Raw genomic sequence first — 72089 nt, 5'->3', positions numbered from 1 at the left:
AAGTGGAAAATTTAGAAACAAGGACTATGCGTTGGAAATCATCTTTGGGCCTTTTGGTGAGACTTTCATGTCTTGAAATTTTGGATACTCTGAGTTCGGCCTCTTTAAGGATGGTTTCTGGATATCCTCGCTGGAGAAAACGTTCATGCATTTCTTTCATCCGTGTAATGGCGGTATTGTCATCTGAGACGATGCGTTTGACACGCAGCATCTGCGAAAATGGCATATGTTTTTTAAGGGATCCCTGGTGGAAGCTTGAATAGTGGAGGGTATTGTTACGGTCAGTGGGTTTCCTATATAGGTCCGTACTGAATCCCTGAGGGTTGATGGAAACATTAACGTCGAGAAACGAAATTTGAGTTTCACTGATTTCCCATGTCAGTTGGATTCTGTCATCCTTAGTATTGAGTTGCGTTAAGGCATCATGGAGTGACTCTTTGGTATTTTTCCACACAAGGAAAAGATCGTCGATGTATCGAACGTACATTTTCATGTTGTTTTGGAAAACTTGATTAGAATAAATGTATGTCTGTTCGAAATTGTCCATGTAAATATTAGCGTAAGTGGGCGCGGCACAGTTTCCCATTGCCATCCCGGACAACTGTAAGTACCATTTGGATTCGTTCTCAAAGTAACTGTGATATAAAGTGTAGTTCATTAGTTCCAAAATGAAAGATTGTAGTGGTGGATCAATGGTGCTGTTTAGAAGAGCTGCTTCAATGGCATCGATGCCCCCTGAGTGGGGTATGGATGTGTACAGGGAGTTGACATCTGCTGTACATAGGATGTATGATTCATGATCTAGAAATTGCATAGTAGAGAGTTTTAGTAAGAAATCTGTCGTGTCTTTGATATGACTTTTGGATTTGATGACAAGCGGTTGCAAGTATTTATCGATGAATTTGCCGGTGGGTTCGTGGATGGAACCTCGGGTAGAGACGATCGGTCTGAATGGTGGGTCATAAAGATTTTTGTGGATTTTGGGACTCATGTGGATAGTAGGACTCCTGGGAAATTCAATTAGAAGAAAGTTTTTGGTGCGGTCTTCTATGATACCATTGCGGTGTGCACTGATAACGATGTTTTGTAAAGTTTTGTGAAACTCCCGGGTGGGGTTGTTGTCCAGTTGCATGTATATTGAATTGTCTTGTATGTGCTCCTGGAGTCGTTGAGTGTACAAAGAAGAGTCTAAAATGACTAGGGCACCGCCCTTATCAGCTTTGATACACTTGATTGCTTCGTTATTCGCAAGAGACTTGAGGGTGTCACGATCTTTTCTGGTAAGGTTCTGATGTTTGGTTTTTTGGGAAAAATTGAGTTTAGATAGATCATTACGAACTAGATTTTCGAATAAATCAATGCTTTTATGGCTGCAAGGCGCTTGAAAAGTACTAGTGGGTCGTAATCCTAGTAGTTCATCTGCATTGACTTTGGGAGTTGGTGGTAGAACGTTGTCAAAGAAATGACGGAGTCTGAGTTTCCTGGTGAGCTTGAAAGTACTAACCTCTAGTTCCAAGAGGTTGGTGGAGGTTACAGGGATGAATGAAGTGCCCTTCTCAAGAAGATTAATCTGCTGTTGAGGAATGATGGTATTGGAAATGTTGATTACGAGACGTTCTTTCTGATCTTGGCCGTGCTGCGTGTGTTGGGAGGATTGCTTTCTTTGTCTTTTTCTTTTGGTCTGGCTCCGCCTGAGTCTTCGGGTGGTGTTAGGCCTGATTCTAAAAAATGAACCGCAGAAGATGTGGCGGTGGAGGTGGCTGCTTCCTGATCTTCAGGTGAGGTGGTTGTAGGTCTACGGTTAGTGCGAGATGATGAATCGCTGGCTGAAGAGGAGATGTCAGATTGAGGATTAGGTGGTCTGTTACGACGCCGTTGGGCGTAAATGTCAGCCCAGGTGTATACCTCGTCAAGTTTATAGTCGAGAGTATCTCTGCGAAACTTTCTAAGCTTGCGATCATGGATTTCCTTGCGATGTTTTTCGAGAATGCTCTCGGTGTCTTCAAGGGTTTTGGTTAATTCTTCCGGAGTGAGCATCTTTTTTAATTCCTCATCGACCTCTTTGATTTCGTTTTCCAATTCTTTGAGAATGCCGGATAGTTCCTCCACAATTAATAGAATCAGGTCTAGACTACATTTGTTAAGGATGCCGTCCCATTTGTCTTTGAATGATTTGGAGTTTTTGCACAAAGATGGTCTTAAAGAAATCCGTAGGCCACGTGGGATCCTGAGGGCCCGGTGATATTTTAACAGTGTACTCGCATGGAGTTTCTGAGTAATGTGTCTTTTGGATAAGTAGAGAAGTTGTTTAATGCATTGTTCCTTGTTGCGTGTGGTTGAGGTGGTAGGAATGTCTTCCTCTATTAGTGAATAGATACGGTTGCGTTCGTCATCATCATATGCCAGAGTGTGTGCTCTGGCTGGAGTGCTCTTACTGATCTCGTCGAATTGCATTTTGTTAGCGTGCTCCCGCCTATTGGCGGAAAAGGATCAACAAAGAAGAAGGATAAGGAGGGGCACAGCTGGTTTGTAAAGATCCGTTGGGTAAAAGGTAATAGGATTCGTGTGCTCTCGAGGGTCGTGGTTCCGTCAAACCATGGAGATTCAATAAAAAGTGGTGTATGCACCGTAATGCAGATACATCCCCTGTGGGAGGCACAACGTCGGAGTTCAAAACAATGATTCAAAGGTTCATTCAAATGGTTTTAATTTCTTCAAATAGAGATCAATCCATCGATATTATCAATCATATCAGGAATATCAATCTTATACAGGTAAAGTAGCGGTGATGCGGGGGGAACGCCTCCGATGCATTTCGGGCCGGTGGCCCTTTTTCAAGGAGCGCTAGAGAGAAGACAAACTATAGTGAGAGGGAGGAATTGACAACAAAAAGACGGGTCAAGACAATTAAAGTGTCTATCAATGGTGAGGGCCGGTGTAAGAAATGAGGGTAGTGATGGAAGTGGAGGGTAATCGGGTAACGTCAGCGCGTGACGAGGGTAATGGACGGTGAGGGAGTCGGGTCGCGGGGAGGGTGAGCACAGGCGGTGCTATCTAGAACTTACTTCTTAACGCATGTAGTGAGACTCACTACTACCGGAAAGCTGGAACGCCTGAATGGTGTGGACCGCGGGAGCTAAATGAGTGAGCATAATGGAAAGTGAGAGAGGACTAAAGTAAAGGTCATGCGTAGGTGGGGCGCATACTGTGGCGGCCATGTTGGAAAGGTGTGTAATGTGAGGGAAGAAAAGAAAGTAAGTAAGTAACAATGAACAATGCATATCAGGTACAGTAACAACAACAACAATGCTGGTAATTAGAGGTAACAGCTGAATTCGATACGATCATTAAGACCATATAGTCACAAGCAAACATTAACCATTTTCAAACTAATCTAGCTAGTTAACTTAGTCTCTGTTAGTATATTTTCTCAGGGTCCAGTATTTTTAGATAATTAACTGTGAGCGCAGTAACAAACAGAAAGAGACAAATACAGCCACAGAGCAGCTTTAAAAAAACTCACAGGAAGAGTATGTTACTTCTTCAGTGTTTAATGATTGGCAGAGACTCTGTTAAACTGGTGCTACAAGTAAATCTAGAAATTCCTGCATTTCAGGGCAATTTTTCTAAAACTGTACTCTCAATTCAAAGTGACACAATAACATCGGATTGTGCTGTAACCTATTTATTTTCTATGTCACTAGATAAACTCCCATGCCTATTTTCTAATGCTGACCTGTAGTCCTACTTCTCACCACAGGGGTCTAAATTAAGGAAAAAATGATTACTGTGCCTTCACATCAACTTGTCTGCAGCTGAATAGTAATTCAGAGGTAAAATGTGAGCAGAAGGGATTAAAGACTTGCATTGATGCACAAATTCATCATACAAATGGTCCTGCAGTCACATTAAAGGACACCCCTGAACCTCCAGGTTGATTTCCCATGATGAACCACACACTTATTAACCCCTTAAGTGCGCCCGTCGGCCAACGGCCGTTACGAGCACTACCTCGGTAGTGCTGCGCATATCCGTTGACCGACGCGGCCCCGCCCGCGCAATACAATGCCCGCACTGCGGCGGAATATCCGCTGCGGTAAACGGGTTAACATTCCCTCTCATAGACAAATAGGACCAGGTAGCTTTTCAAAACAATAAAATACAAGTACATGCCTAGCCCCATGCTCAACAGACAGAACAGTATGAGTAGAGGGTAGTAACTTCAGACAATGGGTGGAGGTACAGAACACCGCCGCAAGACTCGTCCTCGGCATCCCCCGACACAAACACACCAGCCACCACCTAAGAAGGCTCCACTGGCTCCCCTTGAAGAAAAGAGTCATCTTCAAAATCCTCACCCTAGCCTATAAATACCTCCACAACACCGGACCCAAATACCTCAACGACAGAATCCACTTCAACGCACCGAAAAGGACCCTCCCGATCTTCCAACCTCGCACTGGCCAAAACCCTGCGCATCCACAGTGCCAGAGCAGGCAGGTGATTCATCTCTCACATCACAGCCAAAACCTGGAACAAGCTCCCAGCAGACATCAGACGCGCCCCCCTACCTGAATACCTTCAGGAAGACTCTTAAGACCTGGCTCTTCGGCTGAACAGATCCGCGGACCGTTTCCCCCCTCAGCCACTTGAGACCCTCACGGGTGAGTAGCGCGCTTTATAAACTCCTGATTGATTGATTGATTCATTGATTGAGGTTTAGAAATATGTAAATAAATGAGAAAGCTCCTTTGGGGCCAGGAGTAGGTGGATCAGCATGTTTCCTATTCCAATGTCCTGAAAGTTAATTTATCCATGGGTTAAAGTATAAGGGCCCGATGTAGGTAGCCAAATACCGGTCGGGCTTTCTAGATGTAGGTGGCATTTTTTAAGGATTCGGTATTTTACCGAATCGGTAATTTAAGGAATTCTTAAATACTGATTCTGTAAATTACTGAATCCTGATATGTAGGGAGGACTTAAATGAGTGATTTTCCCATCTTAGGATTCGTTATTTACCACCAACTACAAGTTGGTGGTACATAATGAAAACCTTTGAAAAAGCATTTTTTCTTTGCTTTTCCAACAGTGACATGTTGCAGACATACATGCCCTTAGGGCATGTATGTCTGCAACATGTGCACCCATACACAATTGAGGCGTGCAACAGGGTGTCAAAGTGACACCCTGCCACCCTTCAATGTTTCCCAATTTTACCGAATCGGTATTTACCGATTCGGTAATTGACATTCATTCCTATGGACCTCCAGGCCCATAGGAATAAATGGCAATTACCGAATCGGTAAATACCGATTCGGTAATTACCGAAACTTACCGATTCGGTAATTTTTTACCTACATCCCAATTGCCTGTTCTTAAATACCGAATCGGTATGATTCGGTATTTAAGAATCGGTAATCTGGGATTACCTACATCGGGCCCTTAATCCTTATATTTCAGTATTTTAGTCGGTATTCTGTAGTATTTTGTGATCTCATTTACAGTCTTCTGACATTCAAATCTTTTATGTAAAGCTATAAACAATGAATTAACATTTTCTTTGAATCCACTTTTTTTTTGTTGAAACAAAATCAGCTTTTGAAATTTTCACTGACAAATATCTAGGTTTGAGAAGTATGTGAATGTGTGTCTGTGCTTTGGGTGAATCGGATTTAGGAGCCCTGCAAAATTGTATGTTACCATTGTAACAATGTGTGTTGCATTCGGCAGATCTGCACTTTCAGTGTAACCAGAGCTGGAACAATATGCTGACTGCTGAGGACTGTGTGCCCAGTAAGTGCAAAACTCAGGGAAATGGCCATTGGAGGCTTATGCAGAATGAAAATAATAGCTGTAATTAAGTTTACCTCGCGAAATCTGTGAAGTTTTTAGATGTTAAGAGACTATATTGAACACAAGTCCTAGAAGCCAATTTATTTAGCATTGGCAAGCTGAATGCATTTTTTATGAATTTTAATTGCCAGCATGTGTCACAAAAATAAAATAAAAAGATGAAAAAAGAAAACATGACGCACTTAAATATGGCTGTTATATGCTTGCAGTAAAATAAAATACTTAAAAAAATGTTGTAATTGTCTTAAATTTAGTAGAACAGTATGGGTGCTTCCTAACAATTAGGTGTACTTAACAAAAGGTAAAGAAACCATTTATAGTTTTGATGTGCGCCACAGGAAAATATGACTTTTATTTGTACAAGAACAGGTTGCGTTGGCTTTATATTACTGTAACTGAAGTGTTCATAAAAACATAACGATGACTAAAAAATAAATATAAAGAGTGGTCAGAAGAAACAGTGGCAAAATGAAGCATTGGCTTAGGAGCACTGGCACATAAGTGTTTATTTTCAGGCGACTGTACACATGTGAGCAGGAAATGTCTTCCCTCACAGTGCAAGAGAGCAAATACCAGAAGAGGAATAAACCCAGGCCAGCAGATGCATGCTGTGTGGGAGGAAGCAAAATGTGAATGACAGTTGAATAGGCCAATGAATAAAGGGGGATGTCCCAAAGTCCTTCTATGTATGCATATGATGTGCGTGGCAAGCCTAGAAATGGTGGCAGTCATCATTGACAACTGAAGAAAAAAAACAAATGTGAACTTTAAAACAGGCAGGATGTACCACCAGCTGATGCAGAATAATTTACAGATAAAGAATTTAGCTCAGATGTAGAAGTGATGCAACTGATTCTGGTGACACAGCACACCATATTTGAAAAAGAGGAATACATGAAAGAAACTGTGTTCTTCATTTAATAGAGGGAAGGCAAGGGGGTGAAGTACATATTTCTGAGTGGCTGGGCCTCTGCTGACAATATTAATGAGTTTTCTTTACGATTAATGTGAGCGAAAACAAATTTGACAGTAGAAATGCACAATTCTGCACAACAAACACAGAGAGGAGGAATGCATAGATGCATGTGTGACTAACAGCTACCTGCTACTTCTGTGATGTTAGAAATGCCCTACTAGGGGTCAAAATTGTATGCGGCACACACAACTCTCATCTGAGAGAGCACTGCTAAGAGAAAGGGGCTTAAAACCAGAAAACTGTCTAAGTGGTTGACAGGCTGCAGAACTTTCACTCTAAAGGAGTAAAGCAGTAACCAGAACCCCCAGGATTTCGCGATTTGCAAAGAAATCGCAAAATTCGCAGTTTTGTAAAAATGCTGCAAATTTTACAAAACTGCCGCAAAATGTGCTTCTCGTCCTCGCTATTATTACATTTCAGCCCCACATGGCAGAATTTTGCACTTCCCCGGTCGCTATTTTACTCTTTACACCAGCCTCTACTCTCCAATCCCATGCAGTTAGAGCTACTAGGCTCGAGTCTGCACTGCTCTCCCCCCACCCATCCCCTTTTCCTTCTATAGACCCATCCACCCTAACCCTTAAATCGTGCTCATCCTGCACAGATAGGCCATTCGCAGCTTCAAATACACTGTGTGCAGGACTCGAGTCTCTCCCTCCTACAGGCTACAACTGATATTCAGACGTCCGATTGTGTGTCATGACACATTGCACACTTTGGCACATTTTAATTTCTTATCTACTTTCTATGTCACAAATCAACATTCAGGAGTCATGCTTCTGCCGACATCCAATATCTGCCTTCTCCTGGCCAAGCTGTGAGAGGTGCAGGGTTGGGTTAGACTGAGGAACCAGAATTCGATTTAGGCCTAGTAAAACATGTAGTCACTATTAGTAATTAGCGTGATGCACCTATTAGGCCAATATAGGCATTCAAACACTAATAAGCAGGTATAGTAATAACTTAGGGATTAGTATACGCCATATTACACGTTTTTTGCATCTAATCATAGGCAATACAGCTTGACCCAACCGGCGCCATTCTGTGGCCTAGTCTGCTTACAGCATTAGTGAAAACCTATCATTACACTTAGCTAAAGCTGTTCTCCTGAGAAATAGTACAACTGTAGCAAACTGCTGCTTCTGCACGTTAGGCCTGACAAGGTTGTAGGTGGGGGTAGGCTGGATAAGCGCATTCCAGGTGGCGCTGTGCGGACTCTCTCGGAGCTAGCAGAAGGGAGTCACCCTCTCGACCTTGCTATAACGAGCTGAGCTAAACTAAGGAAGCTTTGTGTTCCATATATGGTCTTTCCCCTGCATCAACCAGATGGCCGCACACATGTGAGGCTCTGCCGGGACCGTCTGAAATCCTCTAAAATATCCTGCACATCCTGCCATCCACAACTGCCAACTTGATGGCAAATAACGGCTGAAGCCTCAAGGCAACGAGTCAGGTGCTTTTTCATTGCCGAGAGGAACGCGAGAGCTGTATTCCAGGTGGAGGCGTGCTGCGCCGGAGCCGGACCTGGTGGCGTGCGGCCTTGCAGTCTGTGCCCGGCGGCTGCTTCGGGGCTCGGCGGCTCTTCTCCCTGACCGAGGGTGCTGAGCAGAAGACAGGAGGCACGCGCTGGAGGCAAAGAGGGCACCCCTCGCCGGACAGAGGGAGACTGGTGACCCTACGGCCTGGAGCTCGGCCCTGCTGGAAGCAGTGAGTGGGGCGGGGATCTAGGCGAGTCCGGGGCTGCGGAGGCGGTACTGGGCCGCACTCGGCCGCGCCGTGCAAGCTGCGACCGACGGGGACGCGGGCGGGGAGCGGACCTCGGCGGCGGAGCAGAGCTGGGGGAGTGCTGTCGGCCCCGCGAATGCGGGGGGCCGCTAACCGCAGTGGAAAGCAGCGGAGAGGCTCGGGCGGTCTATGAGAGGATCTCTGGCCCCTTACATTGGCAATACCAATCCCTGCTGTAGAATAGTTGCTGAGGCGGCGGGGGAGCCCGGGCGCATTCTTGATCTACCAATTCTTGGGTACTACCCAGAGCTGTGCTGCGGGGGTGATTAGATTGCTCTTGACCCACGAAATACCGCTGTTGGGCTTGGCTGAAAGCCCGCGAAGACGCCATGGGCAGGCCAGAAAGAAATCAGCCCAAAATAACTTTTGAGGCAAAGAAGACGGCGTGGTCTTCCTCGCAGGTGCCACCAGATGCTGAGCCCGTGGGGGCGGTTGGTGGCACCCCGAACCTGGAGGCCACACTGGTGGCGATGCAAAAGACGCTTCAATCCATAGAGGGCACCATGGAAGCAGTCAATCATAGACTCAACGACATGGCGACACAATTTGACCAGAAAAATGAAAGGGTGGGCGAAGTCGAGCAGAGAGTGTCTGCCGCGGAAGACGGGCTGGCTACGGTGACAACTAAGGTGTTTCATATGGAGAGGGTTTTGGCGGTAATCCAGGCGAAGAACGAGGAGTTGGAAGGGAGGTCCAGGCACAATAACATACGCGTTACGGGCCTACCGGAATCCACGAACGTTGGTCGGATGGAAGACTTCATGGAGCGCATGCTGGTAGACATTTTTGGATCTGACCAACTGTTACGAGTATTCATAGTAGAGCGGGCACATCGCTCTCTGGCAAAACGACCAGTGCCTGGGGCGCAGCCACGTCCTATCATTGCTCGCATTCATAATTATAAGGATCGTGATGTCATATTGCGCCTTGCACGAGAGAAAGGTACTATTGAATATCAGGGAAATAAACTTGAGTTTTATCCCGATTTCACCGTGGCGGTGCAAACGGCGCAAAAGGAATTTGCCCTGGTGAAACAGCTGCTTTGCGCCGAAAATATCCTGTATGCCATGTTGTATCCAGCTCGTCTTCGGATTGGGCCTCCATCGGACAACAAAATCTTTGCCTCCCCTAAGGTGGCCATGGACTACGCGAAAAAGCAGAAAAAACGTAAAAGGGACTCGAATGTGCAGGAAGATGGGGAGGAGGACCTACAAGATGAGGTCGTCTAAGTGTTTGCTCTTATACTGGTGACCCATTGCTGATATACATGTACCGTGAGAGGGGCTGCCGCTCAGTTTCAGGTTGCTCAATTCCCCACTAACTTTGAATCCCTTGCTTTGTATTATGGGAACACTAGCTCCATTTACAAGATTCATGCGGCAGCCGTTCTTGACTGTTCTATGTGGTTCGCACATTGGGTGACTCACAGGTGCGGTGATTACTGCATAGGTCTAACACGCTCCAAGTGCCAATATGGACTTGCACGATTGTTGGCGATGTTCGGGGGGTGCTTACTGTACTGGAATGACCATTTGCGAGATGTTCAAAGCATAGTGAGAGTTGCACTGAGGCGCAATTAGAGACGTTGCTATGCCAATTGCCAAACTCTGTGTGAATTTGACTCGTTGAAATCCTTGATGCTGCGGAGTTGGGGTGGGAGGGGTGGGATGTCCCAATGGCTTGCACGGTCTGCTCTCTCGTTAGTTTACTGGCGGGAGTTGTGTGCCACTACGCCCCCTCATATGGGAGATCCCCACACACTTATGTTTGCACTGTTGGGGTTTTGGGGGTTGGGAGGTTGGGGACAGCTTTGGCAGGTTGGGGGTGCTGAAGTGGGTGGAGGGGGGATTGGGGAGTTCTGGAGCTCTCGGGGCGGGCCGCTGTGTTTCATTATCTATGGCGGGAGGTTGGAATGGATTGGACAAAGGTTGAAGCGATGTTGGTCAGTATGCTGCCTGGCTTACGAGGCACATCTTGCAGATACTCGATTGGTGGATCGTTGTACGCTCTGTATCATTGGTTGGATTTTCAGATTGTTCTACTGTCTCCGGGGTATACTTAAGAACTGGACGTATGGATAGGGGGGGTAAACTTACTTTTATCACTTGGAATGTGAGGGGATTGAATCGTCCACAGAAAACTAGACAAATGTTAGCATTTCTGAATAGGCACGGTGCGCAAATTGCTTTTCTTCAGGAGACGCATCTTAGGGGAAAGGCGGCAGAAACTGTGGGTAAGCAGTGGGCGGGCACCAGACTGGCGTCGAATTATTCATCATATGCACGTGGAGTTATGATTCTGATTTTAAAAAATTTACCGTTTGTAACCCTGCACGAGGAGATTGACAAAGATGGCCGGTATATTATAGTACATGGTAAATTATGTGGAACCCTGGTTACGCTGATTAATGTATACGGTCCAAATGCTGATGACCCTGATTTTTATGTCACTCTTTGGAACAAGATTTAAATGCTGCCCCCATCGGCCATAATTTGTGGTGGAGATTTGAATGTTACTCTGGATGGAGCGATGGACAGAAAAAATGACAGGCCTTGTGTGCGTAGGAAAGCGGCTGATGCAGTCTGCGATGGTATGAGTGGACTTGGGCTGGTGGATGTATGGCGATTAAGACACCCTGGGAGGAGAGAGGGCACTTGTTACACGTCGGCGCATGACACGTGGTCGAGATTGGACTATTGGTTAGTGACCTTAGATGTCAGTGGCTGGGTGATGGATGCTGCCCACCTACCTCGTACGATCTCAGATCATGCGCCCGTTCGCATGGAAATGAGGTTACCGACACATGCACCAGCTTCCTTCTCTTGGCGACTGCCGCCGGGTACCTTGACTGATTTGGTGTTGCGTGAGCGGCTCAGAACGATAATTGAGGAGTTCTTTGATAAGAATGTTGGGTCTGTTGAAAGTATGGGCACGGTGTGGGAGGCCTTTAAAGTGACCGTACGGGGAGCATGTATAGGCCTCCAATCGGGTGTACTTACGTCACTAATAGATGCCATGACTAAGTTAGAAGGGGAATTGTTGACGCTTGAACGCCAACTGGAGGAGCGTCCTGAGGAGTCCATATTGGCCAACATTAGATTGAAAGTTACAGAATATAACGATCTAGCTGATCAGGAGGTGAAGATCCTGTCCAAACACACTAGGGCACGTTATTATGGTGAGGGGGGACGACCAGGGAAAGGATTGGCGGATCGTATAAAGGACCCTTGGGCTAGACACTGTACTGTGCAGGAGATAGCGGACGGGGAGGCTATTGTAACTAGCGCGACTGGCATTCTCGATTGTTTTACAAAATATTATGAACAGATGTATGAGTATAGGGAGACGTGGGAGAAGAGGAAATAGCACAGTACTTTGAGGACATAGCGCTGGTCTGGCTCTCGAGGGGTCAACAGGAATTCCTTATGCATCATATAACGGAAGGGGAGTTCAGGGATGCGATAGCGGCCCTTCCAAATGGAAAGGCGGCTGGAACAGATGGTTTGCCATCCGAATTTTATAAAGACGACGTAGATCTTTTACTTCCACACCTGGCAATGGTACTAGAGGAGGCGGTGGAACAGGGCCAGTTTCCGACTACAATGAGAGAGGCCCTTCTGGTTGCGTTGCCAAAACCGGGTAAACCTCCAAATAAGTGCGAATCGTATCGTCCCCTGTCCCTCATGAACACCGATGTTAAAATCATAGCTAAAGTACTGGCGACTAGGCTACGTCTGCTCCTTCCGGTCATGGTGTTACCGGATCAATCTGGATTTATTCCCCTCCGGTCTACCACTCACAATTTAGGAGCTCTGTTTGCGGTGCTGCATCTACTCAAGCCGGATTTGGCTGCGGTGGCTGTCATGCTTGACGCCGCGAAAGCCTTCGACTCAGTTGCATGGCGGTATATGATAACAATATTGCATCGGATGGGGGTACCCTTTTTCTTTACATCACTAGTAACTCTGCTATACACGAATCCCATAGCACGCGTAAGGGTCAATGGACATGTCTCGAGTCCGTTTCCTGTGCAGAGGGGGACTAGACAGGGTTGTCCTCGTTCACCTTTATTATTTGCTCTTGTAATGGAACCCCTGGCTTGTGTTTTGAGGCAGAGATATGCGGACGCTGCTCTGAAGTTCCCTCTCCGGTCGCTAGCGGTATCCATGTATGCCGATGACATGGTCCTATATGTGCAAGAGGTCTCTCGACATCTTGAACCTATACTTCGAGAGTTTATTCGATTTGGTCGGCACTCGGGTCTTTCCATAAACTGGGAGAAATCTGTTATGCTGCCTCTCACTGACGCTACCCTTTCCTTTCCCTTGGAGTTCCCGTTGGAATGGGCGACGGAACCGGTGCGTTATCTCGGAATTTGGATGCATAGAGATAGCCAGGAAATTATTCGGGCTAACTATGGAGTGGCTATCTCCAAACTGGAGGACCAGGTGGCACGTTGGACTCGGCTCCCTCTCACCCTCGCCGATCGTGTATCTCTGATTAAAATGGTGGTACTTCAGAAATTTTTATATCTCTTTGTTAACATTCCTCTTCCGCTAAAGTCACATTTCTTTGCCAGACTGCAGTCTTTATTGGTTGCCTTAACCTGGGCTGGTAAGAAACCACGAATGAAATGGGATGTGCTGACTAAGCCGTATGAATTAGGGGGCTTTGCCATTCCAGATATGAAACTGTATTATCTATGCGCCCAGGCGCACTTTGCCGCCTACTGGCTGTCGGCTCCACCGTATACCCCACACGTGGCGCTTGAGGCCAGTGCAGTCATACCCCTTCCTTTAAGGGCAATGATAGTCAATACTCACTCAGTGTTTGATAAGGGGAAGTGGACACAGTGCGATCCACTGCTAACGCTTGGCGAGAGTTGGGTAGACGAGCGAACAGGCTACCGTTGTATGCCCCTAATATGCCACTGCTGTATCACACGGAGATTTTGGTCTCGAGTGAAATTGGGGCTTTACAGGTCCTACAGGTTGCAGGGCTCCACACTGTAGGGGATCTATTCCCAGGTGCCTCATTCCTCTCATTACAGGCTATGACGGAACGTTCCCCAAACGCAGTTATGTCTACGTTTATATACGTCAGACTCCGGGCTGCCATACATTCCTTATATCCTACATATCCAGAGGAACCATTGGCGTTGGGAGCTTTACAGTTGCTGTATACCATGACAGATAGAGTTAAACTGCTCTCTAGACTATACCGAGCTGCACAGGAGGACGAGGGGGGAGGCGCGGTGATGGCCAGGGCTAGATGGGATGGGTGCCTACCAGAACCGTTAACTGATGATGAGTGGACTGAAAGCTGCTCCATGACTGGGGGTTACGTGGCCAATGGCAATTTTCGTCTCATTCATTATAAATTTCTACATCGATGGTACTATACGCCAGTACAGCTGGTTAGGTATGGTCTCCGGTGTGGTGTGGATGATGTGGACTTTGTACACCTGGCCTGGGGATGTGCACATGTGTATGCCTTCTGGGTTGCCGTGTCTGAGGCACTATCTAACATGACGTCGACTGAGGTTGTGCTGGACATACACCTGTGCTTGCTGGGAATAGCCTCATGAGTGCCGGCGGGAGTGCGGCGCTTGATAGTACTGGCATTACAGATAGCTAAACGGAGGGTTGCTATGGTCTGTGGGGGAGGAGGGCGCCTGATGTCCAACTGTGGTTGACAGACATGGCATATTGCAGGGATCAACTGGCTTGCTATTATGATGGTCTTCCGGCAAGATCACGACCACGAGACATCTGGGCCCCATATACAACATATATGCTTTCCCTGGCTGATGACGATAGCACCGGTAGTGGGAGCAGGGGTCCATCGGCAGGTGGGGGTGGATCTATGCAACTACACATGTGTGCGACTGTACTGCGATGGTGCCTGCTCTGTGCTGCCTTTTCCCATCTGTACGGGAAGTCTCTTGAGAAATGACTATATTGACATGTGGCCATTCTATATGTCAGCCAATGACTAGTGATAAATGCAGGGTTGGATGATCAAGGACTGCAAGGGCTGATCAATTGCTTTCTTGAACTAATGCGTGTTGTGTATTGCTTGACCTTTCCGCCTTAGTACTACAGGACATTACTGCGACCAGAAACCGGGGATGTTTAGGTGGAGGGGTGTTGGGGTTTTGTATTGTTGGTTATAAAACTCACAAAATGAGACCGCATTTAAATATGTATGATACTGCTGCAGGAAATGAGTTGAGCCTGGAACAATGGCTACCAATGACCTTTGCTTATTTTGCACGATATTGCCAGATGCCATTGATTATATGCTCCATTTTATTCGCTGTTGAGTTGATTGCAGCCGGCCCTCGCAATGGGTTGTAGGCACACTGCTGTGTAACTGCATCACTTGCAATAAAGGTCTTCCAAAAAAAAAAAAAAAACCTGTACTAACTTCTATTTTTCCTTCTTAGGTAACGGTTTCGAAATGTAACAGTATATATGTGATCTGTTAATAATGTGCCAGCAGTCTTCTCGGCGGACCTCGTGGGGTTAGGTCGCGAGAAGCTCCTCTGGCAGAGTTTGTTTGTTATAATAAACAATTGGACCTTCTACACTGCCAACTGACTGATTATTGGTAATTGGTATTAGGGCTATTTGTAAGTATAGCTCTATTTGGGTTGCAATTTATTTTTTGGTACTTCAGTTTGCGACCCCGCCGGGACTCCGCGTTGGGGTCGTCCCTCTGTAATCAGAAAGGAACGGGACATTGGGAGGCTGATCTTGATTGGGGGGGGGGGGGGGGGGTCGACCGAAGAGTTTGGGGTTTGCTCCGCTATCACGATCGAGAGAGCCCCAGCTGCTAGTGACCCCACGCCGGAGTCCTACGGGTGCAACCCAAGAACGGACCATGTTGTGGTCTACAGGAGTTGGCAGTGGAGAACGCACAATCGAACCTGAGTGCACCAGTTGAGTGATTTTTCTTGTTTTGTGTTGGATATCTTTTGGATTTGAATTTGGAATTTGGAATTTGGAATTTGGTGATTTCCGGTCAGGGAGAACTCGGAAGGGGGTCTGACAGGGCAGTATTGAGACTGCACGGGTGGACGCCCCTGTTTTGAATTTTTGGAGAAAACTAGAGATTAAGACCAGACGCCTTGGTGTAACTTATGGAAAAAGTTCACACCCGGCCGGACTGCTCTCTGAAACGCTGGTAGCTGAGATTGGGTAGCACTTGGACAAATCTGGAGCGGTGCTTGAAAGAGCGGGCTTAGCCAGAACAGTCCGGGAGGTGAACCATGAATGTTGCCAGATGGTCCGTAGGTCGGTCTGTGGTTTAAATAAACCTGTGTGGCTATCTCTAGGCAGTCTAAGGACAAGACTGTTTGATTTTGTTTCTTGGGTTCTCCTATTTTCGGAGGTTTGGATAAGAGTTCTCCATAGGTGGGAGTCGACAGGCTCCATCTTTTGCTTGGTATAAGTTTGTTTGTCTTTTATGTCAATGTAAAATCGTGGTCAATTTTTTTGTGAGAATTTGAATATGATTGTAAACATGCCATGTGTATGAGAGTGCTGTAAATAACCCTTTTCTTTTCAGCTAGAAGTAGTTAGATTCTAGAAAGGGGGCAATGCCTTGTCTTAGTAAGTTATGCTTCGGCTGTATTGGCCAGGGAGGTGCAAGACTGGACAAAAGACAACCAGCTCCTCCAGCGGGAACCCCCAGCCGTGATATGTATTGTAAACATGGTATTGGCCCACTCCTATGTAATACCTTATGGAATAAGTACACCAAAGATAATGTAGAACTACAATGGCCGAAGACCAGATCTTTCGAAGAAAAAAAGATCCAGTATCTGCAAGATTGTCTGTACGCTAAACGCAGCAGACAAGCTATGTTTGATACTCTTAATAAGTGGCAGAAAAAGGCAAAGCGGAGACGTATACGGGCTGAGACATTAATAAAGATACAGCAAGGGCAGACTGAAAGCCATTGCTCATGATAAAAGTCAGACCGAGCAAAATATCGAGTGTTTAGATAGACAGTTTAGGTTCCAGGTAGACAAAAGTTATGTGACTCGAAATGAAGCGGAAGATGAGAAAGAAGATTTATTGAATGTGCGGCCTCCCCCACCCAATGCGCCCCAACGCAAATATCCTGCTGTGCTTCTCCAACCAGCCACCGCTTCCCTAGCCTTCGCCCCGGAGGCAGACGTGTCTCTCATTCCCGTAGGTACTACTCGTGCCACTCCTACCTCATTGAGAGACACGGCTACCCTTATCCCTGACACATGGCAACCCCCGGGAACATCCCGTATCGTTTTGGCAGCCCCAATTCCCATATGGACGTCTTAATCAGCTAGTGCAAACCCCGAGGACAGAGAGAGTACTCCATTAGGGGATCCTGGAGGACTGAATGCTAGACGATTATTTACGAGAGCCTCTTTGCGCTATAGTGAGAAAGAAGCTATAGCAGATCAGGCAGTTAAATGGATGCGGAAAGATGTATATACAATAACTGACTTGTGGAGTGCCATGAGAGATCTCGAACCGATTATGCAGCAACATGCTCTGCATCAAATGTCCCGCTATATTATTGATGCATGGGAACAATGCTTTCAGGATGGAGCCGCACCTCAAATATTGTACGACCTCTCAGGCCGGTGGAAGTGTACAAAAACGTAGAAACCTTAGTGAAATACCAAGGCAGAATGTTTGTAAAATGTCCCAACTGGGATTTTCAGCATCCCATGAGGAAAGTGCATCCCATTTTTCATCCCGAAGTGCCTGAAACGCGTGATGATAATAACCAGGTTACAAGAGCTCGAGTAGACGCGCGGTTTCAGGAACAATGGGTGTATACTCTGTGAAAGCGAAGTGAGATCCTTGCTTTAAAATCACAGTTGCCTGACCCCCGTAAGAACCCCACTGCTTACTACAAAGAACTAACCGAAGCTGCAGCCTCGGCTGTAATGACTTTAGCAGATGTTGAACTATTTTTCGGGTTGTTGGTCCCGGTAGACATATGGCAACAGGTTCATGACACTGATCACGCAGCAGAACTAGGGGGAACCTGGAACGAGTTGAAAGACTGGGGCCGAGATCGCAAACCCGGAGATAAGCCTAGAAATGAAATTACTACTCTTCCAGCAAAGATAATTGCTTACATGCACACACTGATTCCCCCCGTAAAGTCGATTTGGATAAATTGACAGCTTGTAGACAGAAGAAATACGAAAGTGTTTCTGATTTTTTCACACGGTTTGAAGGAACTTTCATCCGGTTGTTTGTAAATCGGTTTGTGACCAATTTGATACCTGAAATTTCTGCTTGGTTACAAGCTGCTGAGAGTACCTGGACTACCTCTACTCCTTTGTGATATTAAGCATGGCCCAATATTATGAGCCAAAATTGTCCCACAAATTTACCACTAAGTTGGTGAGGAGTGGAATAATGGTACCAAGTTAGTTTTCGATGTTTAGCAATACCAATCACACAATTGTATAAGAAGCAGAAGGCTGAATTACAGAACATAGGCCAACTAATATAGTCATTAAACCACCAAGAGTTACAAGCTTAAACCACTATGGCACACATTTCATAATGTCAAGACAAGATAAAAAATGGAAAACCAGAAAGTAGTTTTTGGGAAAAATATATATACTTTGTGTATTTATTCAGATGTAAACATTTTATCACAGTGATAACAAATCATTAAAAAATATACATAAAGTATATTAAACATTTCATTAAAAACATTAAAAATCACATAAAGTAAACATTGGTTAAAAGTTCAAAAGAACATGGGTCGACGCGGCGTTTCGGTTACGGGCTAACAATAGACAACCTTCTTCAGGACCAAGTTCTGTATTTAGTAATGGCTTCCAGATAGATCCTGGAATTTAAATGACTGGCAGCTAAATATTATCACGAGCTTTTCAAAGTATACTTTCATCCTGACCAGACCCGAGTACACGCTGACGGAGTAGGAGCAGGGAGGCCGAATTTAAAGCCCGAGTGGCAGGATAATCCCCACCATGGTATGAACGCCAAAACTGATACACAAGCCCATTGAAAAGCTCGTGATAATATTTAGCTGCCAGTCATTTAAATCTGGCATAACTGAAGTCCAATATCGGTGGCTCCTACTACCAGAGCGATATCCATCCTTATACAAACACAAGATACCGTTACAGCGTATGTTAAAACATCGCAAACCTATAACAGTTCCTGACCGGATTCTATAACCGGCTCACGGCATTCCAGGATCTATCTGGAAGCCATTACTAAATACAGAACTTGGTCCTGAAGAAGGTTGTCTATTGTTAGCCCGTAACCGAAACGCCGCGTCGACCCATGTTCTTTTGAACTTTTAACCAATGTTTACTTTATGTGATTTTTAATGTTTTTAATGAAATGTTTAATATACTTTATGTATATTTTTTAATGATTTGTTATCACTGTGATAAAATGTTTACATCTGAATAAATACACAAAGTATATATATTTTTCCAAAAAACTACTTTCTGGTTTTCCATTTTTTATCTTGTCTTGACATTATGAAATGTGTGCCATAGTGGTTTAAGCTTGTAACTCTTGGTGGTTTAATGACTATATTAGTTGGCCTATGTCCTGTAATTCAGCCTTCTGCTTCTTATACAATTGTGTGATTGGTATTGCTAAACATCGAAAACTAACTTGGTACCATTATTCCACTCCTCACCAACTTAGTGGTAAATTTGTGGGACAATTTTGGTTTATAATATATCTCCCCTGTCCCAAAGCTGACAGATAAGGGGGCCTCCTTTTTACTTTCTATGACCAATATTATGAGCACAGGGAAAATGAGAGCATGGATAAAGTGGAGAAAAAGGCCAAGGATCTTAAGACCCGAGTATTGTTACAGCAAGTCGTTCGAGGACAAGGAAGGGGGGAGAGGAGTCCGAGGGCCCGTATCTAGAGGGGTGGGGACAGGCAGAGGCGCAGGCGCAGTTCAGCCGTTAGGGTTAAATAAGTGTGCTTATTGTAAACAGGAAGGACATTGGAAAGCTCAGTGTCCGTTACTGCTTGCCCAGAACGTAGCGGTTCGGGGACAAGGACGTTGGCGAGGTGGCCCAGACCGGAGTGACATGCATAGGGAAGAGGCGGCTCAAGGCAAGTCTGAACTGAACCATTTTGATAACCCCCAAGATAGACAATACTATAATGAGGATTACGCATTTGGAGATCAGGATGGGTATGTTCACCCATAGGACAGCCAGGGACAGAGTAGAGGCCAAGTATCTATCTCAGTCACTCAACAAGGACCCTATGTGAGAGGGGAATTGATGGGGAATTGATGGGGACTTCTGAGAATTTTCTAATTGACACAGGAGCAATGAATAGTTCTGTTGCTCGATCGTTGGTTCCAGGGGCGGCTCTGTCCGGGCAAAATAATAAATCTGTGGAATTTTCAGGAGTTCCAGTGGTAAGCCCCATCTCTAAACCCCTCCCCTTCACTATTGGTCCTGCTACTATTGATTCGCCCTTTCTATTGACTTCACATTGTGGTGAGAATTTATTGGGACTGGATATGTTGAAAAAGCTGAATGCAAAAATATATTGCTCCCCTGACGGTGTTTATTTAACAATACAACCCCACACTGACAGTATGAAACAATGTTTTGCTCAAAATAAACTCCTTCCACCTGAGTTTGATACCATCCCTACCGCACTATGGGCAACAGGGGATGCGAATGTTGGTAAATTAGACATCCCGCCCGCCCATATTACGCTGAACGCTGGTGTGAAATTATCCCGTATACCTCAGTACAAAATTTCGCCGGCTGGTGAGCGAGCCTTGCTCTCAATCATTCAGGACTTAATTGATAAAGGGGTGGTTGAGGAGACAGCTGCCAATATTTGTAACAGTCCGATTCTCCCGATTTTGAAGAAATCTCCTGATTCTGGATCCCATGGGAATATTGATGCACATCGTTTTGTGATAGACCTTCAGGAGGTTAATAAGATTGTAGTACCACAGTACCCCGTGGTGACTGATATCACCACTATACTTACGATGATCCCACCTGTTGAAGAACCTGGGTTTAACCCAGCGGCGTCAGGGGCACGCCTAAGATCTTCGAGTTCACCTGTCTTGGTATACAGAGACACGGAATACTTCTGGATGGCATTAGAGACCAAGTTTATTAGCTGCAGCTAGATACAGTGATCCTAGAAATACATCACGGTGTAAATTCTCAGGAGACTGCTCATTTTACTAAGGCAAGACGTCTCCTTTTATACCCAATATTCACATTATAAATGTGCACCTACTGCACAAAATTCTAGCCAATAAGGTACATTTTCAAACAAAGTATCACATAACAAAAACTCAATTTACAGTATCCCAACCCAAAAGTTAATTATTAGGAATGTCCCAAATTCAATCTCCACAAGCCGGACAAACCTATAATTGAAAGCATAACCCATGTAATGAAGAAACATAAAAAAGAAACAGTAACAGATGCTGAACAAGATAAGGCATGTGCAAGGAAACTAAAAGTTAATGATGTCCTGAACATTGATTGGCAATCTCAGACAAAGATCGATCAGGGAAATTGGCTTTGCGAGGTCAGTTTCAGGTGAAGAGATCAGTTTCTTACAGTTTATTTCAGAGTCAAAAAGAAACCTAGTTAATGTATACATGAACTAAGAAGGCAAGGCCACTTTATTCACCAGGCTACCTTCACAGGCCTACGTGAGGGCAACACAAAATGGTGGCACAGGACAAAATGGAGTCAGACTCGAGAATTACAAAACCTCACTACTGCCCAATATTTTTCGGTCATTGATCTGAAAAATGCCTTCTTCAGTATCCCTATCCATCCTGATAGCAGGCAGATCTTCGGCTTCTCGTTATCTGGCCGAAGCTTCAGATTCTGTCGTGCACCTCAAGGCAATACTGAAAGTCCGAGCATCTGTAGTCAGGCCCTTAAGGCCCTGTTAGATGATTTAGTCTTGCCCACCGGCAACGTGCTCTTGCAGTATGTGGACGACTTGTTGATAGCGTTCGACACTGAGGAAGCCTGTAAGGATGCCACTGTTAAATTACTGCATCATCTGGAGGCGAAGGGTAATAAGGTGTCCCTGTCTAAGTTCCAATACTGTCAACAGGAGGTGACCTACTTAGGTCATCTACTGTCGAAGGAGTGTAGGCGTTTGACTCCTGAGCGTATTACTACCATCTCTAACATGTCTGTCCCTTGCACCCAACGTGAAGTTTGTGCTTTTCTTGGCATCACCTCTTACTGTCGCCAGTGGATACCTTTTTCTCGTCTTGCTAAACCTTTGTTGCATTTAACCACTAAAGATGTGCATGAACCCCTCCCTTGGACAGATGAATGTCAGCATTCTTTTGACTCTTTGAAATCTGCTCTTTGTTCTGCACCCATCTTGGGTACTCCTGATTACCGTAAACCCTTTGTACTATACGTGCATGAGGTCGAAGGTTGCTCGCTTTCAGTGTTAACGCAAGGATTTGGTGGTACGCAAAGACCTTGCGCTTATTTTTCGGCCACATTGGATAATGTTGCCAGAGCACTCCCTAGCTGTCTAAGGGCCATTGCGGCTGTTGCGGTGGCCATCCGGCAGTCGGAAGGGCTCGTTCTAAATTCCAACCTAACAGTGATGGTGCTGCACGCTGTGGATGCATTGTTAAATAAAACTAAGACACAGCATCTTACGAGTGTACCGCCTCACTGGTTATGAATTAACACTATTTACTCCACATATAACGATTACGCGATGTGCCACGTTAAACCCTGCCACATTGCTACCACTCCATTCGAGTGAAATTGCAAATGATGTACATGATTGCATATTCCGAACTGAAGAAGAAATGAAGGGTAGGATTGACCTCACTGACATTCCTCTATCTGACCCGCAAGGGGAGTTATTTGTGGATGGGTCTTGCTTCAAGTTAGCAGATGGCACAACAACAGCTGCATATGCAATCACCACACTGAAAACGGTAGTTGAAACATCTCGAGTTCCCCATCGATCAGCCCAGGCTGCTGAACTGGTGGCGTTATAACGAGCCTGTGAATTAAGCAAAGGACTCGAGGTTAACATCTACACAGACAGCCAATACGCCTTAGGCGTAGCCCATAGCTTTGGGTGGCTGTGGAGTGAGCAGGGTTTCCTCACTTCTCATGGTCAGAAAAAACAGAATGGTCCCTTGGTGTTACGATTACTTGATGCCCTAACCTTGCCCAAAAAGCTAACCATAATAAAATGCAGTGCCCATAAGGCAGTAGTGGACGAAGTGGGCGGGGGGAATGCTTTTGCTGACCAGGTCGCTAAGCAAACGGCTCAGTCCAGAATATCGACTATGTTTGTAACGTCTTCTGCAAGAAGGGTGGAGGATTCTGATTTGTTTGATAATGCCATAGAGAGTATGAAAGAACTACAGAAAGAAGCCACTCCAGTCTAATTGGAGCGATGGGAGCAGGAAGTGGGCAGATTAGATGAAAATAACTGTTGGGTTGATTTGACGGAAAAGCAAAGATGGCTGTTACCCAATGCTTTGGTACATGCTGTTGTAACTATGGTCCACGATCCAGCCCATGTTGGAGCTAAAGGAATTTGTGCTTTGTTAGACCCAGTATGGAATAACCCTAACATACAAAGGACAGCTGTCCATTTGGTTCAATATTGTATGGTCTGTTTGCAACACAATCCGGGGAAGGCAGAAAGTGTTTTGAGTGGAAGTTTTGCACCCCCAACTTTACCGTTTGAAGTACTCCAGATGGATTATATCCACATGGAGCACATCAACAACTCAAAGTATGTTTTGGTAGTGGTTTGTGCCTTTAGTAAATGGGTTAAGGCTTACCCAACTAAGGAGAACACTTCCTTGGCTACAGCAAAGGCTCTTATCAAGAAATTTATCCCTAGATATGGATTGCCCGTTTGATTTAGTCGGACAACGGGGGACACTTTCATGGGGCCCTTGTTAGACACACCTGTGATGAGCTCCAAATACGAAAAAAAATCCTAGCCGCCCGGCACCCCAGTCAGCATGATTGGTGGAGAAGTATAACAGAATATTGAAGCTCAAAATGGCTAAAATTCAAGAGAGTACTGGTTTAAAGTGGCCTGACACACTACCCTTGGCCCTCATGTCATTACGAGTTACCCCTCATTCCCGTTTTGGTCTCTCCCCTTATGAGGTCATCTTTGGGCGGCCGGCTAACATATGGGCGGTACCTAGACCACGGTCTTTCACTGATGTTGAATATCCTATGTTGATCGATTACCTGTATACCTTGATTTAAGACCGCTGTTCTATTCATCAGCAGGTAGCATCTGTACTGCAGCCTCCGCCAGAGGGCCCCGGACATCGATTGGAACCTGGTCAGTGGGTGCTGGTCAAGAAGTACAAGCGGTGGTGGTCCAAACCTCACCAGGTCCTGCTTGCTACGCAGACGGCTGTAAAGGTGGATGGGAAGAAACACTGGATCCATGTGTCCCATCTTAAACGACTGCCACTACCGCTTCCTTATGATCAGCAGCACTCTGGTAGAATTTTGACTCAGGAAACTGAGAGAGCCACTGCATTTGTTCCTTTTTCCGACGCCTGCAAAACAGAGCAAAGGCAAGAAGAAGGAGTGACGGGATCAGGTGAACCGGTCTCAGTTGAATCCGCAATTGCCCTAAATCCTGTCATTGATATTCCAGTAAGCAGAGGCCCCGATGAAGGAAAAGTACCTTCTTTGGTATTTTCTGATCAGGAAGTTCTGGGTCATATGAGATACAACCTACGGCCAAGAAAACATCACCGTGCCTCAGACGCCACGGCTAGGAGAAAAGGAAAGACTTGAATAGAAAGGGTTTGCTAGATTCTGGGTCTAAGGTACTGAGCGAGACACTGGACTGAACCCGTTGAGAGCTGGAACTTTGTTGTTGTGCTCTGTTCAGAAAGAAAGACTAACACATGTGAATGGCCAGGTTGTACATCGGATTCCCTTGACAACGATGTTTTGTTTTCTTAAGATGAACGATAGGAGTCTGCCTGTGAGACTCTGACGACACAGGGAGAAGAACCCTCTGGCAGGACGGACTGCGGTGCCTGAGTTTAGTTTTGGACTTTTAGTTAGGAATGTACCCTTTTGGTCGTATTGTACCTGAAGAAGAGCGTCCTATTGCACCATGATATTTGCCATTTAATGAGCCCATGTTTTCTGCTTGGACCATGCGTGTAAAAGTAGCCCTTGTGTTAGTGATAACTGTTATATTAGCCATCTTTATGAGTATATTCATATATTTAGAGTGTAAGTATCCTATGCAAGCTATAATGCCCTCCACCTTTGCCCCGCCTGAACACTTGATGTTCACCTTAGCACCACATAAAGGAAGACACCGCCAGACTAATGCAAAAAACGTATTTGTAGAAATGCTCCACCAAACCCATAGTACAACTAATATGACCGATTGTTGGGTTTGTGGGCTCTTGCCATCAGTTCTGCTAAAACACGACTTATTTCTCTCTCTGCCCTTATCCTACTTAGGTAGCTGTGAAGCGTGGTTTCAAATGTTCTCTGCTATGTATAACCATTATTTGGAAAACCCCAAACAGTATTCAGAAAAAGACTATAATATGATTCTAGCCTACATTGAAACACACCAGGGATTTGATCCAGCAGAAAATGGGGGAGGGATCATTGGACACAGATGCTTGTATGAATTTGTATACTGCTAATGAAAACAGTACTTGGTTGAAAGATGAGCTTTATGATTTTGCCAGTTTTAATCATTCTCAGTATTTTCAGCAGTTTGTCACCAGGAATGTCACTTGTGAGCGCATTATGCCCGTCCGTATTTTGAATACCTCCTCTGATTTTTGTGTGCAGGGAATTGGACACGTTCAAGTTGGAAATAGTATTTGCAATTATACTTATAGAATGAAAATCTTCAGCAGCCCTCCACTGTTTACACCACCAAATGTATACTTTGTTTGTGGGGAAAATGCTTACACTTGGTTACCGCGGTGAAGGGCGGGGCAGTGCTACCTGTCTTTCTTGTGCCCCCCTGTATACATAGCACCATCAGACTACCATAAAAGCCACCGACTTCATAGCTCAAAAGTGGTTTCCAATAGACAGCGAAGACAGCTCGGAATGACTGGGGTTTACCAAACTGACACCTCCTTGCAACAGTTTACAGATTTTAGTAAAGGATTGGCCCCTTTCTGGGGGCCAATATTCAATAGTAGGGAAATAAGACGATTGTCCAGAATAGTAGAGAATGTCATTAATATCACCACAAAGATTATGACCAATATCACTGTAGAGCTTCAGGCTACAAGGCTCGTTTCGCTCCGGAACCGGATGGTTCTTGACGTTATCCTGGCTGATCGAGGAGGAGCATGCCGAGTGATCGGCAGCTCCTGCAGTGTGGATATTCCAGACTCCGCCCCCACGGTTCATTTAGCTATTCAAAAATTGCATCGCATTGCAGCAGAAATGCACACTGAAAATGGGTCCTGGCCACTCTCTAGCTGGTTCTGGGGGCTTCTATAGACTTGGGGTTGGAAGCTATTGATGATAGTAGCTGGGGCCGCCGGTATCCTCTTTACCTGCTGCCTTTGTATGCATTGTGGTCCGGCTTGTTGCTCCCATTGTGCTACCAAAGTGACAGCCATGTTCGTCCCTTCTCCTGTTCCTTCTAAAACTCAGATGCTCCAAGAGGAGATTTGTGAGTTAATTGCCATTGATGAGGAAGTTTTCCAGGATTAGTACTCCCTTTAGTTAGCTACATAACGCTAAAAGGAGGGTTTGAGGAACCAGAATTCGATTTAGGCCTAGTAAAACATGTAGTCACTATTAGTCATTAGCGTGATGAACCTATTAGGCCAATATAGGGATTCAAACACTAATAAGCACGTATAGTAATAACTTAAGGATTAGTATACGCCATATTACACGTTTTTGAATCTAATCATAGGCAATACAGCTTGACCCGACCGGCGCCATTCTGTGGCCTAGTCTGCTTACAGCTTTAGTGAAAACCTACCATTACACTTAGCTAAAGCCGTTCTCCTGAGAAATAGTACAACTGTAGCAAACTGCTGCTTCTGCACGTTAGGCCTGTCAAGGTTGTAGGTGGGGGGTAGGCTGGATAAGCGCATTCCAGGAGGCGCTGTGCGGACTCTCTCGGAGCTAGCAGAAGGGAGTCACCCTCTCGACCTTGCTATAATGAGCTGAGCTAAACTAAGGAATCTTTGTGTTCCATATATGGTCTTTCCCCTGCACCAACCTGTACCAACTTGTATTTTTCCTTCTTAGGTAACGGTTTCGAAATGTAACAGTATATATGTGATCTGTTGATAATGTGCCAGCAGTCTTCTCGGCGGACCTTGTGGGGTTAGGTCACGAGAAGCTCCTCTGGCAGAGTTTGTTTGTTATAATAAGCGATTGGACCTTCTACACTGCCAACTGACTGACTATTGGTAATTGGTATTAGGGCTATTTGTAAGTATAGCTCCATTTGGGTTGTAATGTATTTTTCGGTAGTTTAAGACATGCACAGGCCCGCCAGCAACACAGGAGGTGGTGGTAAGGGCTGGCTCTTTAAAACTCAGTGGTCCCTCCAAGCTCATAGGGGTTCAGCAGCAAGGACCCTGCAGCCTGGCCTAAGAATCTCAGTTTTTGGGAATTATGAACCTGAAAAACTGTGCAGTTCCGCTGAGGGCTCACGTAAGAGCATCACAGCAGTGCACAGGCTCCGCTTCCACTGCGATTACCAGTTAAATCCCAAGGAATGTGGAATAACTAAAGCATGGACACAGGTTTACAGAGCAGACATGTGCATGTAATCCCTCATTCCTCAGGTTTTGACACCTTCCGAGTAAATGGAAAGGGTGGGGGGAGGGGTTGTGGGTATGTGGTGAGGAGGGTGTCTGGGCCAGTTCTGGTTTGCAGGAGGGAGTAATCCACACTCCCTGAGTGCCGTAGGAGATTCGACAGGGGTTAAACTGCGCTTGCATCCGTACCCCATACCCTACCCTTAAGCAATTTTGACGGTCGTTTTTTTCTGGCCAATAAAATCAGTTTGATTTTCACGGTTGCCACTCAATACAGGTGTGGAAAGAGTAGTGTAGAAAAGATGCCATGAGCCTTGATGCAAGCAGGGAAAAGGGCCACTTTCACTGCTGTAGAGGTGGGAAAATACAGCACTGTGGGGAATCAATGGGCCCCAGAGCCTCTGCACCTGCTGCACCAATGGTAACTACGTCCATGTGGGAACACTAATACAGCCATGATCAGGCAGAGCGGTATCCAATCCAGGGATACCACTGTCCCTGATTTCTAATCGGAGCCATGAGGCAAATAACAGCTCATATTAGTAGTTCAGTATCAGGCAGCGTGCTTCAAGGTGCACTGGCACAGCTGCTAGCCTCCCAAAGCATTCTGGTACATGTAGTGCTAAATGTTCTCAGCCAAACAAGACAGCTGTCCAATACCACTGCCTTAATATCGGTCACCACATATCTCAGCTATACTCAACACAAAGGCATATAACTGGGTCTCAATTGGGGGTGATGGTGCCTGGACTTGGGTAATCAGGGCATGTGCTGCATCACCATTTAGTCACCTGGTGGCACCTTAACTACACCGTGTTCATATGATGCACTAATAACACTCTGAAGTCAGTCCCTTTTAGCTTTTGCAGGATCCCAGGTGTTTTGCTGCATCAGTAACAGCACAGTCTCACTGCGCAAACACTTTAAAGATGCCTATTTCACAGTGGTATACTCTGCTAAATCAGTTTACATTTATTTTAAGGCTGAAATGGAATGATTACGAGTACACTAAAGTGGCGCAATAATGCCGCTAAATTTCAGTTTTTGTGCCTCTAAGTTTCAATTTTTGTGAGGCTAAATTTGCAAATCTATGCCACAAAATCCTGGGGGGTCTGAGTAATGGAGTTGTGGAACACGTGAATTATCTGTCTACACTGTGGACATGAGATCAGGCAACACTACATGGTGCCTGTACTGACGGAAAGTGCACTAGAGACTGGGTACAAGACATCCCCCACATTTAAACAGAAACGTCAGGGATGTGGGACTGCTACTTATTTCATGGAAAGTGGCAATTAAATCCAAGAGAGGGGAGTGCAGAGAAGACTATAAAACATTTTTTGGGTAACCTATAAATCAGCAGCATCACTGCATGTTTATACACTTAAAGAATTTGCAACTATGATACTAGAATAGGGAATAGGGAGATGTAAATGTTTTACCTGGATCGCAGCATACACTGTAATGAGTGGAGCAACGCTAACTAAAAACAGGAATCAAATTGAATCATAACGTTAAATTAGATGAAGTTGTTGTCATGTATGACTAACGCCACTGGGTAGTTACAGAAACACAGATCGTGCCCCTTACTGAGGTACCTCCGAATATTCTTAGCATTCCACTGCACTGCAGTAGCACAGATGCTCCTCAGTCAAGCTGGGCAACCACAGTAAAACAATATACAGATGGCTTGAGATATGGGACAGGGAATCAGAAGGCAAGAGTAGATTGCCTGGAAGGGTACAGAGCAGGAATATCGCCGCAAAAATATCGCCTAACATAAATATCGCCGCAAAAATATCTACAGGAAGAAATATCGATGACAAAAATATCGTCTGACCAAAATATCGACAGACAGGTAAGTAATATCGTTAACATTAATATAGTTGTAATAAATATCGTTTACAAAAACATAGTTTACAATAATATCGTTTTTTAAATAATTATAAGTAATGTAGTGTTTTTAATGATTATTTTTAGTCAAAGTAGTATTTTTAGTAGTATATTATTATTTAATAATGTATTTTCAGTTGAATTTAGTATTAATAGTTCCGTAGCGGGTTGTGGGTTAATAGGGGAGTAGGGTGGGAAGTAATTTAAATATAATGAAATAATACATTAATTAATGTTTTAAATGAATATAAATAGTGTAATAAATAATAGTTAATTAATTTCAATTAGTTAATTGAATAATAAATATGTAATTAATTATGTTAATTTTTTAATTATTTTTAGGTGTGTGTACAGGATTTTTTTAGTGAAAATGTTTTTGGGTAAAGGGGTATTTTTAGGGTTCAGGGTCAGTTTTCAGTTTTTGGGTAAAGGGGTATTTATAGGGTTCAGGGTCAGTTTTCAGTTTTTGGGTAAAGGGGTATTTTTAGGGTTCAGGGTCAGTTTTCTGTTTTTGGGTAAAGGGGTATTTTTAGGGTTCAGGGTCAGTTTTCAGTTTTTGGGTAAAGGGGTATTTTTAGGGTTCAGGGTCAGTTTTCAGTTTTTGGGTAAAGGGGTATTTTTAGGGTTCAGGGTCAGTTTTCAGTTTTTGGGTAAAGGGGTATTTTTAGGGTTCAGGGTCAGTTTTCAGTTTTTGGGTAAAGGGGTATTTTTAGGGTTCAGGGTCAGTTTTTAGTTTTTGGGTAAAGGAGTATTTTTAGGGTTCAGGGTCAGTTTTTAGGTTTTTGGGTAAAGGGGTATTTTTTGGGTTCAGGGTCAGTTTTCAGTTTTTGGGTAAAGGGGTTTTTAAATATAATGAAATAATAGATTAATTAATGTTTTAAATAAATATAAATAGTGTAATAAATAATAGTTAATTAATTTTAATTAGTTAATTGAATAATAATTATATCATTAATTATGTTAATTTTTTAATTAATTTTAGGTGTGTGTACAGGATTTTTTTAGTGAAAATGTTTTTGGGTAAAGGGGTATTTTTAGGGTTCAGGGTCAGTTTTGGGTTTTTGGGTAAAGGGGTATTTTAATTATATATATGTATTATTGTTGTTATATAAAGTAATGTGTAAAATTAATTTATATGTCCACATTTATTAAGTTTATAATTAAAAAGTGTAGTAAATTTGTTTGAAATAGTTATAAAATAAAAGTAATGTAATGTATTTTGTTAATAGTACTTATATTTATTTATTATTTAATGTAATTTTAATTATTTTAAAAAGTCGATATTTTTTACATCTATATTAATTACAACGATATTTTGGAGTCGATATTTATGTACTTACCTGTTTAAGTATAGGGTGTCGATATTTTTGTAAACGATATTTTTGCAACGATATTTATGTCAGCTATATTTTTGTTATCGATATTTTAACACCCTACCGCCTGGAAGTACCATTAAGATTTTTTTTAAAACAGGAACATTCTAATGTGTTTATTAGAAGCTCTTAACATGGACCTTACATCAGTTTAGAAAGCAACGACCTGATAGTACCAGTAGAGAGAATCACAGACTGGTACAGTAGTATGGTGCACAGGTGAAAAAACATCTGATATATACAGGATATGCATCGATCCATCAGTGCTTGTACTAGATAGAAGTCATTATCATCAACCAACAATTGATGGCATACTGAGCAAACATATTTACAATTTGCAGTGTCAAGAATGATGTTTACCCTGTATCCCGTACTGTGTACACTGACAGGTGAAAAATCTAGTAAGATTATTTATTTATTTGTTTATTTATTTATTTAAACAACTTCTAGAGTGCACAAATACCCTTGGGTGTCTCTGCACTATGGACTGTAGGGATTAGGGGAGGACTGGCCAAAGAGCCAAATTTGTACTTGTTTGCTGAATGATAAGAACATTGACTGCTCCATTTGTCGGAAACCAATTGGTTTGAATGTTTATGCCTATCAACCCTGCACCAGAGTCTAAATTACAAAATGCACATTCGTTTGTGCCCATTTTTCTTGCTTCTGTGCCTTTCATGTGTGTGCATTAGGTTGTACAAGGGGCAGCAGCTGTTTGAATGGTGCGTTCTGTATTCACGACCGCACTGTTGCATTGTTAGTACACTTATAATGGCAAGATAAGGCTACTTCATTTGCATGGAGTCATGGGCCCATTCAAATTAAAGAATCTCATGGCCTGTGGTCATACTCCATGTTCACGAAATATGTGCAGAGGCAGTGAGAACCTAGAAGGTCACACTGAGTTTGCACCACCCAGGCTGTGGTATGCATGTAGCTTGTTCTCCAAAGCACATTTTGGGGGAAAGCATGACACATTCCTGTGATGCTTCAGTGACTTCGCCAGAGTTACTGCTGCCACAGACTGCAGACCTGTGTGTGGAGAATCGCCTGACCCTTGCCAAAGGGAAGCCGGGCCTGGCCATGTGCAAACACTGGCACTGTGGCAAGAGTTGTGCCAGAATCTGTGCAAGAGCAACCTGTATTTTGGCCTGTGACACCCTATCATGGTTTCATAGGCAATCTGTTGACAGACAGAAATCACCTGGTGAACCCTCTCTACATCTGCACTATATCTAGCATGCAGTAAAAGGAACAAGGAGAGCTTGCTGCATGTACAGAGTTGTCAAGCTTTCAAAAGGTCTGAAAACTAATATCCATATTAATGACGTCAAAGGAAGTGAAGTCACATATTGTATCCCTCCACCTCAAGCCCCCCTCTCCCCCCCCCCCCGAGGTCACCAATACCTGATGTCACTGTTCGAGTTGATCATCCCAGGTCTGGCCAAGTTGGGTGCTCCATAATTGCATTGCTAGCTGCTCAGATACAGCTCCAACACCACACTAGGTGGCGCTCATACTCCAGGGAGGCGGGCTGCAATTTCTTGCTATAATTGTATTGCGATTGACTTCTGTGCGCAACAGAGGCCGGAAGTACCAGAACCCCACAGGATGGCACTGCATGAGGGCCAAGTTGATAGCCAAGGGACACCGTGGGCAGGCCACAACTAGATGGCCAGGGCAAAGAGGGCTTGGTCTGACTGCAGACCCAGTCACTCAATGCACACTCCGGCCCTACTGCATACAACAAGGCCACCAGAGGGTGCACACTGTGCAGCAAGGCAGGTCTGTGCCCAGCAGCTGCCAGGCCATGGCCTGGTAGTATTAGGCCTGATCAATTAGGACGTTGCAGTTGCACCACATCTCACAGCCACAGCCAACCAACTACGGCACGCACTGCAGTGGCATATGAATGCATCACTTGATTCCCACCCAAGCCTCTGAATTAACCTATTGAGGAGGATGGCTGGCTTGGGGGTAGACTAAGGATCCTGTGTTACAAATTGCTTAGTTGATACTGGTCAGTAATTCAAGGTTGCTTACCTAAACTGTACTCATGGTTGAGAAAAAAAGACAAAAGTGCATCCTGGCACATTCCCAATACTCCAAGGTGACCTCAAACGTAGGTGCATCAGTCATATTGCTGATTGTGCATGGCAATCAGCTGTCTGAGTATGACCGCTAATTCACTATCTAATGTGCGTTATTCTCAAGAGTGATTCATGAGACGTGAGGTCTCTGCATGTATTTGTTCGCCAGTTTAAATGTGTACATAATAAAGCTGATAAATCGTGCCCGCTAGAATCTTTATAGTGGGTATATGCTCAGAACCTACTTTGAAACTGCAACTACTGATAAAATATCTGCATGTGACACATGAAAAGTGAAGGCTCTACTGCTGATGTTGGAAGGCTAAACATGGACATGCACGTGTCAACTGTAGAGGAAGGAAGTGATCCCATCAAGGGTTGCCTGTTCTGTGCTCTTCATGTCTGACAGAGTTCAGCTGGATGTCATGGCCAGCCATTCTGAAGGATGTGTAGAGGCCTAGGAAGTCCAGGGATGGGGCTCCCTTTGTCACAGATCTGGAGCACTGAGGTATGTAATGGGTGGGTTCAGTGCTTTGACTTTGGCAAAAATATAGTTGATCCTCAGTTCTATTTTAATGCAATATACCTATCACACCAAAGGTTTTATAAATATTCCTTTCTTATACAAAGGGCTTGTATCCCTAAATCAGTTTTGCTAAACTGATCACAGAACATGGCATGTTATAACAGAATTATAAAGAGAAATCAGCAGATTGAAACTAGCCTTCACTAACTCCACTCTCTTTTCCTTGAAACAAGTGTTTACCCACAATCTCTAGACATCAACATTCAGATCCTAACCCTAAGAGTCATGCTTGTGTAATCACAAACTAGAGGTCTTATACAAAAAAAGTACATGTCCAAGCTTTGCACCCTTAGTGCTACAACTGTGGAACTAACTGCAGAAATAGTACATTGGATGGGTTTATATATTTTTAAAAGAAAGAAGAATACATTTCAACCACCCTCATCCATAATAAAAGTAATGCCACATATAAATCAAAGCCAGTCCCAAGCATTAATTCCAGTTTTTAACATTAATTAAACTCTTCCACAAACTATCTCACACAAATGTATGTACATAGTACTTATACAGCACAAATCCAGTCAAAGGCAGCTGAGAAGTCAGCTACTGCGTGGAAATGAGGAAGAGTGACCAACCTGAAGGAAATTGATGGCATGATGGAGTAAATCTGAATTCTGAGGCCCTGAGATTTTATTACAAGTCCGGTGGCTCATATTTTGCGATCTCTTTTCTTACTTCATTATCTACTGCATTTTAACGCACTACTATACCCATAATCCTTCATGTTGAACAGGTAGTGACACAAAAACCCCATCCAATGAAAGCAAGTATAAATAGGGCCAATCCAACAGCAGCGTCCATTTTTCTTTCTGCTGTAAGTAAGTTATTTGCTTGGTGCTGTGAGGAATTAAAAGAGAATGAGACGATTAGTGTGTAGCATTGTTGCTGGGGGAGGCTGTGCTTTGTATAAAAGGCCTCTTTGCCTTCAGCTTTGAGGCAGCTTTGTAGCAGGAGAGGAGGGGAGAAGCAATGATACTAGTCTGTTTATTCACCGGGGCCAGTTTCACCTGCTGAATTAATTGCCAACGGGACACATATTGGGAATTGAGTCCTCCCCCCAGGCGCTAGTTGACAAAGTGAAAGGTACAAAGTATACATTTTGTAATTGGGGGGGGTGGAATGATACAGTTTGTTCATCGAAGGCGCGCTGGAGGGGGAAAGTATTCAAAGTATCCATTTGTTTAGGTGAATGCTACATTTTATTTAGTGTGGACGCTGGGGGAAAGGTTTAAAAGCTGAATGCAGGAAATGTTTGTTTTCGGAAAATTGCTTCTGTTGAACTGTTATCACTATGATCCAGCACATAATTTATTTTATTATGAATATATATATATATATATATATATATATATATATATATATATATATATATATATATATATATATATATATATATATATATATATATATATATATATATATATATATATATATATATATATATACATAACCTACTGGCGATAGCCAGTAGGTATATATAGTTATGTTATGTTATGTTATAAAATTTATAGAACGCTCAGCTGCCGCAGCAAAGTGGCGTCCCGGCGCTATATTGGACAAAATAACACAACCAGAAGAAGAAATCAGACAGAGCAAAGATTAGAGTAATGGGAACAGAAAAGTTTTGATAGCTCTTCGAAAAGACAGTAGGTCAGGTATGGCACGAATGTCAGCGGGTAATGTGTTCCAGAGGCTCGCTGCCAGAACGCCAAAGGAGCGACCACCCACTCTGGCCTTCCGGAAGCGAGGAACACAGGCCAGAAATTGACCCGTCGAACGTAGTACTCTAGCAGGGGTGTAGTAGGTAATTGCCTGTGCAAGAATGGGAGGTGAAGAGGCCTTTAGAATCTTAAAGGCCAGGCACAGAGCTTTGAACTTAATCCTCTGTCCGACGGGCAGCCAATGAAGATCATATATGGTGCGTCTGACAGAACAGAATTTGGGCAGGCCTACCAGCCTTCTGGCGGCCGCATTTTGCACACGCTGGAGGCGTGTTAGTTTAGCTTGGTTAACGCCCAAAAGAAGCGAGCTGGCGTAATCCAACCTAGAGAGTTCTGTAGCTTGGACAATGAGTTGTCTTGTAGGAGCATCAAAAAATTTAAAAATGGGTCTAAGGCTCTGCAAGACCCCAAAACAAGTGCCAGCAACTCTTTTGGTATGTGGGATGAAAGTCAAGTTGGAATCGAGCCAGACCCCGAGGTTCTTAGCCTCTGTCACAGGAATGGGGGCTTGGCCTAGCTCCGTGGCCACCAGTGGTCTCCCCAAAGGTGAGCCTGTTTGCCCAGAACTAAGACCTCTGTTTTTCATGCGTTAAGTTGGAGGCAGTTCTCCGTCATCCAACTGGCCACCTCCTTTAGGGCCTTCTGAAATTTCTGGGCTTCAACCGCAGGGTCCCCATTTAGTGCAACCGCTAGCTGGGTGTCGTCGGCGTACGACACCATGGTTAAACCACATCTTTTTGCAATAGTGGCTAGCGGCTGCACATACAAATTAAAAAGAGTCGGACTGAGTGCCGAACCTTGCGGGACCCCTTGGGAAATATTGCGTGGAGTAGATTCAAATGGGGGGGTGGAGACTTTAAAGGTGCGTCCAGATAAAAAGGAACAAAACCATTCAAATGCGGTATTCTCCACACCGGCCTCTCGCACCCGTTGAAGAAGGATGGGATGGGAGACAGTGTCGAAAGCGGCACTGAGATCCAAAAGGATCAGTGCCACCGTCTGTCCTGAATCTATCATCTTCCGCAGGTGCTCCACCATGGCCAACAAGGCCATATAGTTAGGACCTATCTACCATAGGAAATCCGCAACATTCTATTGGGAATAACTTTGGCGCTGGTTGAGGAATTTGCGTGTCATTTTCCAAAATTTAGGCCAGCTCCGCTCCGCTCCTTACCTGGAAGTTTTGGAGGGATTCGTCATGCGGGGGCGAGAAAAAAGGATGGTCCCAAAATGTGTTTTCCCCATGTTAATTTCCATAGGACGATTAGACACGGCTACAGCCCGAACGGCTGATCGGAATTACACCAATCTTGGCAAAATTGTAGGCACTGGTACGCAGAAGTGCCTTTTCTATATTTGGTGAAAATTGCTCCAGTGGTTTTTACAAAAATTAACTTCAAAAACACATATATATCTATATGCGCGCTTCGAACGCTTACAGGTACGCGTACCGGGGAGTGCACCCGGCGCGACACGGAAGTGCGCGAGCGGAAAGCTGATTGGCTCTCGGGTGTCTGTGAACATTCCAAACGGTCCGGAGAGTCCGCCATCTTGTGTCTCGGTAGAACCTTCTACCCTGCCCCCTTTGCGTGTTTTGCACCTTTGTTTCACTGCTTTCTTGTGCCTTAGTTCTACCGAGGCACAAGATGGCTGCCAACACTTCCTGGTTTGGCGTGTTTTGATAGACAGTGGCAGCCAATCAGCATGCCTTTCGCAGGAAAGCAGCATGCTCATTGACTGTCAACACTTCTAACCAGGAAGTGTTGGCATTTATCTTGTGCTAGGTAGACCGAGGCACAAAAGAAGCAGAAATACAAACGTGTAGAATGCAAAAAGGGGGCAGGGTAGAAACAACCTGACCCCCTAGGGCTGCTCAGGTGGTCCCACAAGGATATTAACATATTTAAATGTTATCAGCTTATAGAATTAGCATTTAAAAAACCTTGCAAATTCATTGAAAAAACCATAGGTTTCAGGCCTTATATAGTTAGGAATTAGCATTAAAAAAAACTTGCAAATTCACTGAAAAAAACATAGGTTTCAGGCCTTATATGGTTAGGAATTAGCATTTAAAAAACCTTGCAAATTCACTGACCTAACCATAGGTTTCAGGCCTTATATAGTTAGGAATTAGCATTTAAAAAACCTTGCAAATTCACTGAAAAAACCATAGGTTTCAGGGCTTATATAGTTAGGAATTAGCTTTTAAAAAACCTTTGAAATTCATTAAAAAAACTATAAGTTTTAGGGGTGTTATAGTTAGCTGGACATTTCACTCATACAAAACCATTGAAATTGCTCCTATATAGTTAGTTGTACTAACTATATTTCGCGCACCCGCAATCCACTGCTGATGATATCACATATTACATTATTCATGACATGGTCAGTGACATCACTGATGACATCTCAGTGAATATATATATATATATATATATATATATATATATATATATATATATATATATATATATATATATATATATGTATGTATATATATAGCGCACAACAGTTCCGGTATAACGCCAGTCACGCTCGCGGGTGGTTCGAGGTAGGGCTCCCGGTCACCAATAAATTCCAACAAGCAATCCATTAGTAAAAACAGACGTACTCGAAACACTGGAGTTGCATATATGCCCACTAGGGCAGGGACTCATCAAAACTTTTGCTGATATTATCGCAAATACCTTTCAAAAGATTTTAGTTGTAATGCATAGCCTGAAAATGAGAGCATCACGTGGTTTTGAATATGTTAACTTTATTGAGCAAAATGATAAACATCAAATGACCTGCAACTCATGAAATGAAATTACTGATAAACTGTCAATATCAAGAGATATTTTTGCGCTGTGCTTATGTGTATTTCCGGAATATTTCGTGTTTTTTTTTAAATATGTCAAAAATTATGAAATTTTGTTTGATATTTCTAGAAGTTAAGATGACTATTTCTACAAATGCAAAGATTGCAGAAATATTGATTAACAAATGTGAAATGTTTATTCCATCATGCATTTGTAATCTGCTAGTCATGGCCGCCACGATGATTCATTGTTTGTATACACTTAGGGTGATTAGTCCTATCTTTATTTTGCATAAGGAATTATATTGACACACTTTTGGTTTCACGGCTGAAACGTGATCAAGCCGAAAGGTGAAACGCGTTGTTTCCTGGCAATTAAATTTCCGTGCTCCAGCAACTCCAGTGTTTCGAGTACGTCTGTTTTTACACATGGATTGCTTGTTGGAATATATATATAGTTAGCTTCCCGATCGCCGCTGGCGGAGGAGCTGCAGCGCGAGGGAAACGAAGGTCTTTTGCATATATATATATCCAATTACCGCTCCGGCGCCTGTAACCACCAAACGGAGAAAGACACGGACTCCAGAATCAGCATACACTGCTGACTGCAGTGACTTTATTTAATTATAAATAGTGAGAGATGTCGGGCAGGATGACGCGTTTCGGCTAACGTGTAGCCTTGCTCACATAACCTCGTTGCTCAAACAACTGAATTTAAATACATTAGTGACTGTGCTCAGGTGATTGTTTGAACTACACAAGTGGTAAAAAGTGAAAACATACTGCGATATAAACTACCAGTCTGTTTTCCAAAAAATAATATCCGCACAAATGCATTTATATACACCTTAACATCATAATGGGTGTTGACATTTTATCAATTGATTTGCAAATGTTAACGGTTCTAATACAGTTGTAACAACTTGGAAAACAACAAATGTTATAATCTGGTCAGTGGCGTCAAGCGTGATTATTTGTACCAATACAATTATACTAAAGCTTGTAGGGTTACCCATACGAGAACATTAATACTACGATGCCAATTCTTGGAATAAAGCATTATTCCACATCAAAAAAGCATAAATGTGCAAATATTAATGTTCTATCAAAGCATTCGATCATATATTGAAACATTGTAAGTACAGAAATCATACACGTGTTCAAGCACTAAGATTCCTTAACGCTTTGTAGAAAATTCTGGATACGTGACAATAATCTCAGATCCAATGACCAAATGCATAAATAAAATTGTCACGTAACAAAAGCCTGTAACAGTTCAAGATGAAATTATCTGTGTAGACCTTACCCATTGGTTATCAAAAAAGAACGCCTGTGACCCCACACTATATTCGCAGCAATAAAAAATAATAAGTGTAAAGTGATATATAAAGTGCAAATAACGTTTTGTGTAGTAAAAAGATTGTTTAAGTGATCATCATACTAAACCAGTAAGTGTTTGACAGACACTAAGATGAACTGGTAGAGAAATATCGGCATGAAGTGAAAAACCATTTGAAGGCTTATAGGTATCACCCATTGACTTATATATGGTAATTCTTACTAGGGCGAATATCTATATCCAATAAAGAACGTGATGTGTCTAATTAGAGCAGAGGGTTTCAAATTCAGACACTACTCACAAAATAGGCAGCTCTTATAAGAATATTGACAGTTAATGTTGTTTGGGAAATGTCAGGCTTCAGGAAATAGATCTGGCATCAGAACCACTATATTCAATCAAACCTAATACGTATGGTTATATTTGTATACAAATAGCAGCTTGCCCCAACGTTGCCTGGGGCAGAAAGGGGCTGGGGGCAGTACACCCGCTCCCGCCCCGACCCCCTCCCGCACCGACTCATTCCCGCCCCGACTCACTCGCTCCCCCCTTCCGCCCCGACTCCCTCCTGCCCCCTCCGCCCTGACTCACTCGCGCCCCCCTCCCGCCCCAACTCACTCGCACCCCACTCCCGCCCGGACTCACTCGCGCTCCGACATTTTCATTTACTGTTGCCTCCTTCTTGCCTTCCCCTGCATCACACAGTCTCACTTTCCCTTTCCTTACCTGTGCCACCGCTCCTCACTGCACAGCCGCTCGTCACTGCACCGCCCTCCTCCTTCGTCATCACGCCCGTCACGTAGCGGCCAGCGCTAGGTCCCGGCCGGCGCTACTTTCAGGGGACTACTTTGTTTACAAACTTAATTTTTTAATTTACTTTTTTTTTTAATTTATATAGCCTATGTCCATCTACACACCCTGACATTTTCATAGATGTATCGGGTGTGTAGATTGGCGCTGTGGTTCCCGAGTTTACATGGCCAAAAGGTGCAAGTTCTCTCTTTATAATAGTAGTATAGATATATACCGTATATAGAGGTATATTGCAGTATGCTATGGAACAACACAGAAGATGAAAAAGGGATCTAAAGAGATACATCAGAATTGAAGAAATTTGAACCACTGATTCTACAAAAAATGATGGATATCCTCAAAAATATTTAACGCATTAGGTGTCTTACAGTTGAGTTTGAGGATATATTTGGTCTCTAATTGTCGCAACCTTTTCTCGCGATCACCACCTTGTTTGCTGAGGGGCACATTGTCAATTACAAAATACTGTACCATATTGAGGTTGCCACCATGCTCATCATTGATGTGGCGTGCCACTGGGTATGTGCTGTCTGAAATTACAGTCTCCCGCAAATGCTGCAGTATTCGTTGGTGGACTGGGAGCTTAGTGCTCTGTGTAGTAGAATGTCTCTACCGGTATGAGCATTCAATAAAGTGGGTGATGACTTCTGCTCCTCAGTTCTTGAAATGTTTAAGAAAAGCATTTACACAGGTAACATCCACAACTTTGTGTAGGTGGGCAAAGGTGGTGATGCCTAAAGCAGGTGTGAATATGGGGACCTTTGGGGCTCATTCAGTTTAGAGGGGAAATAGCTCCCAATGCATTCTGGGCAGGGGCGAGACAGAAGGACATCTTAAAGCTGCAGATTGGTCTTTATTTTTTCTATTATTTTAGTTTTTATGCCTTATCTGTAGACTTTAAGGAATTTACTCTGGGTGTGTCAAGAAAAAAAGTACATTGTTGATGGATTGGCCCTATTTATACTGGCCTCCATTTGGTGTTTTTATGTGTCTCTTCTTGTTGACATGAATGATTATGGGTGTTGTTGTGCATTAAAATGCTGTATTCAATAAATAAAGAATAAAGACTGCACAATACTCACCTCCTTTGTCTTTAACAAAATCAGGACTCTTTCAGAACTGGCTAGGAGAAGCTGCTATGTAACACCTTTAAAAGCCTTTGTCTTGTGGACTGGGAATCACCTGGGTGTTGGATGCTTTTGCCAAAGAATCATAAAGTGCACTATACAATTGTTGCTATAAAGACATTCTCTAAACACGTTAAAGGCCACGTGGACTAAATTGGATCTTTCATTTGAGTGAAAGCATTCATCAGGCAGGTATCTATGGTGGTGGTTGTATAAGTGATACACAATGAAGGAAATGAAAATGATTTATTTGGACTGATTTAGACACATGGTCAAACGACTTGTGTTGTGTTTTATGTTATGGTATGTTATGTTATCATAAAATAAAATAACACTCATGTGTAATGGTTTACAGTCATGGCCTAACTAGGGATGTTATATTCTGTTATATGTTATGTTATAATACATGGCCTAACTAGGTATGTTATGTTATGTTATATGTTATGTTATGCTATGTTATGTTATGTTATGTTATGTTATGTTATGTTATGTTATGTTACGTTATGTTATGTCATATCAATTATGTGTACAGATTTACAGACATGGTATAATGATGGATATGCTCTGAGAATATTCTACAGGTGGTTTCTTAAATTTTAGCTTTAATTAACCAGTTCCTCAAATACACAAACCCAGCCTTTATCAAGCAATGGTATTTGCAGCTACTGCTAACAAGCATTTGCATTTAAATATAAGCCTGTCTGGGCAAAATAGCCATGAAAGCACTTAGCAAACATTCAAACCTTAAAAAGACGAAAACAATCTAAGTGATGAGCATTTTAAAGCAAGAGAGTACTGAAATGAGCCTGGAAGGTGGAAAGTTTAAGAACAATTTAAGAATATTCTGTTTTTAAGAGATGGATTGAGGAATATACACAGCCGCGGCCGCTGCAGGTAAGAGCGGTGGGGAGGTGGGGCCGGCTGGGGGGATTTCGAGAGACGACCACAAGGGAAAAATAATTATTTATTTAATTTTCCCTTGTGGTCGTCTCTCGAAATCCCTCCAGCCGGCCCTACTGCCCCACCGCTCCTACCTGCAGTGGCCACGGCTGAATATACAGGACATCTTCTCAAGAGAAGTCCTGGGGAAGACATAGTAAATTCTTTTTAGAAGCAAGCCTGGGGCAGACAAAAAGTCAAATGTCAAATACTGCAGCAAATGGATGGTAACATTGGAAATCACATTTATATACAAATAGGCAGATAGCATCTCCCTGGTGTTTGGGGGGCCTTAAATGGCATCAAGAAAGTCTGAATGTATTAAAATTTGCTAGCCCTGCTAACCCACTTGAGAAAGCCCATGTACACTTGCCCTTTGGGGATGTTTCAGGTGGTGGACAGACTAGTTCAATCAGATTTTACAATTAGTACAGTTCGTCAGACCTGTAACAGATACTTTGTATGTCACTTGACGTTGGTTCACATCCACCATGTAGCTTATCTTTCAGAAGAACCTATGCTCTGTTGCGACTCTCCGTCAGTCCTTGGACTGAAGGAGTGTTATCCCAATGCTGGCTCTCGTCGAGCTGTAATGAAATGGCCCATGCCTGACTTTTACTGCTTAAAGACTGCTCTTGTACAGCAGCTCCATGGTCGATGGAGATCATCAAATGATGCATCTTGGCATATCAGCTGGCACTTTCACATCCGACAACAGCAAGTCTGGATATTAATGCTCTAGCCAGCCATTGTTCTACCACCAACCCGCCTATCTATGAAAGACCCTGGCAAAGCTGACCGTCGCCAATATAAAGAGTTGTTAGGCAGAATTTGTTTGATATCAATTCTTCTCGCTTCAGAGCTGGTCATGGACAGAGTCTACACTGCTCTGTTGGCTAGATGATTTATATTCGATGACTGATGAGGGAAGCATCTCAGCTCAAGTTATATTTGACCCGTCAGTGACCTTGCCACTCCTGAAATTGGGTTACCACTGCAGAACCTGCAGGACCTGTCTTATATCAAAAAGACCATTTTGCAATGAATAATCTTGCTCCTGCAGTACATAGGCCAACAGAGCCACACATGTTTTTTTCCAGAGTTTTATATAGCGCAAACTTTACCTGACGGTATCAGGTATCAGAGCGCTTTACATGAGCACCAGTTGCGTGACACAAGGACACATTCATTTTTGTTAAGCACCGGGACATTAAGGGATTTGCCCAGAATCACAGGCTGATGAGCGTCATTGCTGAGACTCGAACCTGGTTCCCCAGATTTGATATCGACCGCCCTAGCCGTAAGATCACATCCTCTCCCCTGTGTATTGACTGTGATGCCATCCATAGCTGGGTGGAATAATTGAGAAGCACGCTCTGTAGTAATGCAACTATGTAGATGACTCTCCAATCTATGTCCGATTCCAAGGCAGTCCTGGAATTATCATTCATTAAGGGCATCATTGAAAATAACAAATACAGAATGAGGATGTGCTGATAGCATTAGATAACTTTGATTCTGACGACACGCTTGAATACCTTGTGACCTTTCCTGCAGATTTCCACAGGCTACCCACTTGATTGGTCATGATTTGTGGGGATCCTCCATAGAAGGAAATGCAAAAATCGATTTTAGATCTGATAATATCCTGTGAAATGCTAGCAAGGTCTTGGATAATGTGAAGGGGCGGACCTGTCTGAGAAACCTCAAGCAATGATTGGATTATCAGACAATTAGATTGATATGTTGCTCCATGGAAAGTGTGAACTCCTGTGTAAAACTTGGTGCTTTGCACTAGTGCAGTGTTGGAAGTTAAAAATATACCGTGTTTATGTTTTATTTTATTTTTTATTGATAATGTTTGTATCACACCCAAACTACTGTAAATCAGTTTCTGAGCAATTAAGTTAGGATAGAGTGGAATTTGGGTAATTCCAGTGAAAACAATGTTGCTGTGTGGGTCAGAAGTTATCTACCAACTGGCATTGGAGTCTATAAGCAGTGCTGAATGGGCAGGTTTTAAACTCTATTTTGAGCTTCATGTGATATGGTTGCATGTAGAGGACAGGCAGGGGATGTCTTGGAGTATGGGTCATTTTGAGATATGCTTCTCCAACAGTTTGTACCTCATTTTGCAGACAGGCACCTGATTTAACGTTGTCAGCATTAAATGTCGGTATGACTGATAGGCTGAGTACATTCTGGAAAGACAGTTTGGAAACCTGATGAGCCATTACACTTTAACCATTGTAGATCTACTAATGGTGGCTTTGAGAAACAGCTGAGTTTTGGGTTCATATGGGCTCATTAAGTCTTGACATTTGCCTTGCATCTGCTCGTACACATATTGGATTTGTACAGCATTATTCAAGGGAGAGCCTAAAAATGTAAAGAAGAGTTTAGTGACTTGGCAGACATTTTGAAAAGTATTAGAGATGAGCAGCATCACAGGGTATACCAGAGGTAACAAGGGTGGCGTCTAATTCACAATTTTTATATATTACTATTCTGCTATAATTATGATAAAGAACCCAAATCGATCTTTTGCTGCCTGTTTAGGCCAACTCCTTAAATTAGTCTTTACGGAACTAGATTGTTATAGTCTATGACGTCAAAGGGAGAAATTGAATCCATTAATACAAGAAATGCCACAGAATAGTCATCTACTTCTATGCAATCCTCTTGGTCTTGAAGACCACATGGTCCGCCAGCTGCATAAGGGGGGAATAGGAGCACTGTGAGCTACTGTCACCAGCACACGTTTACTACTTGTGTACTCTCACAAGCAACTGCTGTCTCCTCTTTGACTACAGTCTTACACACATACTCACTCACTCTGGATGCTTTAAATCTAGGCCCATTGGTCCCTGATATCATGCTGAGATGCATGAACGACCGAAATGCGGCTACAGCAACTTCTCCGTACGTTTAACCCCTCCCATGCTCATGATGGAACCGTTCCATCACGAGCCTCGGGTGCGCTGTGCTGGTGACGGAACGGTTCCGTCACGGCCCGCTTGCCGCGCCTGCGCGGTGCGAATTCCGCACCTGCGCTGGACGTTCTGAAGAGCCGGTGGGACCGTGATGGAACCGTTCCGTCACAAGCACAGCTCACCCGTGGGCTGTGATGGAGTGGTTCCATCACGAGCACGGGACCGCCGCGCGTCCCCGCCTCCCCCTTAGCGCTGCGGCGAAATAGCCGCCGCAGCGAAGGGGTTAATAAGAAGGCTCCAAAAGAACAAGGTTGCTCGAATTACACTTGATTCACTTTGGTTACATAAATATAATCCATGCAGTATGACAGTTACATGGTTATCTGTGATATATCAGTTAAATGAAATTAAGCTGAAGGGTGGGGCGTCTAAAAGAAGTGTTGCCTGTGACGTAATGTCAAAGAAACTTCCACAAGAGGCGTGGCCAGGCTCGGATTGGAGAGATGAGCAATCAGCTACGGGACAATAGGCCTGTCGCCGAGGCCAGTGTGTTTTGGTGGACTAAGCAGTCCAATCAGCAAGGCTGAGCCCATCTTCACTGTAAGTGCACAGTGTTAAAGGCTGCTGCAGCCCTTGTTGTGTACATATACTGAGCCTGACCCACATCAGGCCAGCTAATTGTCAGAGGCAGAGTGACACTGGGCGCTCCTTCAGTCACAGCATGATGTGTGCCTGCCCTTCACTCCTCAAGGAGCTGCTGATGGGAAGCCATTAACATGCGCTTTGCAGATAGGGTTGCCACCTGACGGTTTTCTACCTGCACCACTGATACTTGTTATGTCCCTGCTGGTACAAAAATAAACAAAAGCACTTAAGGCCAGTACTTTCAGCCTTTAACTGTACATACTTCAAACCGCAAAGAAAAATATGAAGCACTTTTGAAGGTGCTTTAGGGTTGTATTAATTATCCTTGATTACTAACTAAAGTAAACAAAGACAGAAAAGTCATGTTACAATAGAATATATACACTTTTGTTTTCAAGTCTTATTTAGTATCAAATTCGGACCTTTGCGGTCTCCTAAAAGAAGAACAAATGACCTGGGGCCTCATTTATGAAAAGTGACGCATCGCTGCGTGAAAACAGTGATGCGTCACTTTTCACTGCGCACTCCTTGCGACACCAATGATGCATCATATTTAATGTATGACGTATCATGTCGCAAGGACTTACAGATACGTCAGTATTTCTGACGTATCTGTAAGCGCAAAAGTGACACATTGCTGGAGTGTGTCACAAAAGTGACACAACTCCAGCAATGCGTCCTTTCACATGGGGAAAGCCCCATGTGAAAGGGCTTGCGTCAGTCTTACGCCTGCTGTGAGGCAGGCGCAAGATTTTGACGCAACAGCATCCTAAAAGTGACGCAGTGAAATCTCATAGATTTCACGGCGTCACTATTACGAGGCTTTTTGCGGGGGAACGCCCCCTCTGCATACATTATACCTGACGCAGGTATAATGTGGCGCAGGGGTTTAAAAAGTGACGCATCTACTTAGATGCGTCACTTTTTAAATATGGCGCAACAAGGCGCATATTTTACGCCGCTGGTGCGTCACAAAAAGTGACGCACCAGCGGCGCAAAACTGACTCATAAATCAGGGCCCAGTACTTTTCCATTGGAAAGGTGGCAACCCTGTTTACAGAAGGCTGGGGTAGGGAGGTGGACTGGAAATTGAGGGTGATGAGAGGCTGGTGAGGGCCAGCGAGGGAGCTCGTCAGGTTATTTGTGTTCCCCTCCATGGAATGGAATGGAGGGATAAGTTAGTCTCTGTTGTTCGCCTTTGCCTGCCAGAGATCAATTACTGCAGCCAGCTGGGAAAACATGTGCCCTTAACTCACTTTGAAATTGAGAAACCAGGTTTGAATACCGGTTTCAGCTCAACATCCTGTGATTCTGGGCACATCACTAATCTCCCCTTACCTGCAAAAATAATTTTAAAAAACATGAATTTGATATTGTGTAATGTAATCCGATGTTTATGTGCAGCTCTCTAATGTCCTTAGGCCAAGTCTGTGCTATATAAAACTGCAAAAAAACTGACATCTCTCTTCCTTACCCCTTTCACTGATAGTCAAACTGCCCACTGAAACTCAGTAGCAGAGTTCGTGGCACACTCAATCCCTCAGACATCATTTTTTCTGAATGTCAAACAGCCCTCTGGAGGCCTCTGCATCCACAGATGTGATGACATGCCTAATTCGGTGATTTACGTTGCATAGCCTGTGGTAGTTCATGTTCTACATATTCAACAGCCCTAAATTTGAATTCTACAGAAATCTTGTTGTCTTATTCCTGCACTTCCTTGTGCACATATTTCCAAATCGATGGCACACTCAACAGCCTCTTGCTCTGGAACACATAAAAAGTGTGATGTTTGTTGCATTCCTCCACTCTGTGCCTTGTTTAATGTCTCCATTGTGCTGACACTAACAATTAGAGTTGTAATTGTGTGCCTGGTAGTAAGTACTACATTGGTGAGGGGCTTTGTCAACCTGGGGGAGTCGCTAGGAGGCCCTGGCCCACTAGGAGCACTGCTGTGATGTCCTATGTCAAAAGCAAATTGGTCATAGGGGCCTTCAAAGAGTTGCATGGCACGGTCCCTGCTACTGTCAGGAGGCACAGCAGGAGCATGAAGTCGTTTATAGCTTGGTCGGGCACAGTACCCCACACCCTCTCACATTGTGTTAATTTCAGGAAAAGGCTGGCAGTGTTTATAGAGTGTCTGCACTACATGGTGAAAGATTTGAGCATTGAAGAAGGCACAACCCACAGGGCTCCCCAGTGACGAACTACATTTCCCAGCAATTCCTGAACTGTAATGTTTGGAGATAGCAGCAACTATGTAGGATCATCGGATATAACTTTGACCGGGTCTCACTGTGTCCTCGCTAGCCAATTGCGTTTCACTGCAGCTGGGACCTTTCTACTTGGATTCATGAAATCGTTTTGGGAAACAGATGCTTCTTTGAGAGTTTGCGGGAGAAGAGTTTTATGAATAAAAGTATTCTGAAAATCAAGTTCTGTTGGGAGCAAACGTTTAACTATTTGACTTAAACCATTGTTAACGACATTATGAGCTGTTTGCATTTGAACTATGGGATTATTCCTGTGGCATGCATGCACGCCGTGAAGGGGGCGCCGGGCGAGCAGGAGCTCGCTGCTGACGGCTGTGGACCGCACGTCACGCAGGAAGGAGACTGGCTTGACGCTTGTGATCTGCGCCTGAAGTGCCATGACTGAGTAAAGACCCGGTATTAGAATCAATGGCACCCTATCAGGCGGGTCGTATGGCATCAGTCAAGCTTACGATCAGTTAACAGCATTCTTTACCCCAGTCATGGCGCTTCAGGCGCAGATCACAAGCTTCATACCAATGTCCTACGTGAAATTGCAAAAGGGTCACGGCAGCGGACCTAGGTCAAGCTATGCTTTGCAAGCGAACTTGAGGTCTGTTTTTCTCGCAGCTAGACTATTGTTTAATGGACAGTAGAGTGGGGATGCTCGTCTGCCCCGCGATTTAATTTTCCACAACTTATGATTCTTGCCGCTGCGCCTTCACGCATGTATGAGGCGATTTGAGATTTTGTAGTGTTTGAACATACAGACCCCGGGAGGGTATCGTCCAATGCGGGGTCTGTTTCTTGACTTACCAAATTGATTTTGTCTGCCGCTACTAAGAGGTATCTTCCGCCCTTTTGGAATAAACGTGGAGAATAATACTTGTGGTGCACTGATTCTAGTTTCATGCCTGCCTCCTTTGACTATAGGTGCTTGGTGGCCATTACTACGACCACCACGTTCAACGGACCTCCACGGCTACTATTTACGCTCGTACCGGAGTTGGACATTGAGAGATAGAATAAAGGAACTTTCCTTTCGAAAATTAGGTAAATTTGGCCTGATGTACTTTACACGTTTACTTATGCAGCTGTAATCCCTTTTTTAAAAACATTAACTCTGGCCGCGAAAGGGTAACCATTAACTGGAAGGCATGTAATGCACCTGGTTTATTAGTTGGGTTTAATTAGATCTGTCCTTCTTGTCTTGGCCTATTATTGTTTTTACAACAGACTCCCTGACAGACGCCCACACCACCTTGAACCATCGCCACACTTGAGCTTCCAAATTTCTGAACTCCGCTTGATTCTACATTTTGAAAACCCACTGGGCCTTCCCACTCGTTTCCAGTTCAAATAACACCGCTGCATATAAGAAGGTAAATTTTACAAACAAGTCTTATCCTGGAAATCGAGTTAGCCCTTTCACTGGGTGTATGTTGTGGTCAGACGCCATGCAGGCAGTTATTAAGGGACTCGTGGAGTGTAATCACATATGAATCCCCCCCTTTTTTACTTTAAATATTCTGGCTTTTTTCCATGACTGTAGCTCTAGCATTTCTAGCAACGCCACATTAAGGCCTTTAGGAACCAGAGCATACTGCCTATTTTTCTGTTTAAAGTACCATGGACACGTCAATGTTTTTTTCAGAGACACGATGTATTACTTATACCTTAGTGCTCCTGCCACTACTTCTAACAGTTTAAGCCCTGTTTTATGCTTCAAACAAATATTTGCACTTGGGGGTACCATCCACGTTAGAAATGCTGTGGCTGAAATTGTGGCGCATGGGAGTTCAGTGACCATCTCACACTTCTCTTGAACACACTTGGTATAGCTTTCTTTGCTTGGGCCTTTTTTTCAACTCCGTTAGATGGTGAAACCTCTTTTATCTTTTTCTTAGGTTACATGCCTTGAAATCCCAGTGCTAGTTGTTGCCTTATCCACAGTGGTTGTTCAAACAGATTGACAAAAAACTCTAAAATTAAATTATTTCGGTAAGTTGCTTACAAGAATTGTCGCCCTCGGTCCTGGTAGCTACGGTGCTGACACACAGCGGACTCCTTCATAGTGTAATTCATATAAGTAAACTTGGCAATGTGGCTCTCCCCTCTTGAGATCCTCCCCTTTTACCAATAGTGATGATGCTTAGTTGTGATTAATTATTCCAGCCCTCCTTGTATGATGACATTGTAAATATAATTTGTGATAGAGGTGTTTTTTCATCACACAGGTGTTTATATATATAAAATTCTCTTTTTTAATATTCAATCTTAAATTTGATGCAGCCAATTTTTGGTTACATATAAATGACACATAGATAGAAAAGGGTAGTCTTTTAAATTATATGTATGTACATATATAGATTGTCTTTAGTTTGTCCTTTTGTCTTTATATAAATATTGTAAATGTGTGTGTCCTGGGTCATGATGTTTTTTCTGTCATCTACTGTGATCAATTTGTATGTATAAGATTTTAATGTATATTTATGTATATGTATGTCTGTCGCTTTTTACAGCCCTGACGAAGTTCCACAAGGCTAATGGAACGAAACGCGTTGGCTGTGCCTGTTTTTGAAAACTGTTAAATAAAAGAAGAAGATACTAAATACACTATACTTCCTTTGGACTTTGATTGTGTGCACCTTCCATTTTATGCTTTCAATGTCCTACGTGACACGCGGTTCACAGCCGCCACTACGACAGCACTGAGCTCCTGCTCGCCCAGCACCCTGGTCACAGCGTGCTCGTTCACGTCAGCCTCCCTACTTGAAGAGAGACCCAAACGGCCTCGTGGATGCGAGACACAGTGTAGAACCCAGTGATCGTTGAAGAAGGTACTGAGCGACAATTTTAAGTACCTGAGGGGCATCTTGACACTGAGTCAGTACTTCTTTAACCATGTTACGCTTAGTGTGAACTTGTTACATGAATTGCCAGCAAGTCATTTGGGGACCGGGGTCACGAAGCCATTACAGTACTGTAGGCTTGTTTTTCTCTGTGTCATCATTATTATGTGCATATCATTGTTAGTATTTTGGGGATAATTTTCATCACATAGTGTAATACATGATGCCAATGTGGCTGTTCACAGTTTCCCCTATAGGAGTAAGGGTCTGCATTGTCAGTAATCACTTGGGTTATGATGCTCATCTTACTAGCTGAAACGCGTAGCTCACAATGCATGCATCTTCTCTCACAAGTTACCAGTCACTTCTCATTGCCTCCACTGTTGTCTTTGATTATAGAAGTCCCCTGATTAATTCAGCCCGAAATCAATCATTTGATCACGCTGTTTCCAAGCATTATGACAAGACTCTACCTATAAGGCATACTCTTTCCATGTGAGTATTACCCATGCTATCTTGCACATCCTGATCGGTTCACATAATATGTAGTCCGCGGAACACGGACCTGTCCCTTTTTTGTTTTCCAGTGTAGGCACATCTGGTGTCTCTCTCTTTCGATTCTTTGGAGTGACCCAGCCCACACCAGTACTACCATACACTGTATATTGAACAGTGTCATGACTAAGTGAGACATTTTGCCCTTTCCCACAACTAAGCGCCCCTCTAAATAATACCATAGTATTAACAATAAGTTTACTATGTTGCAGGTTGCCCCTTTCTGTTTCTGAGGAAGACCCCGCAGTAAGGATTGAACAACCACGTTCATTTGGGGTCGAAACATCGCCTTTTCACTTTGTCTGAGACCTGTACTAATTAATCAAAGCCTAGAAGTGGACAAGCTCATTAAACAATAACGCTTTCAGATTACGTGGGCTCCTTAGTAAGTCTCAATAATGATGTTAGACAGGTCATCTTTTAATCCTGTAAATACTGTATATTCTGTATATTTGTGAATGTCCACCCTTCACATACCCTTCACTTCACGAGCACTATTTTGAGCACTTTTGTCACTTTACCACTATGGAGCAACCTTTGTAACAGCGAATCTATAAAGAAGCATATTGACTAACACTTGTGTACATAAACAGTGCGTTGATAATCAAGTACACCTGGTTCATCTATCCTTTTATCGTTTCGGGTTTTTTCTCACATTCAGCATTTCATTGATCACTTGGATTTTTTTAAATGTATCAATGTTGGCCCATTTCCAACTGAGATTGGGTATACCCTTTTGCTATGTAATCGCCTAATTGTCAACACCAGCACTTATGACAGTCTGCCACATGATGTCACTGTTTGTCTAATTTAGATAAACACAACAACAGCTGGTAATTCATTCAATATACATTAGAAATCATTAATACCTGCGACCAAAGCCATTCTTATATCTTTGGGGTGCTGAATTGTCAGAATTGTCACACTTGTAGCAGTGGGATGGTTAGTAGTTGTGTTGTTACTGTAATTGGCAGCTCTGACAGTGGCCATGGGCGGTGCAAATGGGAATGGCCTCCTGATGAGGACCCTGGGACTTTTTTTTAACAAATTAAACACTGGATACAAATTGGATTAGATTCTGAGAGAATGTGTACTTGAATAGCCAGCCTGCCCCAAAATATATGCCAAGCCTCGCTCTCGTCAAATGCGACTGCATGACCTATTAATTTCCGTTTACAGCGTTCAGTGGCATGAGTCCTCCAGATGATGGGAAGCAGAGCGCAGAGGGTGTGCACCAAAGAACTGCCCATCACTGACATCCAGGTCTCACACTTGCTCGGGCACATCCCTTTTATTCAACATGATCACTTCATCTGACGTCCCGAGGGCCTGTGGTCTCCGGGTATGTACGAACTGCAAGGCTGACTGCTTCCAGGTCAGTGGTCCAGTGACCGTACAACAGAACATAGGTGTTTCCACGACAATCTGTGAGCATCCTACCTCAAATGTAAAGTATGATCATGCCCCCTTCGCTGTGCATTTGGGGGGCAGGTGGGGTCGAAACCTGAGAGTTGTTAAAACATTGACAGATTTTCATCAGTAAGGGCAGGGTTCGAGTTGGGGGAAAACGCAGGTACACGCCCCCCCCCCCTCTTTTCACAGGGTGGACGCCGTCCCCCCTGCCAAAAAGTTGGGCCCCACAGAAATATGCTGAACTTGCCCCGGTGTCATTTTAAGACACCGGGACACGTTCAGCAGCACCTGCACGTTGCCTGCTTTCCATTCCCAGCAGCAACGTGCAGGCAGCGAGGGAGCCTTTTTCACCTCCAGCTTGGCTGAAGTTAAGGGGCCATCCGGCCTCCTTTTGTTTGTATATGCTGACGGAGCTGCCTGGAACCTTACATTTAAATGTAAATTCCACAGAGGGAAAAAAGGCACACAGCTTGCCTTCTCTTCACAGGTACTTAAGAGAGGCATGCTTTTGCCTCTGTTCTGTCCCTGTATATAAATGCAGACCCTGTAAGACTGTCAGATGGATTATTTTGACCCAGTATTTACACGAATAATTTAAGTAGCACTATTTCATTTATTTTATAGGGCTACGTCGTGACGTCATGAGGTCATTTACATATTGTCCTACTTGGTCAGTCCCCCCACTTCTTTTTATAGGACTTGTGCCCTGAGTAAGGGTAAGACTTTAGGATGAAACCGATATTAAAGCTGGGGGTCATTTTCAGCAACAACAAAAAAACACAATTAGTTCCGATCACATACAAGAAAACAATTGATAACGTATAACTGAAGAGGATTTTACGGTGAGGTGGTCGACATCCCATAACCACAGGATTTAAAAAATAACGTCAATATTGTAGTCAGGGCAGTGGCAGGAACTGCACCACCGCCTAGGACTGGAAATGACGATGACTGTACACTGGAGTCTCTTTCTGTTGTACATTTCTAGGACTCCATCACGGTGACGGACCTCGAAACCAATTCCTAGCTCCGTGGCTAAGAAGCTTCAACGTCCCGGATCCGAATCTTCCCGTGTTATTTTCTTCTCCTGTACCACATTTAACCAGTAGGGGGAGCTCGATGCTAAATCTCACGTATTCCAGTTGGCACGAAGGCAGCACCAAAATATTCGACCTTATATCCCGGTAGTAGGAGTCCGTCCTTCTGTGTGGCAAACATATGGCCACCTAATGATGAATAATAACAATAAATGCAATGTTTCCACCCTTATTTCCTGGACATAAAAAGAGAGCGTCTCCTGAATTCAAGTATATTTATACGGAGAAGTTTTTCTTTTGCATATCTTTTGTTCAAGGAGGCTCGTGGGTTTGTACACATTTTGACAGCGCCTTCAATTTCTCTCATAAAGAGTCAAACATATGCCACACATTCATAATGTAATACAATCGTTAAAAAAATATGTTTATTTATTTTATGTATTGATTGAAATGATATGACTTCAGTCTATGATAAATGCATACCTGTCTGGTGTACATAACATAAATATTGAGCATCTTCAGACAAATATGTGATGCTCAAAGATGCGAAGGTAAAGTTTATTCTCGTATTATATATTAAATGAGCATTTTTGTTATCATTGTCCAACTGAAACTGTGCAGGCATCTTCTTTTCCCAGACTCCACCACGGGCGCAAGGTCACGCACGCGCTGGCACCCACACACGAGCTCACTGCTGTCTCCATGACACTCCCCCATTGTTGTCGCTGTAACATATTTTGGCGCCAGTTTTTTAGCGCTTTGGAAAGGCCTTCATTAACACTGGGACCAGGTCCAAAATGAATCCAGAAAAATCAACACATGGCTGCCCTTGTTCTCACGATAAATGACAGCTTTGGTTGCAAAACAACATCAACAACAACAGCAAAATAAAACAAGATTTAAAAAAAATGCACAAGAGCCGTGCTGTGGTGTGCGCTCTAGTCTATGACGCGAGCGCGATGACGCGTCACGTCATAGACCGGAGCGTCAGGAGCGCGCGCATGCGCAGAACGGGAGGCAACGAAGGCGCGAAACGGGAATCGGCAGTTGGTGACCGGAGCTAGGCACAGATAGACGCTCGGCGCCCTTGCTCAGTAGAATTGTATTTGAATTTGAATAAATACCTGTTACCACTACACAGGCTCCGTGTGTACTTGAAGGGGGAAGACCAGCCATTACATTGGCGACGAGGCTGGCACCTAGAACATCCACGTGCACACAGAACTGGATCTACACCCCCCTAACAGTCCCACATCAGCCAAAGGGACAGGACAACGAACAGCAAGAGCACAGGGCGTGGCAGCAGCGCAGGAACCACGAGAAAGACCGGGGAACAGGTCAACTCACCAGGTCAGTGCGGTCCAAAGTACAGAACTCCTAGCCAGCACCCTGGCAGCCAAGAGCTTCACCCCTAAATCAGAGGTAGAGACACAGGAAGATAACCCCACACCGCCCATAAGGGACAGTACCCCAGGCAGCCCCAGGAGTCAAGGGGACGCAGCGGGAAGTGCGGGAACATCCAGGGGATTCAACCAGTCAGGCGCACAGGAGGAGAACCCCAGAGGTGAAGCAAGAATGGCAAATCAAGCCTCAGCCTTGATGGCACCGGTACCGTTTCTACCCAGGCCGGGGGAGCCGCAGTTAAAATGGGAAGACTGGAAAGAATACTTCTTAAACTACATAGAAGCCCTGGAAGACGAAGGCGAAGCGGAATACACCCCGGCAAGAAAGAAGAGATTGCTGCTCCACAATTTAGGCCCAGAAGGGGTGAGGGTGTTCAAGAATCTAGTACCCAAGGAGAGGGGCGCAGCAGAAGTAGATGTCTTCAAGAATGCAATCGATGATCTGGACAGCCACTACCGCCCAGCAGTATGCGTCTCCATAGATCGCTACAACTTTCAGCAGAGAAAACAAGAGGTGGGCGAATCCGTGGATGATTATGTGGCAGCTCTACGACGTTTGGCCATCACGTGTCGGTATGGTGCCCTCCAAGACGAATACATAAAAGACCAGATCGTGATGCACACGACCTGCAGAGCCGTTCAAGATAAGTTATGGGCAATGAATGAAACCACTCTCAAGGAGGTGGTGGCGATGGTCAAGAAAGCAGAGATGTCCAAACGAGGAGCAGATGCAGCGAAAAGGGAGAGTGTGCCGAGGCAAATGATTAATAAGATCGACGAGGTACCCCACCCCAGCAACCCGAAGGGCAGGTACGGAGAGATGCGGAAAGACACCAGAGGAGCGGGAAAGCAGACGAGTCGCTCCAACCCCAGCAGCAAATTCGCGTGCTACAGGTGCGGCAGCACGGCGCACTCGGCTCAGGACCAAAGATGTCCCGCCTTCCGCGCCAGGTGCGCGTTCTGCGGTTTGACCGGACATTTCGAAAAGGTATGCCGGAAGAAAGGGTCGAAATCCTCAGTCAAGTGCGTAGAAGCAGCAGCCGTAGACGTGAGCGGGGAAGATGAAGTGGACGATGGGGATTTGGTGTTGTGCATCGAGGACCAAGTGCTGGAGGTGGCGGGAAAGAGAAGCGACAAACCCCGCACGGACATGCTCATTGGAGGGGTGAAAGTACACGTGGCAGTGGACTCAGGATCTCCCTGGACCATCGTGCAGAAGTCCATCTGGGTAGAGGATTTCGCTCCAGTTGTGGGGCCAGACCTATGGCCTCCAGACATCAGGCCCATATCATACACGGAGAACGCCATCCCCTTAGTGGGGTGCCGGGACTTTGAATTTGAATTCAGAGGAAGGACGGCCACGTGCACCCTGTACGTGGCGGAAAAAGGCCCATCCGTGCTGGGATGGAGAGACGCAGGAGACCTGGGCATCATCCTCAACCCTGGGGGGAAGGAGCAGATACTTTTGACAGATGAATGGCCCCTTGACCGAGACGAAGATTGGAGATCAGCATACCCGAAAGTCTTCGAGGGCACAGTGGGCAAATTGGACAAATTTGTACACAAAATGATCCTCAAGGAAGGAGCTGTGCCCGTGGTGCACAAAGTTCGGAACATACCCATCTCCACGAGCGATCTGGTACATCAAGAATTGACGAGACTGGAGGATCAGGGCATCATTGAGCCGGTGGACAGTGCAGAGTGGCTCTCGCCCTTGGTTGTGGTCAGGAAGCCAAACGGCAAGGTCCGCCTCTGCGTGGACCTTCGGGAACTCAATAAAAATCTCATAGTGGAGAGGTTTCCGCTCCCCAGAATAGAGGAGATGTTGGCGAAAACAAAAGGCGTTACCCATTTCACCACAATAGACCTCACGTCAGCGTACTACCAGATTGAGCTCCACCCGGCAAGCAGGAGGTACACGGCCTTCATAACACCATTCGGTTGTTACCAATTCCGGAGAATGCCCTTTGGCCTAGCTTCCGCTGCGGCTGTGTTTCAGAAGCTCATGCATAGACTGTTCAAGGACATATCGGGGGTGCAGTATTTTCAAGATGACATCCTGGTGATGGGCTCATCCAAAGGTGATCACGACAAAAAGCTGCACAGAGTCCTTGGGGTGCTGCAGGACAAGGGCATGACGGCGGAATGGAGCAAGTGCCGGATTGGAACACAGGCCGTGACGTACTTGGGCCACGAAATAGGGACGCACGGGATCACTCCGAAGGTACAGAATGTGGAAGCCATCAAGAAAGCCAAGGCCCCAGGCTCGAAGGAAGAAGTGCGGTCATTCCTGGGAATGGCTGAGTTTTACAGTAAATTCGTGAGGCACTTCGCCACCCGAACACACAAATTGAGGCAACTAACCAGGGAAAAGACCAAATTTGAATGGGATGCGGAAGCCCAACTGGAATTTGACACCGTCAAGGATTGCATCAGCCAGGCTATCCCACTGCAAGGATTCGTGCCCGATGGCAAGTCCATAGTAACCACGGACGCGAGCGACAAAGGTTTGGGAGCGGTCTTGGCACAAGTGAGAGAAGATGGGTCTACGGAGACAATCAGTTTCGCATCCCGGGCACTGTCCCCAACTGAACAGAGGTACAGTGTGATCGAGAAAGAGATGCTGGCGGTCACCTGGGCAATGAACAAGTTTCGCCAGTTTATTTGGGGCACCAGATTTAAACTCCAGACAGATCACAAGCCGCTGGTGAAAGTTCTGACTTCCTCGGGGCATGATACGGCGACACCGAGAATAGCAAAGATGACCTTGAAACTGCTGGACTACACATATGATGTGGAGTATCTGCCTGGGACACAAAACAGGGTTGCGGATTACCTCAGCAGGGCTGCGGCCATGGAAAAAGCGCCGGAAGATGGCCAGGACAGCGAAGAGATGGTGGCCAGCATGGAGGACCACGAGACTACGATCAGCGCTCAGGAGTGGAAGGCTGCCTACGATAGGGACGAAGAGAAGATGGAGGTGAAAAAGCACCTCACCGCCGGCTGGCCGAACAAAAAAATGCTTGCAGAAGGAGTGCGGAGGTTCTTCGAAATGAGGGAAGAACTGTCCGTCAGTGATTCTGGTACATTCTTGTATAGAGGTGAGAGGGTCGTGCCCCCGGAGTCCCTTATACCCAAACTGTTGGAGCAACTACATGAGGGTCATTTGGGCATAGTAAAAACCAAGGCAAGAGTCAAGATGATGTACTGGTGGCCGGGGATGGACGCACAAATAGAAAGACAAGTGAGAGAGTGTGGACAGTGCCAAGGAGCAGACAAAGTGTTACGCCCCCTCAGACCGGCACTAGGGAAGTTCGACACCCCTCAAGGCCCCTGGGAAAATGTGGCCATAGACATTTTAGGGCCCATCCTGGACAGCAGAGGAGTGAACAAATACATATGTGTCATCATGGACAAGTACTCCAAGTGGCCTGAAGTGGACATACAGGAGTCCATGGAAACGGACACCATCCTGAAATTTCTATCATCGGTCTTCCTGAGGGAGGGCATACCAAAATCTATCCTCAGTGACAATGGTCCACAATTTGTATCGGATAAATGGGTCCGGTTCATGAGAAGGAACGGGATTGAATCGAGGCACACAGCTGTGTACCATCCGGCCTGCAACGGTCAGGTGGAGCGGTTTAACCGCGTGTTAATGGGATCCATTCAGGCTGCTATCTCGCAGGGTAAGGACTGGGAGACGGAAGTGATGAGTATGCTGTGGGCCTACAGAATCACCCCCACGGCCGTGGGGTACAGCCCCTTCCAGGTACTAAGAGGCAGATATCCATTCACACGTGACAATGTAGTGTGGAGGGAAAAGACCATCACCAGCAAGTGGTCTCCTGCAGTGGTGCAGCACAACTTGGAGAAGGCCCAGAAGATCTACGCCGCCCACTACAATAACCGACGTAATGTAAAGGAGACAAGTCTGGAAGAAGGGGAGTGGGTCAGGGTCAAACTCCCTACCATGCAAAGGAAAGGCGAAAGCAAGTTTAGCCAGCCACTACAGGTCAAGGAGGTGCGAGGCAGAGCGGCACTCCTCAGCGACGGAAAGGTGTGGTCGCAAGATCGCATGGCCAGAGTTAACAAGATAATAAGGTGGCCCAAGGCAGAAGAGGAAGAGACACTGATAAACAGCCCAGTAGCAATGCCACAACCAGAGCAAAATGTGGCGGACCAGTGGGAAGGAGCAGAAGTAGACAATGAGGTAGATACACCCAATCAAGGGCCTACTGTAAGAGAAGAGGCACCAGCGATCGCAACACAGAGAGAAGATTCGAGAGATGGGGAGAAATCACGGTGCGAGTCTGATGTGAAGGAGAACATGCCGGTAAGACACACTCGCAGTGGCAGGCCTGTCATGGCGCCCTTGCGATACAGGGACTTTGTGATGGATGGACAGTAGGGAGGGGCCTGACCCTGCGCCCCCCATAGACTATGACTTTGTCCACCGGACACCCAGCTTGATGGGGGGGAATTGTTATTTTGGTTCATATAAAAAGGGGGGAGATATGTGGTGTGCGCTCTAGTCTATGACGCGAGCGCGATGACGCGTCACGTCATAGACCGGAGCGTCAGGAGCGCGCGCATGCGCAGAACGGGAGGCAACGAAGGCGCGAAACGGGAATCGGCAGTTGGTGACCGGAGCTAGGCACAGATAGACGCTCGGCGCCCTTGCTCAGTAGAATTGTATTTGAATTTGAATAAATACCTGTTACCACTACACAGGCTCCGTGTGTACTTGAAGGGGGAAGACCAGACATTACACGTGCGAATGTCAGTGGAGAAAAAGTCAGAGATCCGTAGCTCGGAATGGCGTGGGGGGATGGGGCGGGGGAGCAGCAGCCAACGGTTATTCTACCTCGCTGCTTCGAAAGGGCAGTCCCTTTGGAGAGCAGGCTGAATCATGCAGGGAGAAGGGAAGAAACTGCTTCAACCTGTACCTCCAATCCTCGGTTTGCTAAAGGTACCGACAGGCAGGATATAGGAGCGAAGAGAGTCTCAGAGTTTAATAATTTACACCCAAGATAAAGCGCCGAAGTAAGTGACTCGAAACTAGATGCCAACGCTGCTTAAAAATTCATTGCATAACAAATACTGTCCCTCCGAACACCAGACAGGCATTTGCGCCAAAGCCTGATAAGAACTCGAGCCCCTACTGAAAATGGCTTCGTTTTGAAATGCTCGGGGATCTTGTGACAAGTACCCAGGTGCAGGCAAAAAAAACCGACAGAGCTAAGAAGCCATCAAAATATAAAATGTGCACGGGGGATTGGGAGGGAGGCTGCACCTGTGTACTTGGCACAAAGTGCCAGTGTCTTCTCAAAGACATGATTTTCAGTAAAAGCGAAAGTTTTTTATTCAAATTAGATGTTGTTTGCTTTCAGAATTCAGCGATAATATTAACAAATATTAACAAAAAATACATTCAAAAACAAGACTACGGAACTACTCCACTGACTATTGCTGAGACGGCTGGATAAGCTGCTTCTTAAATTAATGTATCAAATAAACGGTTTGGTGTTTCACTGATGTGTTAAGAATGCTGTTGTACTTGCATTTACCACAATATCCCAAGCAATCATGCCCAATTTGACAAATTGCTAAACAACATAGGTGTAAAAGGACTACTTTTTACTCAATCAGGACAAAACTGAAATACTCCTCATCTCTAACAAAGAAGAGAACCCTCAAATTACGGAATGGCTAAAATCGATCGATGTGCTAAACAGTAACTCCACCTTGGCGGACTTACAATCACTAGGTATCACTCTAGACCCCAACCTTGCCATGACCAAACACATTAAGAACTCCACCAAGACCGCCTTCCTTTACCTGAAGCTACTGAACAAAATAAAACCTTTCATCCCGCCCAAGGGCCTCAAACAAGCCACTCAAGCACTGGTGCTGTTTAGATTAGATTATGTAATAGCAGCCCTCATAGGTACATCAAAGTCTCACCTCGGTCCCCTCAAAACAACTCTCAAAGCAGCAGCCAGAATGGGCACAGGAGTGAAGAAATTCGAACCAATGTCACCCGCGCTCAAAGAACTAAAATGGCTACCAGTTGAAATGCGTGCTAATTTCATAACAGCCTTCCTCACTCACAAAGCCCTTCACACAGGCAAACCTGAGTACCTGGCCTCCAAACTCCAAAAAGCTGGCCAGACCAGGACCCTCAGGAGCTCGAACACACTACTTCTCATCCCGCTGAAGGCTCGCAAACAAGAAACTGCGGTCCGGTCCTTCATGGGTATCGCACCCAAAATCTGTAACTCTATTCCCCCCTCATCAGAACTATCCCATCCTTTTCAAAATTAAAAGTTCAGCTCAATAAACTTTTCCTAGATCGTTCCCCAGCGAAGGGACAGGAGCCGCAGAAGCGCTGATAACACTTCTCCTTCTCCTCCTTCTCCACTCGTTAAAGGCATTCTAAGTCTTCATTGCCCCTTTGTTACACAATCCGCTAAAACTCTCTGTCCATGTTATTTACTATTAATATATTTTGTGATCTTTTGCAGAACAACTGTTGTAAAGCGCTCCAATACCCTCGGGTCTGGCCAGCGCTATTTAAAACTTCGGAATAAATAAATAAATAAATACTTGCCATCTTCCTTAGGAAACAAAAAAAGATAATGGTCACTTGATTACAGTTTGCTGTTCTAGAACAGTCGAGAGCTTGTAGGTGAAACATAATCCTCTTGACCGGAAGCAACAACGACCTGACTCCTCACGTCCAATCTATCCCCACTCAAATCCCACAACCTAGTGCTTTCTCCTTCCACAGACCCTAGTCATGCACTGCTTCCAACGAAGACATCATGCACTTTCAGCACACTTTCCCAGCTACTGAGCTGAATGGAGCAGAAAATAGACTCCCTAGCGGCAGATATCCTACACCTACAACAAAGCCTCCCCAACCGGATTAATCCTCCTTGCTCACACACTGCGGGTAACTACACACCTTCCCCCATACTGCCTCTTCCATGGCTCCACTTGGCATCCCATGGCCCACCAATCCTATGAGAAATCAGGCACATCGTCCCAGCCAAGCTTTCCGTCCCATTTTAGAACGAGAAACAGATGATATCAACGACTCTTACCTCAAAATTAGCCAGAACTTGGCCCTGTTTGCAATCCCAGTTGTAGTGAGTACTAATATAATCCCTAGACCGGTCCTCTCACCCAGACACTCTGCTCAATACACTTCTAGACATACAGTACACAAAGCCACTGAGGCGCCCTGGCCTGTATCGTGCAGGCTCCTCGACTGTAGATCAGCAGTACAACACTCCACAGATATTGCTAAAGTTACACTCGCGGAAGAAATAGACACCGCATTCCTCACAGAATCCTGGCTCAATGACCACTCTTCCCCATCCTAGACCTTCTCACCCCCCCCCAATCAATCAATCAATCAAGGAATTTGTAAAGCGCGCTACCAACTCGCTAGCGTCTCAAGGCACTGGGTGGGGAGGGGGGGAGCTGCAGCTGATGGTCGAAGAGCCAGGTCTTGAGCAGTCTTCTGAATGCCGGGAGGTCTGTGGTCTGTCGTAGGAGGAGGGGGAGGGCGTTCCAGGTCTTAGCAGCGCGGAGGGAGAAGGATCTGCCCCCGGAGTTGGTTTTGAAGACGGGTGGGACGGTGGACAGCGAAAGGTCGGCGGAGCGGAGTATCCTGTTGGGACTGTGAAGGAGAGTCTGCTGTTGAGATAGGCTGGGCCGGTCTTGTGGAGTGCTTTGTGTGTGTGGATCATGAGTTTGAAAGTAATTCTTTTGTTGATGGGGAGCCAGTGTAGGTCTCACAGGTGAGGGTGATGTGGTCTCTGCGTGGGACGTCTAGGACCAGGCGTGCAGAGGCGTTCTGGATTCTTTGGAGTCTGCTGATGAGTTTGGATGGGGCTCCGGCATGGAGGGCGTTTACGTAGTCGAGTCGGCTGCTGATGAGGGCGTGGGTGATTGTTTTCCGCGTGTTTGTCGGGATCCATCTGTAGATCTTGCAGACCATGCGGAGGGTGTGGAAGCAGGAGGAGGAGACTGCGTTGACTTGGTTGATCATGCTGAGCGTAGAGTCGAGGTTGACCCCTAGGTTTCGTGCGTGGTTAGGCGGTGCTGGGGGGGGTTCCCGGGGATGGAGGCCACCAGGAGTCGTCCCACACCGAGGGGTTGGGCCCGAGGATGAGGATCTCTGACTTGTCTGTGTTCAGCTTGAGCCTGCTTGCCTCCATCCAGTCAGCGACGGCCTTCATACCCTGGTGCAGGTTGGATTTGGCGATGAGGGGGTCCTTGGTGAGGGAGAGGATCAGCTGGGTGTCATCGGCATAGGAGATTATGTTGAGGTTGTGCTGTCTGGCGATGCGAGCGAGGGGAGCAATGTAGACGTTGAACAGCGTCGGGCTGAGGGAGGTTCCCTGCGGGATGCCGCAGATGGTTTTGGTGGTACCGGATTGGAACAGGGGGAGGAGGACTCTCTGGGAGGTGGTCCAATCCAGGGCTTTGTCCCGGATCCCTGCGTCGAAGAGGCGTGTGCGCAGTGTGTGGTGGCAGACGGTGTCGAAGGCGGCGGAGAGGTCCAAGAGGATGAGGGCTGCTGTCTCACCATTGTCGAGGAGGATTCTGATGTCGTCTGTGGCGGCGATGAGGGCGGTCTCGGTGCTGTGGTTGCTGCGGAAGCCAGACTGGGAGGGGTCCAGGATATAGGTATCTTCTAGGTAGCGGGTGAGCTGGGTGTTGACGGTCTTTTCGATGACTTTTGCTGGGATCAGAAGCAGGGAGATGGGCCGGAAGTTCTTGAGGTCGCTCAGGTCCGCATTGGGCTTCTTTAGTAGGGCGTTGATCTTGGCATGCTTCCAGCTCTCAGGCAGAGTGGCAGTTTCGAAGGAGAGGTTGATGAGTTTACTCAGGTGGGGTACGATGAGGCTGTTGGCTTTGTTGGAGATGTGGTGGGGGAGAGGGTCCGAAGGGGAGCTGAGTGGATGGTGCTCATGGTCTTGATTATGTCTTCGGTGTTCACGTTAGTCCATGTGGTCAGAAGGTCGTGGTCGGTGGGGTTGGGTGCGTTCATCGTAGTGGGGTTCGTTGGGTTCGTCTGGGGTTTGAAGCTGTTGTGGATGTTGGTGATTTTGTGGTGGAAGAAGGCGGCGGGGGTGTCGCACAGGGCTTGCGACGGCGGGATGTCGTTGGTGCAGGAGCTGGGACTGGAGAGTTCCTTTACGATGTTGAAGAGCTCTTTGCTGTTGTGTGCGTTGTTGTCGAGGTGGTCTTTGAATGAGGCTCTTTTGGTGGTCCTGATGAGGCAGTGATGGTTGCGACTGGCGTCTTTGTGGGCTGCGTGGTTGGCGGGTGTTCTATCGCTGAGCCAGATGCTTCCGAGTTTCCGGCAGGTGCGCTTGGAGGCCAGGAGCTCCGGGGTGAACCAGTTGGCTCTCTGGCTGGTGGCTCTGTAAGCGGGTAGTCGCACTGGTGCAACGGTGTTGGTGCAGTTTTTCATCCAGATTCTGAGGGTGCGGGCCCCCTCCTCTGGGTTGGTGGGGCTGGTCGGTGGGTTGATTGCAAGGTGATCTTCCAGCAATTCCTTGGTTACTTTGCCCCAGCATCGGTGGGGGATCTGTGGGGTGCGGTGGTGAGTGACGGGTTTCTGGAAGGTCAAGTGGATGCAGTGGTGGTCGGTCCAGGTGAGCTCGGAGGCGTGGCCGAAGGAGACGTGTGGTGAAACAAATTAATGTGTGTGGCAAGGTACACTGCTTACTTTTTTAGTATCATCTCCTGGTACATTCAGCAACTCTGGTGCTTGGAGCATAAGGGAGAGCAGGAAAAGTAGCATTGGAACACACAACCAATCAATCAATCAATCAGGGGTTTGTAATACGCTAGCCACTCAACCGGAGCAGGTCTCAAGACACTGAGGGAAGGGGGAGCAGATGGGATGGGGTCCGCAGATCTGGGAGGTTCACTGAGTTCCATTGAAGAGCCAGGTCTTGAGATGCTTTAGGAACTTGGGACATGATGCCGTCTGTTGGAGGTGTAGAGGGAGGGAGTTCCAAGCCTTGGCTGCTAGGATGGTGAAGGAGCGGCCTCCTGTTCTGCTTTTCTTGATCGGAGGTACTGCTTCGAGGTGGAGCTGGGCCGAGCAGAGAGAGAGCCGGGGAGCGTGGAACACGAGGCAGTGGTTCAGGTTTGCGGGTCCGGTGTTGTGGATGGCCTCGTATACGTGGGTGAGAAGCTTGAAGGTGATTCGTTTCTCAAGGGGGAGCCAGTCTAGGGTCCGTAGGTGTTGGCTGATGTGGCAACGGCGTGGTAGGTTGAGGACTAGTCTGGCAGCGGTGTTCTGGAAGTTCTGGAATTTGCGATGAGGTTTTCCAGATCCTGGTGTAGAGTGCATTGCCCTAGTCAAGTCTGCTACTGATGAGGGCAAATGTGTCAGTGTTCTTGTTTTCAGGGAGGATCCACTTGAAGGTGTTGCAGAGAAGGTGTAGGGTGTGGTAGCAGGAGGAGCTGATGAATTTGACCTGGCGGTCCATTTTGAGTTCAGGGTCCACAATGATTCAGAGGTTGCGTCCGTGGGGACAGGGAGGTGTCCCCGGGGGTGGGGGGCCACCAGGTGTCATTCCAGGCATCAGGGTGTGGGCCCATGATGACTATCTCTATTTTGTCCGTGTTGAGTTGGAGGCAGCTGTTCTTCATCCATCTGGTGACGGCTTCCATTCCATTTTGAAAGTTGTGTTTGGTGGTGGTGGGTTAGTTGGATAGGGAGAGGATGAGCTGGGTGTTGTCTGCATACGATGCAATGTTGAGTCTGTGTGCTCTGACGATGGATGCGAGCGGGGCCATGTAGATGTTGAATAGGGTCGGGCTGATGGAGGATCCTTGTGGGACTCCACAGGTGGTTGGGGTTGGTTCTGAGAGGAATGGGGGGATTCTAACTCTTTACGTTTTGCTGGAGAGGAAAGAGAGGATCCAGTTGAGGGCCTTGTTCTGAATTCCCACTTTGTGGAGTCTGCGGGGCTAGGGTGAGGTGAGAGACCGTGTAGAAGGCTGCAGAGAGGTCGAGGAGGATGAGGGCCACGGTCTCTCCTCTATCGAGGAGGGCGTGGATGTCGTCTGTTGCTGCGAGGATTGTAGTTCCGGTGCTGTGGTTCTTCCTGAATCCTGATTGGGATGAGTCGAGGACGTTCTCTTCGATGAAGGCGGAGAGTTGGCTGTTTACAGCTTTTTCCATGACTTTGGCCAGATAGAGGTGGAGTGAGATCGGTCTAAAATTCTTGAGGTCGGTGGGGTCCGCTGAAGGTTTTTTCAGGAGAGGGTTGACACACACCCATGCTATGTTATGCTATATGTATTTGTATAGCACACTGTCATCCATTAGGATATCCAGGTGTGTGAGGCTAATCTCAGGATGGGGCGCCAGATCTTCAACTTCTTGCATAATTCAAGAAGAAAGGAGTAGCCCCTAATGTGAATTGGGAAGACATGCTAAGCTATAGGAGCGATATATGAGAAGGTTTGACCTATGGTTCTACTTCTGTGGATGCTTGGGACATGTGTTAGTAAGGAGGGGTGGGTTAAATTCACAGAGTTTGATTCTGCAGAATCAGCAGAATTACATGAAAATTCCGCCTGATTCCACAGGATTCCATGATGGGGCTGAGTGGCCATTTGGCCATGCTATTTTCTTAGTGCAAATATATATGTGAGGATGCATTTTGCCTAAGAAAATAGCATGGCCAAATACCACTCGGTGTCCTAGTATACTCTGCAGTGATTAAAGCTTTTAATCACTGCAGAGTATGTAAGGGAACCAAGCGGTATGCAGTGGTTTCTAAACTTAATTATTATTTTTTTACAATTTTTAATAGAAAGGCAGGGGAAAGTAAAGCATGGAAAATGATAGACGAGGGAAAAAGGAAGCAGTGGTGGGAAAGACAAGGAAAACAGCAACAACATATAAAGGAGATACATGCAGAAGGAAAGAGGTCACGAGGTGCTATAAAGATGATGACAGCTGGAAGGGTGATAGAGAAGAGTGGGAGGGGATGAAAAAGAAAATGGAGAGGGTGGGAAAGTAGATCAAGGAGATGTGCATGAGGTAGCATAAAGGAAGTGTAGAGATAGCAAAAGAGATAAGGCATAATGGAAATATATCAACTGGATTAGAGAGAAAAAGTAGAAGATATGAATGACAGAGAGGATGGGAGAAGAATGTAGAAAACAATTATCGGAATTAATAGAAAGGAAAGAGATGGAAAGCGAAAGGGAGGAAGGTGATAGGAAACAGAAAGCACAATGGAGAATAGAAATGTGAATGCACTGAGAGAAATGCATAAATAAGAACGGCAAAGAGAAGAATACAAAAATAAGACAGGAAAGGACAGAAAAGGAAAAGAAAACATATGGAAATAAGAGATGTGAAAAATGAGAAGGGACTGGAGAGGCACAGAAAAAAAATAAGGAGGACATGAATCAAGGAAGAAAGAGGATGGGATGTGAGAAGTAGAAATGAGATATTGAGAACAAGAAGGGAGATTTGAACAAGTTTAGGCAGAAATGGCTATGGCAAACAGAAAGAAATGGAGCTAAGCTTTGCAAGTGAGGTGGAAAGGTGAAAAAGGCAAGAAGAACAAAAGGATAAGTTAGAGGGATGATGAGAAGGAGAGAGAGTGGACTTATTTGAGGGAGTGAAGAAAGTGAAAGGAAGGAAGGAGATAAGGAATGCAGAAAGGAACTGAGAGACCTGCAACCACAGAGTGGCATTGAGTGCACTGGCGCACAGAGGAACGAGGGGCACACTAACCAAATTATGGCTGTCTTTAGTACAGAGTTTACCAGCAGGTGTACTGATTTTATGGAAATCCAGAAGTTTTTCTCAATGTATTGGTATTTCTGAATTGCTGATAGGGTTGGAGTCGAGTCAGACAAGTCCAGGAGACCCTTCCTGCATATAACTTATTCCACTCCAGCCATACCAGCATTTTAGAGACACCAAATCAACCAGTGTCCACACAACCTACTGTATAGTCACTGGTAGCACTACAAGACAGCGCAAAATAAAAGTGCAAACCAACATTCATACCCCCTAACCTCGAGATATGTCATACCACTCCATCAACTCACTTGGTATATTACAGACTCGTTCTTCAATAACTTTAGGAAAGTGACCACAAGACCTGCTAACACTTTCTCCATTGCTACCCCAGGTCTACAGACAGCTGGTAAAGGTACTCTACTCCATGCCACTCCACTCTACTCTATGACAGGCCACTCCACTCTATGCAAATCTACTCTATTGCACACTATGAAATGCCCCTCCACTCTACATTCATCTTATCTACGCCCCTCCATCAATGTCACACCACTCGCTGCAACTTCCCTGTATGTTACTCCACTCTATAACACTTTACTTCATTCTACGCTATGTCACGCCACTCTACTCTACTCCACTCTTCAACTCTCTATGCCACTCCACTCTATGACACTCTGCAGCCCCTCCATTCTATGACACTTTGCTCCACTCTATTACACTCCACTCTACAACTCTTTATGCCACTCTATGGCACTCTACTATACTCTACAACGCTCTAAGGAACTCCCTTTATGACACTCCATGCAACTTTACTCCACTCTACTCAACTACGCCACTCTACTCTATGCCACTCTATGCCACTCCACTCTATGACATTGTACTCAACTGTCCTCCACTCCACCCCACTCTACAACACTCTCCTCTACTCCACTCCTTGACACTTCACTCTACGACAATCCACTCTATGCCACTCAACTCTATGTCAATCTACACCATTCTACTCTATGCAATTCCCTCTACACCACTCCATGCCACTTTAATCCACTCTATTCCGCTCCACTCTACTCTACGACACTGTACTCCACTCTACACCACTCCACTCTATGACAGTCTATGCCATTCCATAACATTTCACTTCACTCTATGACCATTCACTCTATGCCCTTCCACTGGCTCTACAACACTCTATGCCACTCCATTCTACTCTATGACACTCTGCACCACTATATGGCACTCCACTCTAAAACACTCTATGCCCATTCCATGACACTCTACTTCACTCTACGCCACTTTACAACACTCCACTTTACTTTACTCCGTTCCACAACACTCTTTGCCACTTTATTCTACGACACTCTACCCCACTCTAAGCCACTCCACTCTACGATAAGCTGCTCCACTCTACACCGTGACACTCTATTTCACTATACACAACTCGCTCTATGCCACTGCACTCCACTTTACTCCTCTTTATGCCATTACACTCTATGCTACTCCAATCTATGACCCAATTTGCCCCTCACTTCTCCGACACACTACTCCACTCTACAAAACTTCACTCTATGACACTCTACTCCCCTCTATGCCCCTCTACACTTTGCCCTTCCACTCTGCTCAACTATGCTCTACTCCCTCCATGGCATTCTAAGCTATTCCACTCAACACCACTCTACACCGCTCTATGCCACTCTACACCCCTCCACTCTATGACACTCTACAATACTCTAACCCACTCAACTGTACACCTCTCTACTCCATTCTACGCCCCTCTACTCTACGTCCTTCCACTCTACTCTACTACACTCTACTCCCTCCATGGCACTCTATACCATTCCACTCTACACCACTCTGTGCATCTCCATGACACCCCACTTCACTCCACCCAATGCCATTATCCTCTATGGCACTAACCTTTAGTCATGCTGAACAGCCATGCTGGTGTACAACATGGCTAAACACATTGGCAAAGCCATAGCTCTTCCGTAGGCCAGAGTGAATGGCTTTGCCAAAGCTTGTTTCTCTTTCCGCTAAATGTATCAAAGAAACTATTGCTGATGTCATGTGGATGCAGGCCACAAAGGTGAAGTACTTCTACAGAGAGGTTGTTGATTGAGATGGCATGGGCATTATGGAGAGGGTCTCCTCTCCATTTCTTGCAGGGGGGGGGGGGCAAAGGTTTTTTACGCTACTGCATGTTTCCTGCTCAGCACCAATGACAAGCAGAACCAGCTCACTGACATGCCGATTGACAAGCATCAGGATACACCTGGGATTACCTAAAATGCGTGTGAACTAAACACCAGATGGCGTATTTATGAGAGGCTTGCACAACTGGAGCGTCATATTTTTGATGCTCTGGTAGCACAAGCCTCTCAATCATATCAATGAAGCAACACAAAGCCATGCTATGTGACTTCACATGGTCTCATAGACATGGTGTAAGGCAAAGCAGCGCACATTGGCATAGGGCAGCGCAGCAAGAAGGCTTGCGGTGCTGCCCTATGCCAACTCCTCATAAATGACGCCCAAGGTTATCAACTTTCTGGGTTTGACAAATATCCTCTAGGTGTGGGCAGGGTCTGTGGTGTGCTTAGTTCTGAGTGCATATATTTTTAGATGAACAACAACAATGAGAGCTTGTTTCATATATAGTGCTTGATTGTGATCATCAGTGTTTTCTAAACACTTTATCAACAGATTTTACAACTAACCCAATATTAGTAATCAATTTACTGACCTAAAGAATATGGAAAAAAACCTGAGCAGTCCTTGCCTGAATTTTGTATTAGAAACTTGCTGAGCACTGCATTTCTCTGGAGCAAACATTTAATTCACTAAACTATGCTGCCGGTAATCAAAGCCTTCCCTTTCAGATCTGTGTTTTTTATATTAAGCCAAGTTGTGTTTAAGGACGAAATGCGGCAGCTATATTGGTTCTTATTCAGGGGATTCGGCAATCAGCAGAACAGTTGGGCAAACGGATTTCAAAGTCTCCCTCAGCTCAAAGAAATAGCTATTTAATTGGTACAACATAGTGCACAATTGCTGAGCTCAGAATTAAGTCACAACAGGATTAATTGCAAGAATGCGCAAATGACTAACGATTTGCATTATTCTGACCCGTGATGCGTGGCACTGGGCAGGGCTGCCAGCAGTGACCCAGGATTTCATACAATTAATGGTTTGACGCTAACATTGCAACAAGTGTGACTTAACTCTACGCACTCGATTGCAAAAAATCATCATCCACCTTACTATTTCCTTCATTAATCTGTATCATTCACACTCTTAGGCCAACTCCATACCGGTATTTTACACCACTCTGCATTTTCTGAGAACCCCTGAGAACCTAATGCACTCCAGTGCTCGACAGTCCATTCTCCACCTCCACACTCTTCCAATCATGCATGGACTCTCTGTTTTGTAACCATAGTTTACGGCGATGGCTCGGTGAGCTGAACACTCAGGGCCCGATTCACAGAACTAACTTAAGCCAAAATCCTAAACTTACTACTTTTGCTATTCACAGAAGGCATTTAGTAGTCTTAAGTTAGGATTTTGTCTTAAATTGGGATTTTTTCCTAAATTAGGATTTTGTCTTAAGTTAGGATTTTGTCTTAAGTAAGGATTTTGTCCTAAATTACGATTTTGTCTTAAATTAGGATTTTGTCCTAAATTATGATTTTGCCTTAAATTAGGATTTGGTCCTAAATTAGGATTTTGTCTTAAGTTAAACTTAAGACAAACTTAAGTTAAACTTAAGTTTATTTAAGACAAAATCCTAATTTAAGACAAAATCCTAATTTAGGACAAAATCCTAATTTAAGACAAAATCCTAATTTAAGACTACTAAATGCCTTCTTTGAATACCAAAAGTAGTAAGTTTAGGATGTTGTCTTAAGTTAGTTCTGTGAATCGGGCCCTCACTGTTTAAAAGGTGCTGTTTTAGTCCTCATGGGTGAATCATGATAGACACAGACTTAGCCTTCCGTCTTTCTGAGATGGCTAAAGTGAGTATCATATAAATCATGAAAGAGTAACAATAGCGAAATGTGTTGCTTACGAACGCTGTTGCTGTAGGAGGAG

This window comes from Lissotriton vulgaris, chromosome 4_1, assembly GCF_964263255.1.
Source record: "Lissotriton vulgaris chromosome 4_1, aLisVul1.2, whole genome shotgun sequence".
Lineage (NCBI taxonomy): Eukaryota > Metazoa > Chordata > Amphibia > Caudata > Salamandridae > Lissotriton > Lissotriton vulgaris.
Note: the sequence above shows the minus strand (reverse complement) of the source record.